Here is a 58,261-nt window from a genome sequence, read left to right as displayed (position 1 = left end):
TAACTAACAGTGTAAATGACATTGCAAACTGTGTTAATCATCTATTACATAATATTATGAATTATTTTAAAATGTTAGAAACTAGAAAAATAAAATTTCCAAATCAAAGTAGAGTTTATTTTGATGTATTAATAGTATAAAATATTTTACACAATCCTGCAATCACAATCATTTTTTTGGATAACTATTCACATGATTAATATAAAAAATAATTAGTTTTGCTAATATGATGTTATGTGATCATATGCATATATAAAACGATTTTACAGTATATCTAAATTAAATTCATCAAAGTAATACAAACAGTAATTTCTCAATATGGTAAAGTACTAAATTAGTCCCTTGCGTTTGGGGTGAATCCTATTTTAATCCCTAGCGTTTAAAGTGTCCTATTTATATGCAAAATAGTTTTGATTAGCCTCAATCAAGTTCTGCGTTAAGTGATAGTGAAATCGGTAACAACGTGTCCGACGTGGCCAACCTGGTACACACGCTCAACATAACCGTTGAAAACAAGATAAAAAAAAGAAAAATAAATTAGGGTCAATAAGTAAATCCTAAACCACCAATATTGTTGATCATCGTCTTCTGAGAATGACTCCTCCATCGTCTTCTCAAGGTTCGCATAGCAATAGCAAGACTCGTGGAAGAAGGAGGACGTGCTTTTGTGAGGAGATACTAGTGTTGCAAACATTCTCTATAGTGGAGAACCCTGAAAGAATATTTTGAGAATGCGTCAACTATCAGGTAAGTGTCCTCTTTGCAGTCGCTTCTTTCAATTCATCGTTAGTTGTTAGTGTATAGAGCTTTTTAACTGTTTGATGTCTTCTTTTTGATCTTCTAATAACAAATCGAAGAAGAATGTGAGTATTTTACTTGGGTAGAGGCTGAAGGACAAGATCCACAAATTCAAAGACTGAAGAAAAAAGCAAGTGTGTTGAAGGAAAACTTGCAGAAAGTTGAAAGATAATTTGCATTGGCACTTGCTCTTGGAGTTTTTGTATGGATAACAGCTGGGTTGTTGCTATATGATCGATTTAGTTATGTAAGACATATGAATTTGACATACATTTGAATTGCTGCAAAATTTAGAATTGTGGTTTAGGGTGATATTATATATGTTTATCTATTTTGCTAAATTTGTCCCTAATTTGATATGAATGTGTAAAGGTATGTGCTGTAAACATTGTCAACTATTAAGTGAAATAAAAATATGAGTTTTTGAATCTACAAACATACATTTTTGGGCATTGTAACATTTTAAATCAATTTGACAATCAATAAGTAGAAGGCTAAAATGCTTAAAGAAATAGTTCACATAATTATACTCTTAAAAATAAGTTTTAATCATTGATACTGAAAAAAGTCCTAAAGTAGCTTATCTAAAGCATTACAATATCAAAATAAGTCTTAAAGTATATTGACATAACCAGAAAAACAACAACACAAAAGATAACTATCAAAATAGAAGTCTTAACGTAGCTTCTCTAAAGTATCACAGGTCCAAAAGTCCTTGGTCATTGCTATTTTCATTACAATACTTTAAATTCATCTCAATGCTTTCCATGCACTAGGTGATGTTTTGGCCAAGTACTTCAAGGTCCTTTTTGATGGACTATTAATTGTTATTGTAGATTGTTGGGAATAAAGAGTATGACCACAATCTAATCAATCATGTATTAAATAATTTGTTATTGTTATTATATTAAAATGTTAATATAATAAGGTCCTTTATTAAATTCAGAGATTTATCATTGTGATAGTGATCATAATATTGAGAGATAAATCTTTTATAATTTAATCTAAATTGATCATAGGATTATTAAAAAGGACATTAATAATCCGGAAAGACAAAATATATATAATGGTCTTCATTGGATTAAGATTAATAGATCTCATTTATTAAATTATATATATAGATGGTGCATATAGAAATATGACCATTGAACTGACTCACTTTGAGAATTCCTAATGGTTATAATTACCGCATATTTGTCAATAGGATATTCTCAAGATGAACATAGTAATAGAGTTTCTTTTGACCTGCGACTGTTATAGTAATTAACAATGTATTTATTATACTTTGATTCCGGACACCTAATACCCTAGGGTGCTAGTTGAATGGATATTGGGTATGATTTAAATACTTGTAGAATTAATGATTAGTCAATAAGGAATCCGTCAACTCTCGGCAAAGAGTTTGAGCACTATGATTATAATGACTGAGATGAATAAAACCTTGGCCAAGGGGATTGAATGAATGAAGAAATGAGTTTCTTAGGTCATTCATAGTTCATTATAATAATGGTAACAAGTTAGAGTTTGACAATGGAACCATACTCTAAGGGTTAACCAAGAGATGGAAAGATGGAAGGAATTATACTTTGTTCTTCCAAGGTTCTTAGTAAAAATATGTTACTTCATACTATCGGGTCGTTGAGGAGTGTTGCTAGACGCCAACCTTGATTAGTAAATTTAGTACGACTAATTTACTACCCGCTTAGTATTGAATATATGGGGTCACACACTAACGAGTGTTCTAATCTTTGCTATAGAATTATTTAATTATTATTTTGATTTGATCAAATACATAATTATATTAATTCAAATGGAATATTATTATATTTTTTTCTAGCACCAATAATATAATAATAGTATGATAATTGAGAATATTAAATGAGATTTGATAATAATTAGTTATTCTATTTCTAGATTTGGATGAGATCCTAACTGATTTTGTTTCAAATTAAGTTATGATATGATTCATAAATTTGAAGGATTCAGATTTAGAATTTCAAGATATGGTTTAAATTTGAATTGAGAATCAAATTTAAAATTAGTAACAAATCTCATACTATATATATGTGTGTCAAGAGTAGAGGAAATGTGTGAGAATGAAACACAAGAGTTTTATTCCTTTACCTCTACACACATAAACGTATGTGAGCCTGATTCTTGGAGAAGAATTTTATGGCATGCAAAGAGTTACAAGAGGTTTCTCAATTTAGATCAGATGTCCATTAGTCAAGGAGTTGACAGCAAAGGTTGGTCTCGGTGTGGATACGCATAGCACCTTCGTACCATCGAAGGAGAAAAAAATTTTTACTAGCGTACTGAGGTATTTAGATCTGATCTACTATAAATTACATTATTGGAATAAAATTTAAGCACAAAATAGATCTTAAGGATTACTTTCTTTTCTTCCGATGCGTGTTGTGAACACATGGTAATCCTTCATAGATGGCTGTGATTGACTGTTGCTGCTGATGCATTTAGCTTTCTTGGAAGAGATTTGTGATTGTTGGGTCCCTACAGCTTGTACATTGCTCTTTCACTTTGGCTGAGTTTTTGTTGTTGTTTTTGCTGTTGGTTTGCTATTATCTTGATGGGGTTTCTAGTCCTAGTTGTGCCAACACTCTTCTTGGATGGTTGAACCGCATTATGCTACAACTAATAACAAAAAAGCAGAGATATCAACAAATTGATATTAATCCAATATTAGTTTCAACTAGTTTCAATCTATACAGTTAATTCTAATTCTTACAATTAGACGAGGTCCGTGCAATTTTTACTTTTTTTGCCAAGGCCTCCACCTTATATTTTCTAGGGCAAGTTCTTTTGTTGTGATCAAGTATAAAACAGTAGAAACATTTTTGTTGTTGTCTTTCCCTAGATAATTTCAACAGTAGTCCAGTATTCCATGGCTCATCACCACCCTTGTTCCTGCTTAATTTAGGGCACCCTATTGGTTTCTTAAAGATTGGTGGCAGCACATCGTCATTTTGAGTTTCCTCCCACAAATTTGGTCCATTAACAAGGTAGATAACATGTTGATAGCAATCCATATAGGTCTCTTTCTTATAATAGATGTTCACATAACTCTTAACATTAAACGCATTTTTCTAATGCAACTCATGGCATGCTCACAAGGATAACCTGTTAGCCGAAACTTTCTACAGGAGCACTCATGGTTCATTAAGTCCACAACAAATTTGTCTCTATTACCCTAACTGCTGGACACCTCATACTTGTCTCTACCCACATAGATGGTCATCCACTCCCCACCCTTATCAAACTATCTTTTAATTTTTTTTTTTGTTTATTTTTTACAAAATATATCCAGCATATAGTAGTATACTTTGTCTATTATCATCCCACCTATTCATAAGATAAACCCTAATATCTTCTAACATAGACACTATGGGTTTCTCTCTAGCATCTACTATAACAGAGTTAAAACATTCACACATATTGTTTACAAGTGCATCACATTTGGATAAGTAACTAGACCTGGACTTGCTCCAAAACTTAGCAGGAATCTCCATGAGATGCTTATAAGGTCCTTGATTAACCATCTAAATCTTCTTCATTCTTCTTTCCCACTCCTGGACATATGATGTCTTTGTAGCTTTCTTCATCATCAATTTCAGCTGAACACCTAGGTACCTTTATATAAAATTGTTATATAAATACCTGATACAAAACCTATAATCTATGCCAGGTAGCAACTCATCAAAGGTAGGAATTAATCATTTGGACACAAAATTTAAAAATAGAACAAGTCAACAACATCACAATTTGAAGTAAATATCTATGACATAAACAAGATCCAAGTAATCAGATTAAATGAGAGTTACCTTTTGTTGATCGCTCATGAATGTACACCTTCTGATTATATCAACATCCAAATCATCACACAAATTCTATAAAAACCAAGTCCATAGGTCTTTTGTTCTACTTCAACAACATCATAGGTAATTGGCAAGATCTGATCATTGAAGTTCTATCTAATAGCTGTCAAAAGTTGACCTCCATATGGAGTCTTGATGAAGTATTCATCAAGATCAATAATGGGTCTACACACCATGAAGCTCTTTTTGCAAGTATCCAAGCAGATATATATCCTCTTAAAAGTTGGTCTCGTATCCTTACCAGGGATTGGTGTCTTTAATTCAAACTCAGGAGGTCTCTGAACTTGTATACGAACAGTAATATCTGGATTCGACCTTAGTAACTCGACAGCATAGTCATGTATTCTCCTATATTGCTCTCTATAAGTACCATTAATCTCATCCAATGCTAACTGTTTGACTCTGGCAGCTTTGGACTTTGTGAAGTTAACATTTCACTTACTACGAGCTTTCTTCATAAAAGTTCTCAACTTGATCTTTGAGTTCTCACAAGTCTTCTTCATCAATATGCCTTGCTAAGCCATTGGAAACTCATGATTCCAATTTTGGTGTCTTTACTACATGTGTGTTTTTATAACAACTAGTCAACTGTCATGTATCCTCCCTTTTCATCTTATGGCAGTATGCAAACCACTTGCATCATTCTTAGCATACCTTCTTACACATACGACTATCAAACTTTGAGAACCATAATTCTCTATCGTTGTGCACAGCATAGCTAGTTACACATTCCTTAAAAGCATTCCTGTTCATGTACATTATTCCAACCTCTCATTTATACTCCTTCATATTCTTCAAATGTTTGTGCAAAGGATACTTCCTCAATAAGAGATCCCCTTCATCATCGCTTACATGGACATCCCATAATTCCTCACTGTCATATCCACCATCTTTATCCCTTAATCCAGCAACCACCACTTTCTCCTTTTCATTAGAAAAACTGACACTGAATTCTACTTCCACTCTCTCAGCTACAACATTTTCTTTCATCTTTTGAGAATCCTTTATAGTTGTGATATCAACATTAAACAAACCCCGTCACCATTCCAATTATCATCACTATTATCAAAAGCTACTTCCATTGTACTATCTTCAGAGATGAATTCACTCCACTGTTATCACTATTTCCATCATCACTCTTTGGCTGATAGCCATCATCCTCAAATTCATAATTATCTGAAGAATCTGACCTCTCTACAGATATACAATCCTCCTTCAACATAGAACATGTCCCCACGCTCTTTTAAAGTATCTCCAAAACTTTGGGCTTTTTACCCACCATGGCCTCTGTAGATGATTGGGCCTTATGCACCACAATTGGACTAGACCCAACAGTCTTCATAATGGGTGCACCAGTCTCACCACCATCTATGTCTTAAACTTTCTCAATGGTACAAGCTTTTCTAGTAGTAGTACCATCTTTGTGAACAACAAAAAGCTCTATTATGTTGTCCCTCAATCCAATCTTGGCCATCTCTATTGCATCTTTGTCTGTTTGAAGCATCCTAATTCCTTTCTCTGTTTCTTATTTCGGAGACTTATACTACATCGCATCGATGTTCTCTGCCAAATACCCTTGTTTGACTACTATCTTAGTAGCCTCGAACCTACCCCACCTATCTTCATCACAATAGCCCACTATGAAAGTCTCGCCTCCCCTCCCCCCACATAGTATAAAGGTTCACCGTCAAATCCAAACTTTTTTTCATGGTGTTTCTTGACACTAAAATAACTCATTTTCTCAATAACCTGTCAGACAAACATAACATACTCAATAAAATTTTCATATTAATCAACAACAATAGAAAGGCATATATTTAATCACCAGGGAAAAATAAAAACTTCCAAAATAAAACAAGAAAACGACTATTGAACTATAAAATAATACAATCACACACACAGTATCGTCACATATCATCATGCATTAAGATAAAAACCAAATGGGTAGAGGAGATTTGATAAATAAATACCTGACACAATCTTCTTTAGGAGATGAATGGTTTCAAACTAACTGCTGTGGTGGAACTTGAATATTATTGAACGACAATGTCACCTATCTACATTCGAATCGTAAGCTTTGAATGATGATCAGTAGGGTTTGTAGGTCTTTTCATTTCGTGCTTCGCAAGAAGAAGAAGAAGAAGAAAAAGAAGAAGAAGAAGAAGAAGAAGAAGAGGCAGTGTTAGAGTATTCGTTCTGTCTCAACGCGGGAACGCTTACACGTCTATTAACCCCTACCCCTTTAAATGGCCACGTCAAACACGCCGTTACCAATTTCACTATGACTTAACAGCAGGATTTGATTGAAACTAATCAAAACTATTTTGGATATATAAGACACTTTAAATGTTAAAGATTAAAATAGGATTCACCCCAAATATATGAGACCAATTTAATCTTTTACCCTTCTCAATATCTAAACTAGACAACCAGTAGACCTTAGAAGTTCAATAATGCACAAAAAAAAAATTAAAAAGAGAGAGGAGAGAAAGCTCACCGAGATAGATCTCTAAGGATCCGCTACCAATTTTCCGACCGATACAGAACTAATTTCCAACTCGAGGCTCCATTAAAGATCAACTTCTTTTGAGCAAAACCCTACAAAAGATTCGAAAATTTGAGAAGATAAACGAAAGCCGAGCAACAGAGTTTGACCAAAATCCTAGGAATTTTCGTTGTGGAAGAAGGCTTAACCTAATAATCTTACTAATTTTGATATATGTGGTCTCCCATCGGTAAAAATGGGGAGCAAGGAGTTTAGAGTCCATCATAGCAACCCTATGATGAGGAAGACAGCCTTTTCTCTCCAGACCCTTGCTGCAACTGGTAGCATCTCCCCTCTTCATGAATCGCTGCAGGATTTGAGACCGCTACGAGTTGTTCATAGGGTTCAAACTGAAATTCGCGCTCGGGTGTGAATTGGTAGCTCACAATCTCTGAATTCGCATCGCCAGAAGGCTTAGAAAGGATAGAAAATTCTTCGGTGGACAGTGAGTAGAGGAAGAAGCGGAGGAAAGAGGGGGTAGAAGAAGAAACGGGGTTCATCGTTTGACGAAGAAGACAGAGGAAGTGGGTGGAAGGAAGAGGCAGGGGCGCATAGCTGCAGCAAGCAAGGGTTTAGTTCTGAATTTTTATATTGGACAATATTAAAATATTAAAAGAGTTGTTATCTTTTAATGTAATTTTTAATAAATTAACAATGATTTAAATATAAACCATTAGATCGTTTATCAATTTAATCTAACGCTTTGAATCTAATGGTGCATCAGATAAGCTCATAAGAGATGGGCTGATTTTAGACAAACCCATTTTTGTTGTGATAAGAATTTTTTGGATAATATTTTATTATTTTAAAATTTTTTTAAAATATTTCTGATTTTACGAAACTAAAAACATAAACACACAACAATCCTTTTATTTACTAAATATAACATTAAATATAAAAAATATAAATATATTTCCATTACTAATCCGGATTTAAATCTTTTTGTGCTGTGGGATTAGAACTTTAGCGGGGATCGTTTGATAGACCCTAAGGCCTAAACGGCTTGGCATTTACTGATTTTACTTTGGGATTGAAAATTGGCGAAACAAAACAAACCGCGAAATCGCATGGAACAGCGCGGGCCTTGAGTCAATGGGCTGTTCGTAGTTTGATACAACTCCAGGGGCATCACTGTCATTCCACACCTTAATACAAAGTGTTAATAGTTTTCTACTTCTTTCTATGCTTAATCCAAGGTCGGGGTCACATTTTTGCATAGAAAAAATATTAAAAGGGAAGAGAGAGAAAAAGAGGAGAGAGAGAGAGAGGAGAAAGTTCACGCTGTTACGTCAATGGCGGTTAGGGTTTCCTTTTGATCCCGCGAAGCTTAATTCCTTCACTGTAATTAATTTCTCTCTCATTCTCCTTCTTCACAAAAACCCTAATCTCAAGGCCCCCCGAGGTTGAGTTATGCCCCTTCCCTGCTTTTGAATTTGAGGAGCTGAGATGGGCGCGCCAGAGAAATCACAGGCTAACGCCAATTCGATGCAGGCAAGTAATTGGAAACTTCCACCTCAGCTATGTAATCTTAGTCCTATGTGTTTTGTTTTGCTATTTGATTATTTTTGGAGTTGAAGTTTCTATCTAATTTATTGGTGCGGGAGCTTGAGGTTCTTCATGGAGTCTGATGCTATCGTTGTAGATTCCGTTGGACTTGTCCTGTTTTGCTTTTTCTGTGGACTTCTTAAAATAACTTTTTTTTGGCACTTGTTATTTCTCTTCATCCCCAATTGAATTGAATCGTTCTCTGCTGTAAGCCTGTAACAGGACCCATTTCTGAAATTTGCTGAGAATGCATTTATTTGTGCTGGAGTTTTGATATTTGTGGTTCTTTTAATTCGCATGAGCTTTTGTCGTGACTATGACTTACTTATTTTGGCTATGGCTGTCAAATAGAGATAGTGTATCTCACAATGATTCACTTGAGAGTAATCTAGGATTGCTTATGCAAGAAATGTAGTGTTTTGTGGAACGGGTTGCTAGGTGTCAATTAACTAGACGTAGCTAGTAGTAGAAAAGCAGCTAACAATTTATTTAACATTCCATTAATGGAATTGCACAATGCTAAAAGAGATGGAGTTGCTGTGAAGTGTTAAAATTGGAATTTACTCAAATACTCAATCAACATTGTCTTGAAAATTTGGGAGCAAAGTGTTCCAGATTTGAGAGAAAATAAAGGTAATTCATATATATAGAATGCTGGGTATTTTTTACTGGCACAACCTGAATCATAGTTAAGAACTAACTTCTCTTAAAAACTGCATGTCTTATATCAAATTTTTATAGGATTGACATTTAATTGTGTTCTTCTTTAGCTATTTTTGTCTATTTACATTTATCAGATTAAGTGTTTTTTGCTCTTTTATATAAACTGCCATGTTAATCATTTATAAATTCATCAATTTTAATCATGAATCAAAATTTACAATATACTTAAAGTTCGGTATACTATATTTTTTCTCAGTAATAAAACACGATTTATATTAAAGGGTAAAGTACTGTTTTGGTCTCCAACGTCTAGGGTGAATCCTATTTTGGTCCCTAACATTTTAATCGGCCTATTTTTATCCCAAAATGTTTAAAATGACATCAATGTTATTCCACCGTTAAATCCTTCACTAACACTTAATGAAATTGATGTACTACTAATAATGCTTTTGTTAAAACTACATTTGCTCAACCCCTCTCTCCCACCTTCACCCTCTTAACAAGTCCAACTCCCATTCTTCTACTCCCTTCTTCTTCCTCCTCAAACCCCTCTTGGAGAATTAATAGTGTAAAAGGTAGAGGAAGAAGGGAGTAGGAGATGAGATTTGGGCTTGTTGAGAGGGTGAAGGTAGGAGAAGGGGGTTGAGCAAACATAGCTTTAACAAAAACATTATTAACAGTACATCAAATCCGTTAATTGTTAGTGAAGAATTTGACGGTGGGATAACATTGATGCCATTTTAAACGTTTTGGTATAAAAATAGGACGATTAAAATGTTAGGGACTAAAATAGGATTCACCGCAAACGTTGGGGACCAAAACAGTACTTTGCCCTATATCAAAAGTTCCATAATACTATATTTTTTCTAGTGCTGAAGTTTTATTTAGGCATCACGTCATATCCTTACAAGATAACATGATAATAAATTTAATATTGGCTGCACCTTTTTACAAAATGATGAAGGCAGGAGTTATTTGACCATAGAACTTCTAGTTGCAATTTTATTTATTCGAGGTTTGAACCTAGAACCCTAAGACCAAGACGCCACTACTAGTGGCTTTGCAACTTTTTATTTGTTTTGTAACAATTGTTTTAGCTGTCATATTAACAAGAAAACACATATCTGGATTTACAGTAGAACACATAAGAAGACACATAAATGGGATTTACAGCAAATAATGTTTTATGAATGGTATCAGCTTTAGTGCTATCTGTTTAACTTGAATTAACTAAATTCTATCCTATCTGTCATCTAACAAGAAGGGGGAAAACCTCCACTTTCCTGCCTATTGTCAGTTGTTGTTAGCAATTGCAAATCTACTATCTAACATCCTATGTTGACCTTCTTATACATTAATGTAAAAATGATCCTATCTGGTTCTGATATTTGCTTGAGAGATAGGTTTAGATTCTGTTCTGATATTTGTGACCATATTCTTCCCTCCCCCCCACGCGCACTCCTTTCTTTTTTTAATTTTATTTCAGTCAAATAAAAAACAAGGAAACAGGATGATTGGAAACCTTTATTTTATGTGGGACTAATTGAAACTATTCCCCTCATTGAAGCCATTACTATTAAAGTAAAGAAAAGAAAGCTAAAAGAGTGCATTATACTTCACATGTTAGTGACTGATAACAGGATGTTGCAGCCTTGTAGGTGGGCTGCATAGAGATGATCTAGTGTAGTTTATGTGTATCTTTGTTCCTTACATACAAGTTCTCCTGTTGGGACTTTTTTGCATGATGCATGAAGTGTGTTCTTAATCCTTTTCTTTTACATTGATGCCATCAATGCTTGAATCTGGAGAGCTATATTACTTGATCCTTATTTCGTAATCTGTTGTGTTACTGGTTTTCAGCGTGTCAAGGTCTATCGTCTTAATGATGACGGGAAATGGGATGACCAGGGTACTGGACATGTTGTTGTTGATTATATAGAGGTTTGTACATCTTCCTAATGAAACTTTTGTTTGTGATTACTGACTAGCATGGTTCTTGTATCGAGTCCAACCATATAGTATCTATTATTAAGTCATGATTCTCAAGGGTTGATGAATGTGTTAATTTTGCTGAGACCACTGTTTTCTTCTGGTATATGATTACCATTACATTCCCCTTTTCTCACATAAATGTTTACAGTTTGGAGTTAATGTGGTGTGGATATTGAAAAGAATAAGTGGTCATTGGGCATATTACTGTATTCAAATGCGTATTTACAGTTATGGTTGATTTTCCTTTATTGGACAAGCTTTGAGATTCCTTGCATTTAAACAGCGATCGGAAGATCTGGGTTTACATGTTTTTGATGAAGACGACAATGATCAGATACTTGTGCACCGCATCAATGCTGAAGATATTTATAGGAAACAAGAAGGTAATTGGTAGTTTCTTGTGCTCTGTTTCTTGTGCTCATTCATTTACTCTGGTAATGTATCAGTGTTCTTCGTATTTGTTAATTTGATGGATGTTCTATTCCTTAGATACAATTATCTCGTGGAGAGATCCAGAATATGGTACAGATTTGGCACTTAGTTTTCAAGAGACTAGTGGCTGCTCTTACATATGGTAATGAATAGAATAACTAGTGATTTTAATTAATTTACATGTTGCTCTGGGTTTTGTTCTTGCTACTTTGGAATTGAATGTAATTACTGTCCATGTTTCATTCAGGGATCATATTTGCAATGTGCGGAGGAATATGCATTTTAATACAATAAATAGTAAGTAATGAAGATTCTTACAACTATATTAGTTTTTTAAGCAGGAAATGCTCACGTGTTGCACTGTTGTTTGCTAGTTAATGATTTTTGTTTTGTAAATGATTTGAATATTAACTCTATCATCTATCTAAAATTGTTTTTTAGGATGTAATGCACACACCATCAATGATAGATTTTCTGACAAATGTCTAATGGGAGATAGGGTTATACGCTTAGCATCTATTTGGTGAAAAGCTCATGATCTATATAATAGGACGATCCTTCTCAAACATGTTGAGAGATTGGAAAGCTTTGCTTTATAGATATTTTTTTTTCGTGTTTTGCTTCGTAAAAGGGAACTCTTACCCCTTTCCTTTTCCTCATCTTGATAAAGTTCTTTTTTCTAATTAAAAAAAGATTCTTAGGAGCTGATGATTATTTCTGCTAGTTGAAATGCACCACTATTTACATAGTTAATTGTTAAATATTTTGTTTTACTTTATTTTCTGAATCTTCTTGTTTGCTACTACATAGACTAAGCTCTCTCTCTCTCTCTCTCTCTCATTAGGTGAGCCATTTCACAGCGTCAACAGTGAGTTAAGGGAGTTGCCTGCTGTACAGCTATCCACACTTCCTATGATTCTTAAGGTCTGCCATATCCCTTCATCTTATTTTTTGCTTAGCTTTTGCTTACCTATTCCCCCCCCCCCCCTTCTTTTTAATTATTCGTATGCAAGCTATTTACGTCTATTTTGCATTTGTCCTCTGCGTTTTTTCTTTCACAATTTCATTCTTGTCAGAATCCTTTTTCATTTCTAACCTACAAGATATAAACGAATGAAATGTGTGAATAGTTACTTGAATAATCAATTTGGCTGTTTTCTTTGCAGATTGTGGTTGACAGTGGCATTACAGATCAGTTGCGGCTTACAGATCTAATTTTAAGTGATGTAAGCTGACATAAACTTTTGGAATTTATATCTGATGTATATTCATAGGGATGGTCAGTGACTTTCATTCTGTATACTCTGGTGATCTCTTACCATTGCTACTATTCATTTAAAGTTTGTATTTTTGCCAAAAACCTGTCCTTTTCTACAGTAATGAATTGAGTAAATTCTAAACTTGTTAGCTGTGGAGAGTGTGCAGTCTATGGTGCATGCATAGACCTGGGACTTTCTTATGTCAATTCCAAATACATGCAAACCCATGCAATGATTTTAACACTTAACAACGTTAGATAGAATAAAACCTTCAACTCAATTGGAGCTTAAATGGATGATGACATGAAGCATAATGTTATATGTTCTCATCTGTGCAATGTGTCAAGATTTTCTTTGCAATTTGCATATCTTGTAAGCAACAAATCTCTCTGAATTATTTGGACGAAGTTATTGAAGTGTCTCATGTAAAAATGTAAGATATTTGTTTTAATGGTTTTCAGATTTAAATCATATTTCCCGATGATAATGTGTCTTTCTCATGATGAACGAATTAAGTTTAGGACGGCATATTATGTTAATATTTAATATGTGTTTAAAGTCTAATTTCCACTACTGATATAGTGTTCTGCTAATTACTTATTTTACCTTGTTTACATCATAAACTTGCTTGCCTATTGCTTTCTGTTTTGCTTATCTATTATAAACTCTATATATCACATCATTCATCTGTATGGCTGAATGCTCTTTAGACTTTTTGTAAACTCCATCTTTTTGGTCCATGCATATTTTAAGATTTTTCAACTTTTCCCTCTCTTGTGTCTATAATGCAGCAAGAATTTGTTCGGAAGCTGATGGAAGTATTTCGACTATGTGAAGACTTAGAAAATATAGATGGCCTTCACATGATTTATAAAATAGTCAAAGGGATCAGTAAGTATTGATTACTGTGTCATTGTGTTAGATCCTTTTGTTGTCATTTATTTCTTCCTTCATAACAGGAATATGTTCGTCTCTTGCAGTTTTACTTAATAGCACACAGATTTTTGAGAGGATTTTTAGTGATGAATATATAGTGGACATTATTGGTGCGCTTGAGTGTAAGTTTCATTCGTCAGAAATTTATTTCCTGTTTACGTGAACCGGTGCCTCTCATACACTTATTTTTTCTAAATGAAATTTCTTTTATCATATCGTAATTGTATATTGGTATTCCTTACCTGGTAATAGGGGTTCTAGTTCCAATGTAATTGATTTTAGATGGTTTCATTCCATATTCCCCTTTCCATCTTACAGTTTTAGGTTCCTTAATCACTTGTTTTTTACTCTTTTTTAATATGCAGATGATCCAGAGCTTCCGTGTGTTCAACATCACCGTAAATTCTTAAAGGAGCATGTAATTTTTAAGGAGGTAAGTCCTCCTGCCTCTTCTCTTCAAGATGGTAGCTATATCTGTAGACGTGCCTGGAAGTTCTACCTTACTGTATTTTTTTCTCCCTTCTTGCAGGCCATACCTATAAAAGATCCCTTTGTCTTGTCAAAGATCCATCAGACATATAGAGTTGTTTTTTTGAAGGTTTGTCTTAATTAGTTAATTTTCATCTTGTTATTGCTGACTGGCAGACCGATTTCTTCCTTAATGCAATTTTTATTTTACTACTTTCCACATTCAGGATGTTGTTTTGGCTAGGGTATTGGATGAGGCTACTAGTGCAAATCTCAACTCCATAATACATGCAAATAATGCCATGGTAAGCTTCAATTAGTAGTACAAGACAACTTGGTTAAATATTGAGTTTTTAACTATTTTATCTTCATTATTAACTGCCCTGTCAATATTTTAGGTTGTTTCTTTGTTGAAGGATGACAACACATTTATCCAGGAGTTGTTTGCTAGGTTAAAATTGCCTTCCACCTCTCCTGAATCGAAGAAAAACTTGGTAGGTCTTGATTAAGACATTGTTTTATTTGCTTCTTGTAGGCTGTAGTCAGAACTTGTATGAAATAGAAAGACTGACAGGCATTTCCTTTACCTTTTATGAATATTAAAGAGGGAAAAGCTGGATAATTAAAAGATCGAATTTTTTAATTTAATCAAATATGGGTTAAAACAGTAAATCAGAAGACAAATTTTTAAAAAGTGAGGTTCTGCATGCGTTAGATTCCCTTTCCAGTTCCATCCTTCTGAATATTTCTGATAGTTGTTGGAACAAACACAACCATGACAGTTCTACTGTGAAATTTCCATCATGAAGAAACTTTTACAATGTGAATTTGCCCTTACCAGTAGATGACACTTACTATATACATGCAGTGCGAATGGTGCCTCTTGGTGACTTTTAGGATCCTTGCATGAGTTTATACTGATAGATGCTCCCTATTGAACACTTCTTTTCTTTCTCCCCCATCATCTGATCTTTCAAAACTTAAGAAATTTATTGCTCAGAGTATTAAACTTTTTGCTGTGCTCGTCCCCTTGGATAGGCTTTTACACAGATCTCAGGCTCCCTTGTTCTCTAGCTTTCAACTTGGCCACAGATTTAAATTTACCAACATTTGATCGATAAGATATTGGTAGAATGTATTTTCATAAATGTTGCCACATGTGATGAATAAGATATTGGTAGAATGTATTTTCGTAAACGTTGCCATTCTACTCTAGAATTACATTTGTAATTGGAAAGTGCAGAAAGTCAAAATTGTTTCTCCTTTTCATCTTAGCTTTCTGGTCAGAAGAGCCACAGAAATCCTTCTAAAATTAATATTTCATTTTATCAATGCTTATAAATGGCAAAATGTTACTTGTTTAATAGTTGTAAATGTCAAAGATACCTGAAAAAGAGTGATTTGATTAATAATTGAGCAAATATATTGATATTAGAATAAGGGCGATGTTTATCCTTCTAAATGAATCATAGTTATTAAATTTGAATTTTATCATATATTGATATGCTACATTAGTGAGGATATTATCCTAACTTGTATTATTATAACTCCTAAATTTTAAAGCTGTATTGCTTAATAATTGTTGTCTTTGTTGGTGCTGATTCTTGTTTTAAACTTGATATGCATCATTTATGGGATGAATAGGTATATTTCCTGCACGAGTTTTGTACCTTAAGCAAGAGCTTACAGATGGTCCAGCAGCTTCGGCTCTTTAGGTAATTACATGTGATATTGTGATCATGGAACTAGTTAGAGCTTTTCGACCAAGATTATAGCAGTGGTATTATGTAATCTTTCACATTCTATGTAATAATGTGCAACTGTAGTATGGTATTATAATCATTTATAATACTTTTCTGACTCTTAGCACTGATGTTTAAATCTTAATTATTTTTTATTTGATTTATTCTAGCTAGGTTTGCAGGTTTTATGAACCCTGTTGGTTCTCAGCTTTTAATTTTTATGCATGTTTTTAGGGATCTAATGAATGAAGGCGTCTTTGATGTCATCACCCAGGTTTTGCAAAGTCAAGATAAGAAGTTGGTGCTAATTGGGTACTGATTCCCCTTTGTCACCTTGATCTGTTCATGATTCAGTTTTGGGTGTTCATGCATTTCTTATGGTTAATTTCTAATGTGAACTCATTATGATGGTTGCAGAACAGATATCCTGATTCTCTTCTTGAATCAAGATCCTAATCTTTTGCGATCCTATGTTGTTCGGCAGGAAGGAATAACACTTCTTGGACTTCTGGTATGCTTTGCATGCGAATGAGGTCATATTTTTCTTATGACATGAATTTATAAAATTACTCAGAAGGTATTTATTAGACAAGTTATCCTGTACAGGTTAAGGGAATGATAACAGATTTTGGGGACAACATGCATTGCCAGTTTCTTGAGATCCTTCGCAGTCTATTGGATTCATGTACATTATCTGGACCACAGGTACCTGTTACTGATATTTTCTTTAATTTCAATTGTTTAACTGTATTTGTCACTGCTATGGATACGATAATAATGGTTATATATGACATATTTATTTTCAAGGTTTCCTTTGGTACCCTTGTTTATATAGGGTATTGTTACCTTTTCAATAATAATATTTAACGGTTGTGAATGTTTTTGGGTTACTTATAAATAAATAGTGAGGTGAACTTTTTTATTTTATTACAAGTTTTATAGATATGGAAACATAGTGATTTAAGTTAACACATGATTGATTCTTAGCCTTTAGCCACAAATAACTAAAGTGTTGTGGTACAAGAAAGTTACTTATATTTGTAGTAGTTTGAGGTTTAATTTCTTCTTGAGTGTAACAGAAACCTTGTGTTGGATTAGCAATTTGTTTATTTATTCATTATCCTGACATGACATGACTATTCTTGATTTTTAAGTTTAAAATGGAGGGGAGAGAGAGAAGCCTCCAAGCATAGTACGTATTCAGTTTTAGATTGTAATTCTCTCTGCTAAAATAAAATTTTGATCTTTTTAGTTGGTAATGTAGTTTGTCTAGGGTTGATGTTGCTATCATATACCAAAAAATCACTGGAACTGATACAGTTGAATTTATTCTTGCTAGTTTGGATTCTGAATTGTGTATCTTCTAATTATTGGAGATGTCAGTTAGTAGTCTTATTTTGCATTTGAAGTCGACTTGTTAAAAAGATAAGTTTGGATGTTGAGTAGTAATTTATTACACATCCTCTGAATTGTTGGAAAAAACTTCTTTTACATAAGATGGAAGTCTTTTTCTAGGTTAATAAGATATGCATTCCTGGACTTGTTTTATTGATTGTTTCAGTTCTATCTGGCAGAGGGACACAGTTATTGATATTTTCTTTGAGAAGCATTTGGGTCAACTGGTTGAAGTTGTTGCAGAATCTTGTCCTTCAGAAAGTATGGTTGATGCAAGCAGCAAGTTAATAGGCTCTAGAAGAAGAGCTCAATGTCAGAATGTGACAAAGCCAGAGATACTGTCCAATATATGTGAATTGCTATGCTTTTGTGTCCTACATCACCCTTACAGGATAAAGTATTACCTCTTGCTCTGCAGTTAGTAGAATTTTCTTTTCAGTGAGTCAGGACAATTCTGATCATGGATCTCTCTTTGCTGCTTTCAGGTGCAATTTTCTTCTTAACAATGTGATTGAAAAAATTTTGCTACTGACACAGAGAAGAGAAAGATACTTAGTTGTTGGTGCTGTCCGTTTTGTTCGTACTATACTTTCCCGCCATGTAAGTTCATAAGTTGTCTGAAATGGTGACTAAAATTTGAATTTATTCTGTGTTCTTTGACATTATTTCTTGTTGCCCAAAGGGATCTAGTTGAAATTCATGAAATTCAACATATTGTTGGTTGTGAGATGGCTGAACCTTTTTATGAAGCACCAGGTTAAGATACAATACTGATACGATCTGGTGCCAACTCAGGATATAATGAAGTTTAAAATAACTCTATGGGCCCTATATCTGAAGGCCAGTTTTTAAGAAAATAATAATATATGCCGTATCCTGTATGCTTTAAAAGTTGCTGTGTCCCAATATGGGTCACGTCTCACATCCGTGCTTCCTAGGTGATTAGCCTATTGTTAGCTTGTTGCTTTGAGCTTTTACTGTCATTCTCTTTATTTTTTGTATTTTCTTTCTGATGCCATTGTTGTTTCTGGTAAATTTTCAATGGTTTCCTCCTTAGATACTATACAACTAACAGTTCAGAGTGCTAACCTGCAGGATGAGCATCTTATAAACTATTTTGTGCGGAACAATGTTCTCAAACCAATTATAGATGCCTTTGTTGCTAATGGCATCCGCTACAATCTGCTCCATTCTGCTGTTCTGGAACTTTTGGACTATATACGGAAGGTGCCTGTTCTTATTGGTATTCATTTCAATACTAATGCTGCAAGTATTTTGCACTGATATCATTGCATCGTGTAGGAGAATATGAAATCATTGTTGAAATATATAATTGATTCTTTCTGGGACAAGTTGGTGAAATTTGAGAATTTGGCATGCATTCACTCTCTCAGAGTGAAATATGAGCAGGTATTGTTATCTTAAATTATCCACTAGTCCTCGGGATAGGTGTGCCTCATAGGTTTGAGCTTTACTTATATGCATGCTTGCAGTCTATGGATAATGGTGGCACAAAAGATGCTGCTAATGTGGTCGATCTGCGAAGAAGAACTGATGAGCGTGCTCTGGAGGAGGAGGAGGAACATTACTTTAATGAGGACAGGTACGCCTCTCTTCTCTTAGTTATTGAAGGAGGTTTTATACAAGCAGGATAAAGTCTCATGGCTATTTTGTGATGCAGTGATGAGGAGGATGCAGCCTCTGCATCCATTCCACCTAATCAGAAAAGGGAACGACAACCTAGTTTATCTAATGGAGTTGCTACAAGCTATTCACAAACAAGGTAGACTGGTGTTTCTTTTTGACTTTTTGGTTTGGATTTTGGAAGTCAATATAATGTAAATGTAAATATCTAATATGTTCATCTTGATTTTCAGTCCAAGGTCCGGTGGACTGGTTGACTATGATGATGATGAGGATGATGAAGATTACAGGCCACCGCCAAAGAAGCAGAAAGAAGCTTCTGAAGATGACGGGGAAATGGAGTTTCTCCGGCTCAAAAGGAATCTGCCTTCAAAGGACAAGGAATCAGAACATGTGAAGAAGCAGAAGTCATTCAAGAATACAAAATCTAAAGATAGTGTTTTTGCTGCTTTGTGTTCAACCTTAAGCCAAGCTGTGCTACCTGGTAACAAAACTACAAACAACGTTCATACAGGTGGTGCACCAACGATGAACTCAAGTGAAGACAATCAGGGAGAGGGGGCAAATGTTTCTACAAGTAGCTCTGAAAATAATAGCAAGGAAGCAGCTGAAGATAACCATGTAGAAAAAGAAACCGCAGCCTCCAGAGGATTTTCTGATCGCTTGCATGGAACGTCAGATAACATACAATTGAGTGGAGAGGAACGTCCATTGGTTCCGCCAAAATCGTCGCCAGAGATGACCGTAAATGGATCATAAGCTTTTAGAATCACAAGCAGGAAAGCAGATCATTTGTTCCATTTGACGTATATTGCTGGTGACCGACTGCCAAAGCAATACCTTTGCCTTCAGGGGGTGATAAATTCTGATTATGAATTCCAATATTCCATCGAGGACATGTGGAGAGATATACTGTACAGGCCACTACGGCAGGAAGACATTAATACAGCTGCGTGCGAGGATCTGCTCTTATCCTTCAGTTTCCTATTTCAGGCTTTGAGCTTAGTAATTGTTGCTTTTGTATAACGTTTCCTCGGACTAATAATCTTATGTTTCTCTCTCCTTTCCCACCCTCTTCCCCTCTCTTTCTGATTTTTATCCCCCCAGCTCCTTTACTTTGATAGCGCCTTGCAGAGGATCCAGGATGCGGGTAAGGGGTGATCATGTTATGATTTCCTTTGTCAGAGTTAGTTGAACTTCGTGATATAGGGCACCAAATATATGCCCAACACAGGTTTTCCTATTTTTTTTTTCATTTTTGTCATGGGGTTGTGGATGTGACGGTGGTAGGGATATGTGCAGCGAGTTTGTTGGGTCAATTTTTCAGTAGTGTTGTAGGGGTCATCATCCATTGTAAATGTGTATTCAACTGTTACCTATGCAATGGACTTCTCTTGATGAGTTGATTCTCTTCCGTTGGAACTGGATTTTCATGGGCTTGTGTTACCTAGGCTTTGCCTTATTCTCGTGTTTTGGTTTAATATCAATATTTGTGGTGTGTTATATATGCTGTGTATTGAAACTCGGTGCTTGGGCTAAGGAGAGAACTACTTAACCGCGAACTGATCCCTCTACTTGATCTGGAAGTCGGTCAACAGCTCAGCTATGTGCCCTTCTCAAGAGAGATTAGGTGAGAATGTGAGTAAACGTTTTATTTATGTCCTGCAAACGTGTTTTGCTAGGAATAAGCTACAATGGACATGTTTTGTGGTATCCTTGTTGCCGTTGACTGCTCTGGCTCTGTTTGTTCCGCCGATGGATATGGAAGCTTTTGCGAAGTAATCCATCACCTACTAGAAATAAAACTATAAAAGCCGAGTCAAGTGTTGCCTGATCAAATATATACTTTATATTCCCTCTACTGTGTTATTGAGTCTCTGATAGCATGTTCTTAAATAAAAGAACTATTTCATGACCACAAAAAAAAAGAACTATTTCAATTAAAGTTGAAGTAGTATTTCTCCTAGCGAAGTACCATTGCAATACAAACACCAATAATAATAATAATGACGATAATAATTTGTTAGCCCCCTTCTGCAGTTTAACTTTCCTCATTTGCATTGCACATATATTACGTGATTCACGTCTAAATTTGAGCCGGCATGGATATTTTAAATATCCTGTAAAATTAATAGACCGAGGAGATTCATGCCAATACTTGTGTAAGCAACGGCATTTAAACAGAACCATAAAAATTACTAAATTAAGAAAGTCCTAATACTCTCATGACAATAGAAACTGGAGCTTACACAACTTGCAAAAATCAACTATGTAAACATCTCCAAACACATGGTATCTCCATAGTTTAGTCTAATGCAAAAAGCTTAAATCAACTTCAGAATACGTTCAGAACAGAAAACTAGTCGCAGAAAAGAAACACAAGCCGGGGCCATCTATAGCAAAAACCTTATTGTACATTAACCATATCATAATAAGGACGGTATCTGCTTAAACTCTTGTTGATTGCATATGAATGTAGAGATGGAAAGATCCTCAGATTGTGACTTGCATTCACTAAATCGTTTGTTTGCTCCACACAATCTTCACTCACATTCAGCGTCTTCGATTGTAGTGCTTTTTCCGTCGACGACTCCTGTCATCAGAATCAGAGTCTGATTCTGAATCTGAATCAGATGATTCTGAAGACGTACTATACCTCCTGCGCCTTCCGCCCTTCTTCTGCTTCTTCTTCCTCCTTCGCCTTCTTTCTTCCTCTGAATCAGATGAGGAACTGTACCCTGAACTACTTCCGGAAGACTCCGATCCTGTAACCGATGAAGATTCGCTGCCACTATCAGTCTCAAATACTGAATCCTCACTATCACTGCCGGAATCAGAGTCAGATTGATATTTCCTTTTGGTTTTCTTAGAACTCACTTTGGCCTTCTCATCCTTAGTAGCATCGGGATTATTATCATCCATATCCAAGCTCACAGAAATATTCAGTCTCAACTTGGGATTCTTAAGTTGCTGTGTCCTGGATGGCCTCGACATGTAAACCCGCTCGTTCTTACATTCGTAGGTCCAGTGACCACTTTGGAAGCACTTCTGGCACTGCGCTGATCCGCCAATGGCAGACATTGTAGGCTTAAGGTCTTTCCTTTCACCCAATCTAACAGCTTTCTCAGTACTCATCAAATACATCTGCCTTTTGGCTTCCCTCTTCTCCTGCCATCTGCTAGGCCCTTCTTCCTTCTGACCATAAGCATTCCAAAAAGGTTCCAGAGAAAACTAATTGCAATCTATTGAAAGCCAAAACCTGCGATAAAGAGAAGCAAAATCATTTAAAAATTTAGGTTAAACAATCTACAAAAACGCACCATTGCAAATCCTAATAGACTCGAATAATAATAAATTTAGCTGTACACTGTTAGGGTTCGGTTACCCTTAAAAGAACGGAAAATCGAGGGGGACAAAAAGGTACGAAACGACATGCAAGAATTTTAGAGACTACAAACTAAGGATAGAAATTAAGAGAGGCGAAACAAATAAACACTCGGGATCTGGAAAATGAGAAAATTTTAGCGCTAACCTTGGCAGTCTTGAAGGTGGATAATTGATTCGAATTTCGAAGTAGATTGGAATGGTTAGGGCTGCGATCTCTTCAACCAGAGCTGCTCGTATTTGGAGGCGAAGAGAAATTAGGGTTCACACGCTTATCAGATCAGATCGAATATAAAACATGAACAAAATTTGAGCTGTTGAGCAGCATAACGGGGCTTATTTATAGTTAAGATAAAGTACTATTTTAAATAGGATTAATGTGATTTTACGGTTAAAATTAATACTAATAGTTAACGAAATAAATAATATAAATGTTAACATTGTTATTAGTTGAGTTATATTTTTTTATGGGTTAAAAAATATAACTAAATTTTTTTTGTAATATCTTTTTTTTTTGATTTTTTTTCAATCGTATAAAACTCTAAATCCTAACAATCAATCATCAAGTCACCAAAAAAAAAAAAAAAATCAATCATCAATGTTTAAAAATTAAAGGAAAAAATTTTGAATTAGTGATCGATAATTCATCGATTTTACTTATATACTAAAATCAAATATTATTTGTTCTTTATTATGCAAATTGTTTGTATTAAATTTAACGATAAAACTATTAAATTCGCTTAAAACTTTTTTGAAATTGAAATAAGACGTTTAAAAATTTTTAGAACTAAAATAAAACGTTTAAAATATTAAAAATCAAATTAAAATTTAGTTCAAATATTAAAGACCAAAATAATTTATTTTTATTTTTATTTTTAAAATTTTGGATAACAAATGAATAATTATGTTAAATAATCAAATAAATATATTTTTTGTAGACTTGTGTTTCTTAAAAAGAATGAGAATAATTGTTATATGAAATTATAACACTATTTTATTGTAGTATGACTATTTTTTAAGATAAAAAAAATGTGCAGTTGAAATTTTAAATTACCATATTTTTGCAAAATTACCATATTTTTGCAAAATATGTTTTAATCAAACACATAACAGAGAGTGTCAATGAGTTATAGTTTGGCATGGTCTCCCTCTCTCCATGTTCATCCAAAAAAAATTACGAATTCGAATTTTCTCATCCTTAGTAAAAATAAAAGAACACAATCAACTACTAATATATAATTTATATATAAATACATATATAATTTAATTTATTTTTAATATATATTTATATTTTAATATATATTTTGTACTAATAACTAATTTTCACGATTAATTTTAATGTCCACGTTACAAATCAAATTTAAGATAAACAAAATCACTGTAAAAAAAACAATAATTAAATCAATTATTATATATAAATTAAATCAATTATTATATATTTATATATAAACAGTTTAATTTATTTTTAATATTTTATATTTAAAAAATGAGAGAATTTAAGAGAAAATTACCACTAAGCTAGTTTAAGGCGTAGTTTTTTATGTCATAAATTTATTTATTGTTTAATTTATTTATTTATATATAAGACCCAATAAGGATAAAATCCACCCAATAAATATATTTTATTTATTGTTTTTATATTTTAAACATATATTGTTTAATTTATTTATTTTTAATATTTTGCCGAAAGCTTTGCTTCATATTTAAGCTGTAAACAGTTATATCTATATTGCGTTTGAGTGACCTCTGAGTTATATTGATACACAATGATTAACAATCTCTTAACAGAATATTTTAGGAACTGTTCATGTAATTACTGCTAAAACTAGTGTCACGTTTAATTCAGATGCTCCTTGTAAGGGAAGAAGCTTGTTAATTCGAAAGGCCTTTAACAGGGAGGCCATGTCCAACACTACAAATTCGAGATAAGACAGAAAAACTTGCCAAGTAGTTCAAAAACATGTCCTAACTAGTAACTAGAACAATCCATAAATCCACCAAGACAACACGAGGGTTTTCAATTATCAATTTCAAAAGTAGAATCTTTAAGAGGGTGGTCATCACTAATATTCTGTCTAGAATATTCCGGTAAGAAGATTTGCTGCGGTCGAGATTGCAGCTCCAGTAATAGCACATTGCACAATCTGTTCATGAGATGTGTCTTCTGATGTCAGTGCAAGTGTTGCCCCCGTTACTGCTCCTGCAATTACACTGTTTTTCTGCATCATACAGAAATCAAATGGTCATGTCAACTTTGTAGCAACCAACATAACATCTACCACTATAAGCAGCTAAAGAAAATAATAGTTACTACTAACCAGAAGTTTGATCCTTAATACTTAATACCCAAATATTTTTTAATTAGTCAGAATGCTATTAGGCTAATAAGCATGTTACATGTATTAGTTATCTTGAAAGGAACATCTAAACTATTGGAAGCTCCGCCAGAGATCTCTTACCAGTGTAATATCACTACAAAATAGATAAAAATAAATAGAACAAATAATAAAAAAAAAAAATTGTTGGGTATTCATTACCCAATCATGAGCTCCACGAGCTTCCTTCAGCCCATATGTGAGACCAGAGTATATCCCAGCAGCCAGTCCTGCATTTTAGAAAAACAAAAAAATTCTCTTTACAAGAGTGGAAGTAGGTAAACACAACACACCTAAACGTTTGGTTCCAAACATACTGGCTGTCAAACGGACTAGCCCAACCCATTTAGGTCCGGCCCGTTGAGCCCGTGGATTAAATAGGTTGGACCATTTAAACTCGCATCATTTGCGGGCCATAATTTTTTAGCCCGATCATTTATAGTCTGCCCCAAGGGTTAAACGGGCCAATCTGTTTATATTTTTATTTTATTTTTTGAAAAATATTTTAATAAAAAATATCAGTTTTAGGTTTGAAAAAAATGTAAAAAAAATTAACGGGCCACCCATTTAGCCCGCGGACTAGCCCATTTAACCGTCATCTTTTCGGGTTAATCGGACTCAACCCGTTTAACTTGAAAATTAAACGGACTTAATTTTAGAGACAAAACCGGTCAATTTAAATGGGTAAACGGGTGGCCCGATGAGTTTGGTCTGGTCCATTTTGACAACTCTTTATATAGTTGTAATAATCAATTTTGCCTGAATACAAAGGCAAAAAGAAACGGTAGTAATTGGATAATTGGAAAATTCACATATGATAAAAGCATATTGACATGTATCATTACCCCATTGCAAGGACTCTTTCCCGGTATTCTTCACCTGAGCAAGAAAAAAATAAAGCCGTCAAGGGAAAAGAACTCTAGGATATGAAAGGCTAGTTCACTAATCTCTTATGGAATGTATAAAGGGAATGTACCAGAAATACATATACAGCATTCGAAGTTTTTATGAACTCACCATGGCCTCAAGGGATTTGCTGCTGGTCTCTCCTGCATGCACAAAAGCAAATGGGAAACAAATATTACTATTTTTCCCAACTAATAACAGATTCACTCCCAACCCAATCTCCATAAATGGCCACAATTTCTCCTTTTCTTTTACTATGTTTCAAAATTATTCATACGGGCATGTTTGATGTACCTCTGAGACCGGGCAAGCGATGTTTCTTGGCGCCAGAAACTTCGGGAGGCATGCCACCGGTATTATCAAGCCCTGAACCTATACATATCATTCCATGAAATCGGAAACTGAGAGAAGGAAATGAAAGTAGCAATTGGCATTCAAATAATAAAAGGAAAATAGGAAGGGAACATGGTAGTACTTTCAATAGCAGTGAAATAAGCCTCACGGGACACGGCTTGAACCGCTCCTATCTGCAACAAATGAAGAATAATTATGAGAACGAGAATGAGAGAGAGAGAGAGAAAGAGAGATCAAGTTAATTAGTTGTTAGAAAGAGAACGCACTCCAGCAGCTTTGACGAAACTTTCAGCAATACGGTTGAGGAGAGGGTGACCGAAGTCGAAGAGCCCCCCTTGGTTGAAGCTGCTAAGCTCATCAAGCAGTGAACGGGTCTCCAAATTGCTGCTTTTAGAATTCATCTTCCACTTGCACTTACAACACCCAACTGATAAGATAGGTAACAAGGAGAAGAAGAAGAAGAGAGGAGGTGACTGGTAAGATCAGTGGGAGGTATGAAGAAGAAGTAGTAATGGAAATGGAGAACACGTGTTTGTATGATCCACACGTGGATGCCCCTAAAAGTGCCAGAGTCCGCAATAGCTGGCAACTTATTTGCAAAAGAGTAACACCTGTCCTCTCACACACTGACATTTTCTCCTCATATATTCAATTAAGCGCAGCTTAATTAAAAAAAATAAACAAAATAGTATATAAAGTCCTTTCGTAATTTCACTTTCTTGCATGTAGATTCATATTATATTTGTGGTTTAATTATATTTACTCAAATACACTTTATATTTGGTGGGTCCATGGGCTGTTGAGGTGTCGAGTGAAAATGAAACTAAAATGATAAGCAACCTTCCTAGTTTAGTATCCATAATGATAATGATGGATTGGTTTGTTCTGTGCCTATCGTTTTGTTCCTGTAGAAAATGGTAGAAAGAACTACATAACATTTATTTCGTTCTACTAAGTTATTTTGGCCAAAATTGACCAGAGTATTTTAAAGACTATGCATTTGTTTAGCCCAAAGTTAAACCTGGCGAAATTTATCTACGATTAGCAAGTGGGAGTTTGCAGGAGAAGGTCTTAAGATGACTGTGTACAAGTTCTGCCCTGAATGGTAGATCATTTTTCTCTCTTGTTTGAAGAGAATTTGGTTCTTTCCCTCCCTACTCACTTTCATTTTCGATTATAGGAAACTTTTTAATAAACAATGCTGTGGTTAATAAGCTTTGAGATGATAAGCTTCAATAGCATAAATATCCACCAACTAATAACGTAAAGTATGTAGTTTCAGTTTGTGTATAATTGTTTCCTATCAAGTTTGAACCAACACAGTGAACTATAAATTAGTAGAATGCAAAATACCTGCCAAAACATAAACACGATAGTGAAAGATAACAAGGAAACTAAGTCTTCCACTGGTTTTATTGATTCAACCATTTTCATTTTATTTATGTGTATCCATATCTGCAGCAACAATATTCTTTATCCTAAGGAAGACAGGGAGCATAAAATTCTCTTCTTCGCTTGCCGCACCTGTGATCATCAGGTTCTTCTCTTTTCTTACTCTATATCTGAAATAAAATTTCACAAAACCATATTTAAAGATAGTCATTCTCCTAAATCACCGGTTCTTTTAGAAGTAGCCTTTCAGCATTACCATCAGGATAGTATTGGATGACCTTATTGAATTCTTGTTTTCTACATGGCCAATTTGTGACCCTTGGTTTTTGTTATTCAGATTCAGACCCAGTTGCTTTATTTGGATGAAAAATACAGGGAACTAACTTCTAGTTAGCTTAAGTGTTTATAATTTAGGGTCTAGAATTTAAAATAATTTAAAATAAATTGGTTAATGTTAGCTGAAAAAAGTTGGTCATCTAGCATTACCCTATTTGAATATGTCTGTTGGAACTGTCATAATATAACTAACAGTTATTTTTTGTTCAGGAGGTTGCTGACAATAACTGTGTGTATAGAAATGAGATATATCATTCGGCTGAGGAGCGAACTCAAGTGTTGGAAGATGTAGCTTCAGATCCAACTCTTCCTCGTACCAAGTCTGTTCGTTGCGCTCAATGCAATCATGGAGAAGCTCTCTTCTTCCAGGTTAACTCATTAGGCCCACTTTGGGTAAACAAGTTACTTAAGTTACTTAACTTTTGAAAAATAGTTTAAACAATAAATGATTATATTAAAAATAGCTTATAAATAAGTTATTTTGTATTTAGGTTTTTAGTTCTAAAAGTACTTATTTTATAAAAATGTGATAAAATAGTAACATTATAAGAGAAGTAATTTTTTTTTAATTTTTCTATAAGCTCCTAAATAGTTTTTTAAAAAACCGTAATTTGGTTTTGAAAATTACACCAAACATTAATACTACTACCTTTCATAAATCAGAAGCTAAAAAAAAGTTATTTTTTTGAAGCTTTTCAACCGGACTCTTAGTTGTACCACCTATATTGAATTGACTATGGCATGGTTGAATGAACCATATTTATGCTGGTTAGTAGAATAAAATCTTGTGGTATATTATAGTTAGCAGTTAGGTGGGTAAGATGTTAAGTATTTGATTCGCATGCAATATGCAGGCAACTATTAGAAGGGAAGAAGGTATGACACTTTCTTATGTTTGCTGCAACCCAAACTGTGGCTACCGATGGCGAGATCAAGATTCATAACCTTCACTCTAAGTCTCTAATCCATCTTCTCATAAAAGATATCAAATCCTTTCATCCTGGATAGCAGCATAGGGAATTAGTATATGGAGTGATGTAGAATTAGATATGTAACACGACCAAAATGATGAGATATGAAAGCATAATATTGTTATTATATATATTATAACGTACATACATAGGATATTACAGGGAACATGTTAAATATAAAACAGATCAGCCTCTCTTTTATTGGAAATTAAAGATATAATCTTAGTCCCGATCAGTTGCGACGCTTAACAGAAGTGTAGGTGGTGGAGGAATCAAAGCCACCGAAGATGATGGAGCCATTACCATTACCCTCAGCATGGCCAGTGTTGTTTATAAGACCTTTCAAGTTTTGTGTCTCTGTTTTGTTCAACGAGTTTCGTGGTTTGGTGCTCTTCCTTGATGAAGCAACACCACCACCTTGGTTGTGTAGCGGCCTTGGCTCAAGGTCAGATTCGTCCTCATCGTCAATGAGGCCAAACAACCGGAAAAGAGAATCAGCCATTGATATTTAGGTATATGAAGCTTTTTTTTGTTGTTTTTTGGCTTAGGCTAGAGAGTTTAGGAAATATAGTATGGTTTTATATCCTTGGCAAGGAATATGTGGTAGCAGCTTGAACACTAAGCTAAGCAAATACAGTATTAAGTTTCTCCTACCATATGGGTGTGGTATAAGATTCATATATTCTAATATTCAAATTATTTTCCATTGAATAAATTTATACCCGGTAAAAGTATTTCAGAAGTAAGCATTTTAGATATTTTATGAAACTGAATTTAATTATTTGTATATAATCAGAAATTGTGTCTTTAATAACTGCGATTTCGTTTAATTTTTGGTGAGTTTAAAAACAAAGTTACATCTTTTGTTAGCTAATTTATCAGATTTATTAATGAATAAAATGACTGAACTGTATAACTACTAATCATGCATATGAATTTGATCCTTCAACTTCAAACGTTAAGAATATGGTTGAGTGAAGCAAGTCAGAATTTCCAAATCAAAGGTTTAAACTCCCTACTCATGTCTTTGAGCTCGTAGACTTTCCTTCCCTTGAATTAAATTGGCCAGGTCGTGATTCTTTCTCTTTTTTCCTCGTGTTATGTTTTATTTCAGTGTAAATACTGTCTATAATATTTTGGTCCGTCATGTCAAACTTTGCAATTTCAAATCCCCGATACTCACATTTAATATATGACATGAATTTGATTTCACCAACTAAGTTGGGTTGGTTCAGTAGTTAGCTCACTAATTTGCTTAAACAAGTGTGGAATTTGAATCCCGTCTTGTACATACATTAATTTATTAGTCAAGGACAAACCCTTAAACGGAGTTTCGATCTCTGATCCGCGACGGGTTAGTCTTTAGTCTGCTAGATTAAGAGATACCGTGGGAAACCAAATGAATTTGATTTCACCTAACTAGCTTGCGAGATGCTGCTGTTAAAGACTTAAAGTTCCATATTGGACAGTAACATGAATCTTATTATATTATTATGAGTACGATACATGCATGAGTTTAGTACGATATTATTATTATACATAATCTTGTTTGCATATTATCAAAGGATTAATTAGATCATGGCTTCCTCTGGGATTCAAGGATTGCTAGTCAAGGTGCCAAAGTTGATGACACCATTAGCGTTGCCCTTCACAAATCCGGTCTGATTTGTTAGACCTTTTATATTTTGAGACCTTGTTTTGCAGCAGTTTTTCCTCTCCTGCTCTTCACATGGAGTAGGAGTAGTGGTGGCGGCAACGGCGGCAGTAGTGGTGTTCCTGTTAGGCCTAGAATCAGCTTGTGTTGGTCTTCGAGCATCACTCGTGCCAAGAGCAATATTGCAGATTCCGGACGCAATCCCTGCCATTATTGAAATATGATGTTGGTATAATCTGCTTCTTCAATTAGGTTTAGATTAGTTTGGTGTGGCTGAGGAGGAATAAGCGTTCTTTTTATAGCTGCAGCTTGAAGGGAATTTGAATGAGCATGAAATGTAAATACAGTTTTTAATTTGCTTTGGTTATTTGTCCTTCTCTATCTTGTCCAAAATCGTATAAGATGCTCCAATAATAATCAAGTGGCGCCTATACTCTGTACTCATATATGGACGAATAATAAAAAAAGAAGTAAGATTATTATTCATTCCTCATCTCCATGTACGTGTATATCAAAAATCAGTCATCAATATAAAATATATGTTAAAATATAAATACACATTAAAAATAAATTAAACTACGTATATATAATTATATACAAATATATTAGTGATTGATTTTAGTAGTTAATTTTGATCTACGAATATCATTTTTATTCCTCATCTAAAGCTGTATTGATAAGGGAATCAATGCAAAGGTGACAGAGTCCTAACTTTGATTCATATTCCTTTTATATCGAATGTTATATAGAATGGATCATTTCTGATAGAGTAGTTAACCCTTTGGTTTCTTTCTCTCTTCGTAATACTATTTCAAGATCACTTAAAATTTTTAAGTACTTGATTCATTAATGGTGCATTATTATTAGGGAAAGTCTAGGGGGCCAACAATCCTATTGAATTTTGGTCAGCATGTAACCAGCAGAGAAAGGTGAGCCATTGGATGAAATCTCACACCAATCTCACACCAACAAATCATCATTGATGGCTAGTTGATGGTTAATAATCACAAAAGTTGCTGGCCTCCTAGCATTGCTCTTATTATTAAGAGTATCGGTTTATTTTTTATCCTTGAAAAAAAAAAAAAAGCATTGCACGGGAACAAGAATACATTTGGCAAAAATCATGTCATGCAATTAATCGAGGGAAGAAATTATACTACCATTTTTCGAAGGCTAGATTTTAAGTTTCAACACCTCACTCACAAACACACATGGACATAGGCCCCCACTTACTGCTATAGCTAGCATAATATATAAGTATCATACGAAAATATGTTTCTGGATAAAAAAAATTGTTAGATGATAAATATCCTTTTCTTTATATTTATCTTGTACAATACTAATATTAATATTAGTCAACCTTTTTTTTTTCTTTTGTACTAAGAGTGTTAGCCTTCTAGTATTTTCTTTTTTTGGATATATATTTATGATGGATCCGAGTTTAAAATTGCAGATATAGTGAAGAGTCTTGCAGGTACCTCCTATGTTGCTCATTAAATTTACCCGGTTGATTATTCTTTTTGTGTGTTTATTTGGAGCTTGAAACCAATGAATCTTCTTGTAATATATATTAGCTAATATATTATTTCTTCTTTTAACTAAAGAAGAAGTCACGTACAACAACGAGAGAGTTTATTCTAACATGTATTTAATATTTACTCATTCATCATATGATACATGACTTTATGATTAATTCTCCGTTTGAGTGCCTTACACATGCAAGTCGCCAAAGTTGATGGCTCCGTTAGCATTGCCTTCAATGCGACCTGTTTGGTTACTGAGTCCTTTTATGCTCTGGCGAGTGTAACATTCTCCAGACATGCGATGATTTCTTCCGGGAACCGGCCTCGGACATGATTGTGGTGGTGGCGGCGGCAATGACGGAGGAGCACTTTGAGTTTCACCATCATCTATGCTATTTAGCACACCTACCAGGCCCTTGAGTGCATTAATCTTTTGTTGCAAGTCAGCCATATATGGATACTATGTTGCTAATGAATGCGTTATGACTTATGAGAAGAGATTGGATCTCCTTATATATATAGATGCATGGGAGGAAATTAAATATTTCTGTCCATTAATGAAATGTAAATTAATAGCAAAGAATGACCATTGTGGCTGGAATAGAATAATCTATATATCAAATAAAGTGCACTCTCGGTGGAGTATCATGTTCCGTTTTAATTTGATGCTATATACTTATTCTTTAATAATCAAAATGAGTTTGTTAAGACGAAAGCATCTTACCGTGATAATTCCACAAATGCCATTAAATAGCTATCTGTTAAAAACTTGGATTTTTTAATTCCACAATAGTTCCTTCTTGTGATTCAGCACAAGAAACAGATTGAGAATGTTCAACTTTCTTCGAAGAAGAATACAATATGGAAAAGTAAAAACATGTGGCTGCTGGGATTCGAGCCCAGGTCTCCACGGCCACAACGTGGAATTCTTACCACTAAACTACAGCCACTTTGTTGTTCAAGTTGCTTAAACAATAAAATAGTAAACAAGCGTTAAGCCGTTGAGCCGTTTACGCACAATCTACTAACTATTAACAAAACATAATTAGACTAAAGCATGTGGATGACTATAATTGAAAGCCTGATTTTCTTAAGAATTTGCTATGCAGTAGCTTTCCTTAAACAAACTTTCTCAGTATTATTATTCATTCCAGTAGCTTGTTTAAGCTTACACCATTCTTTTATTTTTTATTTCCCTACGAAACACGTAACATTTCATACAATATATGAAACAATAAACAAGCACTTATAAAAGCTTTAAAAGCTTGTTGGAAGTTGGAACAAAATCAGTTCAGACACTTGCACAGCTCATGTTCCAAAACTCAACCTCATGCTCAAGAACACTTAGTAGAGCAACTTCAGCATTCTTCAGCTCATCGTCAGAAGCTTTCTGCAGGTGTAGATTGGCAATGTTCTGAAGAGATTGGCAATACTGACCAAAACCCTCATTTCCCCATCTTTCACAAGTCTCCTTCAATTCTTGTGGGGTTTGGGATCCTTCTCCAAGACAGTGAGCAAAGCTCTCTTGATACACTGCTTCAATGGCCCAAAATGCTGTAATAACCACAGAATATTCCACCTCTGGCCTCGTCAAACTATCCAGCAACCTGTCACAGCATCCATGTCATAAGACTTAGCTATGTTAAGTTAATGTGACAAAATAACAAAATATCATTAAATGATTTTCGTCAATATTAAGTTCCATAAGAAAATGTATCTGTGTTAGAAAAAATCCAAATACAAACTTGGTCTTAGAAAGATTGAGTCCTCTTGGAATACTGTGCTCTTTCTAATTACATATTTTGCTACTATCTAAATTCATGTTTTTAAGTCCTTTATGATATTATCAAATGTATATCTTTGGACCTTTAATCCCAAATTCCCAATCCAATACCATACCTTCCATAAAATTTTTGTCCACCACTTATTGTGTTTCCACTTTCCATATAATAGTACAAATGGACTATGATGATATATGATTAATATACCTACCCACAGTAGTTTTTGTTTGGCTTTTGAGGGACAACATTAGAAAGTGAAATTCCCCACTTGTCGGCTTCGTTCTTAAACCATGATATCTCATCCTTGAGAGCAGCCACACCCCCCAATATCACTTCCATGTCAGTGTTGTCATCTGATTCCTTATAAGCTTTTATCAGAACACTTGCAGCAAAAGGAACAAAAGCTCTTACGAACAAGTAGTCCTGTGCCTGCAAAATGTGTAGTATTATGTATATTATTTTTATATATAAAATAAAAATAGCAACCGGTAAATTGAAGGCTCAATTACCCGAGCCACGTAACTAATAACTACTACTACATTGAAATCGTGATCATATAATAATCAATCATGCTCATCATGCTATCAGCCACCAAAAATCAGCTATGCTTATAGAAAAATATAATAATAATTGCTTGATCATTGAACATGAACAGAAAGAGTCAAATAAAATACCAATCAGGGAAAGGAAGCTAAAATCAGAACCTTGCAAAAGGAAATAAACAAAAATAATATCTTACGAGCCATGTTTTGAAGGCAGCAATGTCGACGGTGCCATCACGAATACTAAGAATGAAAGGGTGTCTAGTCGCTCCAGTGTAAAGAAGACGGTGCTTCCTCAACCAAGCCTCGGTCATGCCGATTTTCTTCTCTTCGGCTTTTAACTTTTCTTCCATCTTCTCGTTTCTTCTGTATGTTTCTCTCACCTCACATGTAATCGGTTGTGCACTTTTTCATCTTTGACTTTGTAACTAGCAACATTAGCATAGTAAAGCATATATAAGAGTGAGTAGTAGGAATTTTCCAGTGACCAGTGGGGAATTCGGAGAGGCAGAGGCAGACGCAAAAACTATGGGCCTCAACTGTTTTTGGTCATGCTATGGGCCTCAACTTAACCAATCGTGGCATTAATATTGGGCTTTCACACCCTAAAGCCCTATTAGAATTAGAGAAGATGAGTGGAAAAATAAGGTGTAGTGAGATCCGAAGGAAGAGCTACTTCGTTCCAATAGAAGCGAGACACGTAAGAAAAGAAGCGCATCGTGACGTGTCCATCGAGGAGCGAATTCCCTCGGTGAATATAATTAGGTCCCCGCGATAATTTCCATTTCTAATCCTTAATCTGATTATATCGTCTCTCTGCATTTCATAACACCAATCATTTCCCCAACCTCTGAGCTATGATCTCTGTTTAAGTATCTGTCAACCACGCAACTCTAACTAACCAGAGAGAGAGAGAGAGAGAGAGAGAAGCCGCGTCAACGGTGTCGGTGACTGTGTGGTTGGTGGTTTTTGGTTACATCAATCTCAACGAGAGAGAGAGAGAGAGAGAGAGAGAGAGAGAGATCGCATCGGAAATGGCGGACAAGTACAACCTCAAGAACCCTGCCGTCAAGCGCATTCTCCAGGAGGTCAAGGAGATGCAATCCAACCCTTCTGATGATTTCATGAGCCTCCCGCTTGAGGTTTATTTCTCTTAATTTAGTTTTAGGTTTTATCTCTTGCTTTATTCTTGAATTCCAGTTAATCACATGGCTATCGGATAATTATTGAGACATGAAAGGGAGATTCAACGGTGAGATCTCGATATTATCGGTAGCAATTCAATTTTGTCATGTTCTATCCCCAATAAAAAATTAGTTGCCGTAATTGCTAATAATATTATCAGGTGATTCAATAGATTGATTTAGCTTGTTGATGTTTGCGAGTTGTGAATTAAAAAGGTAATTAGAAAAAAGAATTCCATTCTTGAGTGAATTCATTCCAAACATACTCTTAGAACGTCTAAATAATTTAGCTCATCGCTCTCAAGCTATGGTATAAATTCATGCATACCAGATTAGAGAAACCTCTATCGCTATGAATATTTTCTTATATTGTGTTCTCTATGGTTTCTGATTGTTTGCTCAGTCACCTATTTTTTTTTTCGCATAGTTTGCATCTTTACATACTTATTTGGAACTTGGCATCTGCTAATTAATTCTTATTGTTTTGTTTTTGGGATCTTGTATGTTTTTCCTGAACAACTTTATTATGTTTATTTTCAGGAAAATATATTTGAATGGCAATTTGCCATTAGGGGGCCTCGTGATACTGAATTTGAGGGTGGTATTTATCATGGGCGGATTCAGTTGCCAGCAGAATATCCATTCAAACCTCCTTCATTTATGCTTTTGACAGTAAGATCTTACTTAACCCTCTAGATTGAGTAGAATTTTATTTTATTTTTCATGTTGATCAGCGTATCTTGAACTTAAAAGCTCAATTCCAACATGCTTATAAGTTTCACTGTTTTCCTTTTCAGCCTAATGGTCGTTTTGAGACCCAAACCAAGATTTGCTTGAGCATCTCTAATCATCACCCTGAGCATTGGCAACCATCATGGAGCGGTAAGTTCTCCTTTCCACTCTTGACTCACCTAAATGATGCTTGACATCTCATATAGTATCTCGGTTCGCCTCTTGTATTTGTTTAATATTTCTTGTAATTTTCATGTTGAATATATTGTTTTGTATTTACTCTGTTGCCATTAGTCCGTCTCTATTTTTAATTATCCAGCGCCAACTTATTAGGAAAATACTGAACAAACTAAGTGATTGTACTGAAGGAATATTTATCAGTTTAGAAGGTGATTGTAAGCATCATTTTCATTACTTGATTGTTTCCTCATTTGCAATTTTCATTACCTTAATGAACCATAACTATAACCATTAATGCTTCACACTTTGCCTTTAATAGGAAGGTTTGTATGTTGCTGATGTGAATTTCTTTTGGCAGTAAGGACTGCTCTAGTTGCACTGATTGCATTCATGCCAACCAACCCAAATGGTGCATTGGGCTCATTAGACTACAAGAAAGAAGAGAGGCGTACATTGGCAATTAAATCCCGTGATGCAGCTCCAAGGTTTGGGACTCCTGAGCGGCAAAAACTGATTGATGAGGTAGAACAATTCTTATTATTTTCTCCCTAGTACATTATTCTGTAATATACCATGCTGATTGCTGAGTGTACCCTGTTGTCTCAGATACATGAGTATATGCTAAGCAAGGCGCCCCCAGTTCCTGAACTTAGCCCCTCACAGACTTCCGAAGAACAAGAACAACCCAGAATTGAAGAGGCCAAGGCCGAGGTTGATGTGCAAAATCCTGAGTCTTTACCTGCTGGAGAGGAGATTGTAGATCAAGCAGCTGACGAAATTGTTGAAGAACAAGAACTTCCTATCGATGCTAATCCTAATCCTGCAGGAACTGAAGCTTCAACAGAGATTCCATCGGCTATCTCTAGCACTCAGTCTCTCCAAAAGTCAAATACAATGATACAAAATCTGAAACCAGAGACGAGGGTCCAAAAGCCTGATGATCGCTTGTTCACACTGGCAGCTATTGGACTTACTATAGCAATTGTTGTCCTTTTGCTGAAGAAGTTCATCAAATCCACAGAATATGGTGCGGTTTTCATGAATGGTGGGTCGTAGATGTATACGTTGCTCATGTTTTCTCCAAGATAAAGATTATTAGCCCCACGTAGTTCATAGGGTATATCAAGCTCATTAAACTCGAGTTAAATTTTATAAACCAAGTCTTGTAATTATGCTAATATGAAATATATTGCATTTCTTGTATAATATGCGGTGTCAGATATTCCTCTCGGCCACTATATGATTGGCCTATGACTTTCATGAACTTTGTATTTACCCGGGATGATGACAATTATAGGATAAACAATTTCATGGTTTACAGTTGAAAAATAGGCAAATAAAAAAAGCTTTGTTAGAGTGAGCACAAGTAAAATTTCAAGACTGTAATCCAGAATCATGTACAAGTGCAAGTTTTGAGACAATTGCTTTTCACTTTCTTCCACCATGATCTTCGATTTGTGTTATACTCTGTTATTTGTTCATGAAGCCCCGCAAAATAGAACTTTTCCGCCGCATATTCCACTCCCTCGCAAAGCCCCTTAAATAGATCACAAACATTTTTCTCCGTGCCCTTCTCACTCGCGACAATCCTTAGATGGCGAACAAGCTTCGCATCATTTTCATCGCTGATGATGTTTTTCATTAGGAACGCATAAGAAGTGAATGGCTGAACATCTTTCTGATGCTGCTCCAATGCTATCAGATTTGAGAACAGTATTTCCGTGAATTGATGAGTAACGAGTGGAGCAATTTCAAGAACACCATTGTGAAAATCTATATCTAACAAGCTCTTGGCTGTGAACCTCATCAACTTAATGCCATACTTCCGAAGCTTGGTGGCACAGATATACTTGAGATCCTCTACAGTCGGGAGTTTTTTCGACTGCGCCCTTGCATAGGTTGGTAGGTAACACTGTTGGAATAAGTCAAGCAAATGATTACCTTCTTGTCCAAACCTCATAGTAACACATTCCCTGTCTCCTGGCAGCATGTTTCTAAAGAAAAAGATTGCAAGTTCCGGGAGGGTACGATTGCATTTCACTGGAATGGGTACAATCTCAAACAACCTTTGAAGAATGATCAATGGTATTTGGTTTTCTAATAAGATCAAGTCACACCGGATATCATATAGCAACCTTGGCGTGGCGAATATGGGGTCAGCAAGGCGTCTCACACTCTTCATAGCATATTTCAACAAAAGCTCAATGATGAAACAACCATCAAGTAACATAATCTCCACAAATTCATCACTTGTGAGGTTGAGTTCTTCTGCATAGAAATTCCGTGCTGTCTTCTCTGACTCTCTCAATGCCTTCAAACATTCATGCAAACTTGCTTCCATGTTCGGCTCGCGGCTGAGCAAGGTGTAGAGGTAATGCCACTTATGATCTTGCATATCTTTGAGATTTTCCTTACCATGGTGAAGAGGTCCAATTGACACTTTAGTAGGGACGTACACCTTCTGGTTTGCTTGTAGAAGCTTCCTAGGGACCCTGAAGATGGATTTCAAAGATGTAATCGCTTCGAGTTTTTCCTTAATTGATGCCACAAGATCTTTGTTAACTTCTGACATACTGATATCTGAAACATGGCCATGGTCCAGGCTTTTCAAAAGCTCCTTTGATTTGTTAATGCTGGTTTCCATGAAGTTCTTCCTTCTCTTATGCATATCCATTGATGGACACAACTCACAAGCTAAAAGGAAAAGGAAAATTGTTAGCTGAAAAAAATTTCATCATAAGGTATTGATGATAGGAAATCAGGAGTTATGGCTGAACAAAATTCAATTTCAGTTGATATTTTATACATCAAGGTTTCTGATCAATCATATTTCAAATTTGTCAGTTACATGTAAAGAATAACAGATTTAGACGATGTTAATTTTCAAAATTGTATATAGTTACTATATATTATATATTACATGGTAGAAAACAGAAACCTAAGTAACAAAAATTGGGATATTCTGTTGGAGAAGATTAAGATTTTTTTTCTCTAACAGATTAAATAAATTTGAGAGAAAAAAAAATAGTGCATAAACCTGGAGGTGGGGTCTAATTTCAATTATCTAAATTCTAAATTTCTGTTCTGCGAATCTGTTTGTTTCTTCCCTATATATCATGTGCTGTAGCGTTGCATGGGTTAATTTTATATCTTAGAAACCTCAAAGAATTTTTTTTCGCGAATCCACTGCAGCTGTTGTTAACTTGTTATATTATGTTAACCAAGTAAACTTTGGAATACTGGATAACTTGACAAGGGTGATAAGGTAAAATAATACGATAAAACAATGAATTAATAGAACAACATAATTCCAAGAACTGCATAGGCGAAGATTGATTACTTGACAAACAAATTTAGAATTGTTTACAGTAATTGATACGAGGCGGTTTCCCTTTTTCATGAGATATATATAAATTAACAGTATATTTTTTTGTCTTTAACATTTACAAAAAAATTAAAAATATTTATAAATTTTATTTTATTTTAATTTTATTTTTAAAATTTTTTATTTGTATTAAATATATCCTAATAATTAAATTTTTAGAAAAATTCAGATTAACTCGGTAATAATGTATGATAAGTTGATAATTATGTCCAATTTATTTATAATAAAAGTTGTTTTTGTAAAATTGTTATTGAATTATTCTTAAATTTTTTTTAAAAATGAACTATTAAAAATATATTTGATGTAATTTAAAAATTTTAAAGATGAAATTAAACAAAATAATTTTTAAAATTTTTAACAAATTTCAATAACAAAAAATATACTTTATCTAAATTAATAACTCCTTAATTGTTATGATTATTATATGGCATTTTAATTTGATCCTTTTCTTGGATGATGATTGAGATGCTTCAAAGAACTCTTCCACTTCCACGTGCCAACGAGAAGTTCTCAAATAGCCTTGTTCATAGGATCATTTTTATTAGCTGCAAAAATGATCACTCATGAAAAACTTGAAAGGGCTTAATATGGCTCGTTTGGCCCTGAGCAAGTGTTAACAAAAATGTTAGTACTTTCTTAAAGAAGACATTTATATATTTTTAAGTGAATATCCAACTCAACTCTTAATAAAATTTTTGAAGGGATTACGAGATTTTTAAATAAATAAAAAAATATTTTTTTTATTGTTGATTTTTATTTTTATAAAACTGATTAGTCTTTATACCAATAATAAAAAATATTTATAAAAAACTAATCAATTTCATAAAAATAAATATCAAATATAAAAATTATATTTTTTTTATTAGAGATCTTAGTGTCTTTTAATTTTTTTTTTCCATTTTTTGTTCACTTACATGTAAAGTGATTCTTTGTGGTGTAACTTGCGGGGCACTTTGAGTAAGAAATTAACAATCAACGAAAAGCCAATAAAGAGATTAAAGTAATATTCAAAACTTTCTAAAGCAGAGATTATTAAACAGTTGAAAACATTACAGTTTCATTTACTAAAATAACTTTCCTATGCAAATCACAGTCCCTTTATTTACCTGTTCAGCAATAGTCAAAGTGCTGACTAAGACAGAAATGCACTTTAGGCACCTAGTAAAAGAAAAGAGTAAATAAATAAATAAAGGAATTGTTTGTCATATATTATGTAAAGTTTTATAAAGAAGTTTTATCAAGCCTTACTGCATGAGGATTAAAATATCAATATAATACTTTGTTGAGTTATTATATTTAGTGTTAAATACAATATTTGTTTCAAATACGTATTTTCTGTGTTCAAGTAATTTAAAAATAAATAAATAAATAAAATAACTTAAGGTGAATTTAACAATTCTTGACCAATAAATAAATTTTAAAATAGTACATAGTGTTAATCATTAATATAAGGAATTATTTGAAATAATTTATATAATTACAAAATATTAAAAATTTTAAAGATTGATTTATATTTTAATATTAATAAAATTTTAAAATATTATTATAGTACTCTCTTAATATTTTCTTTCTCTCTCTCTCTCTATATATATATATAAAATTTATCTAAAAAAATTAATTTATATATCATGTCTAACAAAAATTTAAATGAATAGATTCGTATATTTTGTGTCGTGTTGTGACTTGTGACTGATTGTGTGTGTCTTAGCTCAATTCTTTTCGTACAAAAATTCCTGTTTAAAACACGACATTTTATTTCTAGTTAACAGCTGTCGCTATGTTATTCGTTATAAGTAGATAGGGAAATTGAAAAAGATACCTTGCATGTTAGCGAGATCAGTTCCATGTTAGTCGTCAGAGTAGTCATCAGCCGGGTGAAAATAGGATAGTAATAGACTCTAGCATAATGTACAAAGATGCCTTTATTTTAAAAATTTTGTGTTATTTCATTGTAAGCCAATTTTATAGTACTTTTTATTTGGTATTTAATTTTTGTTTAATTTATTTTTATAATAAATTTTAAAAATTTAAATTTTTTTAATTTTTATATTTTTAAATTTAAAATTAATTATTTTTTTTAGTAATTCGACGATAATTTTTAGACAACGTAACCATCTCGTTTTCATAAAATGGGAAAAAGGACAGAATCAATGAGCCAACAACTTTATTAATATGACTCCTCGAGTTATGCCAGACCCGATAGAGAAGTAAAGTGCGATAAAGAAAAAAAGACGAACGGAATTGGAATCTGATTTTGTTTCTTTCCTTGGTGCTATAAGCGACCTCCAATTTTAATTGTGATTTCGATGCTATAAATAGTTTAAAACGCTGCTTGTTCTCAAAAATTGAAAATTCTCAAATATACAAGACTAAGCCACTTCCACAGTTCCACGCATTTTCACTTCACTGACTTTGGAGCTTTGTCTTGAATAGAACTCTCCAGAAACTTTAGGCGCTAGTAAGAGCTTCTTCTGAAGCCCTAGCGAGCAAGTAGAAAGATATTCGCGCTGAATCTGCGAGTTTCCGATGGCGTTTTGGTGGCCATTGCTTGTCTTAGCATTCGCGTACGGACTCTGCAGGTTCCTTTTCATGCTTATTCCTCCCAAGGTTCCTTCCATCGATGTTGAAGCTTCCGACGGTACTTCTCTCTCTCTCTCTCTCTCTCTCTCTCTCTCTGTTCGCTTTCTCGCTCGGAAATTTGTGGTAACGGTGAAAATGTGATGTGAATTATGATAATGACAGTGTTGGATGATGGAAACCAAGCACAGGAGAATAGCTTCATATATGTGAGTGCTATTATAGCTTAAATATTTCAAATCGCTGCATGCTTAGTTATACTCTGCTTCTGCTTTTGCTCGATAGGTAGGAATTTTGTTTTTCCTCTATTTCAAAATTGATATTCGGTATCATTTTAAAAATCGATTACGTATTGAGGTAAATATCGATCGATGCATTCAGGAACTACGTTTTCTTGTGAAGCAACGTGAGTTTTATGAGTTGCAAGTTTTGTGAAAGATGCTATACATAAAATTATTGTTAGATTCACTCGCATCTTGTTGAATATTTTGATTCAGGTTCCTCCGAGAGGAACGTCACAGCAATCTGGAAAGATAGTTCAGTGCTATGAGCCTGCGACTATGAAATATTTAGGATATGTTCCTGCATTGACGCGTGATGAGGTCAGTGATGCATATAGTATTTGTATCTATTTCTCAAATATGAAAACAAGTAGCTATTAAGAAGCACATTTTATTTTTGAATGAACATATTAGTGAACCTGTATATGCTTGTTGTGCTGAATAAATCTGGCATGTCACAGCATGTAGGTAAACGTGTAAGTTATTAATTTATTATTCCCCCTCCCTTTTCTCTCCTGATACGGATACCTGTAATGATGAATTACGCATTTAACGGAAAGCCTAGTTGAGTCCAATGTCGTGAAGTTGTCTATATTTATCCTGTTAATGATTTATAAATAGGTGCATATATATACCTGTCCTTATGTTAAAAGATGAATTAATTGTCTCCCTGGCATTCTACAAGGAGAGGACTATTCGTTCAGTGAATCAATTTTTGCAATTTGCAGATCTTAGAATACCGATTCCAAGATTTTGAATAAATTCAGAAGTAAAGCCTTGCCATATTAACTAGAAGTAACTTGCATAATATGAATAGGTCAAGGATCGTGTGGCAAAAGTAAGAAAGGCTCAAAAAATGTGGGCAAAGACCAGCTTCAAGCAAAGACGCACGTTTTTGCGTATACTGTTGAAATATATAATCAAACATCAAACGCTCATATGCGAGTAAGGACTCTTTTTTGCCATGGTCATTAGAGGAGTTTCACATGTTAGTTTTTTGTCATGATTTTTTTCTTTTACACACTGCTTGGAAATGTTAGTGGTACCGGCTGAACTTATAGTGTTGCATATTTTAGAATATTTGAAACTTGCACATTTTTAGTCATTACTGATTACCCTCTATTTTTGGTTATCCCATTGTCTATTTCATTTAGTTCAAGTAGACATGAATTGTTCTTACTGCATGAGAATTTTAACATATTCTAATTTGAGTGCTCTTATCAGAATATCTTCGCGTGATACTGGAAAGACCATGGTAGATGCCTCTTTAGGAGAAATTATGACAACTTGTGAAAAGATCAATTGGCTACTGTCAGAAGGCGAACAGTGGCTGAAGCCTGAATACCGGTAATTGCTTTAAAATAACAGAACTTAATTTACGACTTGCAATATCTACGGTCAAATTTCAGTTCATCTAAACTCATTTCCATGACCTTTCTCTTTTTGCTTTTCATGATCAAATTTTGTAGGTCTTCTGGAAGATCAATGCTTCACAAGAGAGCAAAAGTAGAATTCCACCCCCTTGGTGTTATTGGTGCCATCGTTTCATGGAATTATCCTTTCCACAATATTTTTAATCCAATGCTGACAGCTGTTTTTTCTGGAAATGGCATTGTGATTAAGGTACAAAATGTTATGCTATTAACCCATCTACAATATTTCATGGCGAAGATGCATTGTGTTGCTGCTGATATTTTTACTTGAATGCAAATAAATATTCCCCGATAATAAGAGATGTTAAAAGTTGAGAACCTTAAAAGATCGCATTCCTACTATTATAGAAGCTTTCATGAGCTTTGACCTGATTACTTAAACTTTCAGAAACATTGGTTCCTGATGCGGAATTTGTATTAATTAATATAAGCCTAGAAAAGCACTTGATGGAGAGAATTTCAGCAAATTTAAAATTGGCATGTGCATTTTCAGTTTGAGTCCCAAAGCGCTGTTGCATGGGGGCCATGTTAAAGATTTCGATGCAATTTTGAGTTTGGACCCAATACAGCTTGAAACTTTAAGGGAGTTAAAACTCCTATAGAATTTGTTTTTATGCTTTTCAATATGAAAGAAAACCATGTGCTTCTGATTGTAGATATCAGAACATGCAAGTTGGTCTGGATGCTTTTACTTCCGGATAATCCAATCTGCCCTTGCTGCAATAGGAGCGCCTGAGGACCTTGTTGAGGTCATAACAGGGTAGAACCTTCTGACTTACTATTACTCTGTCCTTTTTCCTTTTGTTCCATGGTCATGTTTGCATGTATTTATGATCTAGATTGGTCCTTTCTTTTCAGATTTGCTGAAACTGGAGAAGCGTTGGTATCTTCTGTTGATAAAGTCATATTTGTTGGATCACCTGGTGCGGGGAAGATGGTATGATTCCTCTGCCAAATCAAACGACTTCACAGTGTGTTCTCATCTAATCTAATAACTGTACTATAAGTCAACTTCCATAATTTCATTTGGATTTCTATGAAACCATTTGATATGTCATTTTATTTATATATCCAATTTCCGATTTTTTTCTTAAAAAATAAATTGCTCTATTAATATGATGTTTTATTTTTTATGCAGATAATGAGAAATGCTGCTGAGACACTTATTCCAGTTACTCTAGAGCTTGGTGGCAAAGATGTATTTATTGTTTGTGATGATGTAGATGTGGACCATGTATGATTCCCCTTCATCTGATCTAATTCCTAAAGGCTTGGGTGTTTTACCATTAATAATTGACTATTAATTGCAGATCTTATCCTTAATGCTTAATGGAATCTTCATCTTGAGAGTTATAACAGCCATTTGTCTGCTGAATATAGGTTGCGCAAATTGCTGTCAGGGCTGTTCTTCAGTCAAGTGGACAGAACTGTGCTGGGGCTGAGAGATTTTATGTCCACAGGGAGATTTATTCTTCTTTTGTCAGTAAAGTTACCAAAATCATAAAATCAGTTAGAGCTGTAAGTTTTTGACGTGTGTGTGTGTGTGTGTTTTTTTTTCTTTCCTGGAACATTTCACTAGCCAAAGTCTTATTATGCTCAAGCAACTTTCTAATAAATCAGCATAGGATCTTGAGATAGGCATCTATAGAGTTCAGGATACGTGGATTTGATACTCTATTTTGTTGAGCTTCTGCATTAGCGTTGAAGAGCAGTGAAGCACTATGCTACTAGAACTTTGCTCACTGCTTATTGAAGAAAATGCCGTTGTCGAAAACTGATATTTTTGTTGATACATGCATTTTTCACTTGATATTATTAATTTCTTTCAGGGCCCACCACTTGCTGGAAAGTATGATATGGGAGCTTTATGCATGCATGAGCATTCTGAAAAGCTTGAGGGCCTTATCAATGATGCTTTAGACAAAGGAGCCGAGATCGTTGCTCGTGGAAGTTTTGGACATATAGGTGAAGATGCTGTTGATCAATATTTTCCCCCTACTGTGATTGTGAATGTGAACCACTCAATGAGACTGATGCAAGAAGAGGTAACATAGCAACACTAATTATCTTATCAACTTTATTAGAGCTAACTTCAATGGTACTTTCCATATTTAGACTGTAACAACTTGACATTTAAATTCAGAAATATTCTCTCTATCTTTTATGCTTCGTCAACTGCTTACCCACTACATTCATCCGTGTACTTGAATCACATCTAGGCATTTGGACCAATCATGCCAATAATGAAATTTAGCTCTGACGAGGAGGTTGTCAAGCTCGCAAATGACTCAAAATATGGGCTTGGCTGCGCTGTTTTCTCAGGTTCTCAGGACCGTGCTAGAGATATAGCTTCACAAATACATTGTGGGGTTGCTGCCGTTAATGACTTTGCAGCAACGTACATGTGTCAGGTAAATTTAGTCTGAGTCTCTTGCATTTAGTTGCATACTTGTATTAACCTTTCTATAGACTCGTAGTAGTAAGTTACTCAGCCTAGATTATACTTTTCTAACTTCCATTTAAGTAAAGATGCATTACGATATTGTAGTCCCTGCCATTTGGCGGCGTAAAACATAGTGGATTTGGACGATTCGGTGGTGTAGAAGGTTTGCGAGCCTGCTGTCTTGTCAAGGCAGTTGTCGAAGATAGATGGTGGCCATTTGTCAAAACCAAGATACCTAAACCTATTCAGGTCAGTCCTGAAATCCTTTCACCATAACATTATTTTTGTAATTCACCACGAATAGAAAGAAACTACGGGCATTGTCTGCCACAGTATCCTGTCGCAGAGAATGCATTCGAATTTCAGGAATCACTGGTGGAAGCACTTTATGGACTCAACATATGGGAACGTTTGCAAGCATTAGTAAATGTTTTGAAGATGCTTACTGAGCAGAACCCTGCCGCTGAAAGCATTAAGAAGAAAAATAACTAGGTGCGAGGTATCTTAATATAGTAAAGTGGTGGTTACTTGCTAATTGCTATTGCCATTTACAAATCATGTCGAAGAGACGAAATGAATGGGGAGCATGGGGTTTACCATTTACCTGGAGATTTGGGTTGTCATTTGTCTCCAATCTTCCCCTGGGTACTCTCCTGTCCATGTCTCGTCATTTTTAACGTGAATTAGTTGGGTGCCCATTAGTTGCGGTGAATAATGATATCAGTTTTAAATCATCATATTAAGCATTTTCTTTGGATGCGCTTTCAGGTTGGGATTGAGAGCGGAGGAAGTGGCCTGCATAAGTAAAATGGAATTTACTATATAAGTCATTCCTTTCTCTTCTATTCTTTGCAAAATCTCGATTCATAAACTCATTCTTAATTTCAACAAAAAATAGTTTTTTATATTTTAAGATATTAAATTTACTTAACTTTTAGGCTTTATTTTGCTTAATAATAATAATAATAATAATAATAATAATAATAATAATAATAATAAGAGATATTTGTTACTCTGGTTGCAAATTTTCTAAAAAAATTATGTCATTTAAGATATAATTCTTTTACTCTTTGATGGACAATATAATTCTTTTACTCTTTGATAGACAATTTCGTGAAACGGTAATACAAATACTCTATCCAATTGGATTAAATGAGTTCCGTAACTAATCAACTTTATTTTAGTATACAGGTAGAGTTAATAATAAATGATACATATGTAATCTTTTCTGAGAGTGGATCCTTTTTGATGGGGAAAAAAATTAGATAGTGTTCGGTATGTGATTTCACCATTTATTGTTTTTTTCTCTTATTAATTTTTGGTTTCACTTATAAAATTAAAGGTGAGAGATTATATTTTATTTTTTTTAATAAAAAAAAATGAGATAATCCATTTCTATCTTTTCTTTTTTATTTTTTAAGAGAAATATTGCTTTCGTGTTCAACTAATTGTAATTTATTTTTTGGTTAAAAAAAGCGATGTATTTAAACCTTTTCTTATATACAAATACATTAATTTTTTAATATAACAAAAATATATACTTTTTCGGTTTAACAGTTAAATTACAATTACGTTTAATGGTGATTTATGTTAAATTTCATCAAAATTGACAATCAAGTAGGTCATAAAACAATTTTTTTTCGTATTTTCAAAAAAAAAAAAGTTATGTTCGATTAACGTGCATAGAAAACAAAGCAAATTTTCTTAATAAAATATTTTATAGATGATCTATGAAGTATGAATTTTTAAGTTAAGCTTGGTTTTTTATTCGTATCTAGTTGGAAAAACGATAGTTCTTTTTATTTGACTATCTTTTCGGCGTATAAACACTTTAACGTTTACATTTTATGTATAACTATATATAGATCTAAAAATATTGATATAATAGAAGAAAAATACTAGATAATTAATAGTTTTTCTTATATTTAAGTGAATATTAATTAATTTCTTGTTTTTTACTAAAAATATTAATTTCTAACATCCTATCAAAAGATATTATATTTTTAAATTTAGCTTTAAAATTAAGAGTATTTTTAAAATATAACTTACATTTATGTCTATTAATATTATAAATATTAAATTTTTTATCAAATTTAATTTTATAATTTATATTTATTAAAATTATTTTTATTTTAATTTACAAAATATGACTATTGTAACTTTTAGTGTTTATTCAAATGATCTTGAGATTTTTAATATTGTACATCTTAGTTTCTTAAGATTCAAAATATACAAAATAGTTTTTAACGTTGACCTCTTTTAAACAATACTATTTTTTCTCTAATTTGATCTATTTAATTAAAATTGTTTTTTTAGCATTTTTAAAATTTTTCAAAGATTGTTACAATATTTTGGTTAAAAATATTTAGGATTAGCCATTAAAAATATCAGAGTTAGTTTAAATTAAAAATATTTTTATTTTATAATTAATTTTAATATAAATCTAAAATGATTATATTTGCACAATTACTCTAACTTTTAATATTTTTTCGTACTCCAAATGACAGCATAAAAAATAGCAAGAGACTTAGATAGAAATGCAGAATAATTTTACTGAAGTGTCTGAAAATACTTTATTAAAATTATGAAAATGGTTACTAATTAACATTTACGAACCAATTTAATAGGGTTAATGAATAGGCAAGCAGGTGTAATCCTCTAACACTATCCACTTGTTTAGTGTTTATAATGGGTAATCGGATGGATGGGGCTTGTAAGGGAGGGGAGGCCCAAATGTTAGGATGAGATGGACTCCAATTTGATTTACGTCAGAGAGCCGTTATCTGATTTGTGTGTATGAAAGAATAGGATGGTATCTGTAAAGACATAGAATAGGGGTGGTATTTGTAAAAATACTCTAATGTCTAAGTCAGTAAAAATGTAAGCAGATTTTAGAGAGTATTGAAACTTAAAAATATTTGAGAGGTGTCAGTGTATTTATAATAATAAATCAATAATTACTGTTAGAGTAGTTCCACTTTTTAAGGTAGATAACCATCCCTATATCTTTAGAGGAGTTGAGATATGACTCCTGGAAGTGGGTTAAGCAATTTTAAGGACAGTTACTTATTTGAATAAGTGTTATCTGCTAACTATCTCTCGAGTCTGATTTTTTTCTAATAAAGTCTGTATCAAATCCAATCTCTTCTATAGAGGTTAATATACAGTGAAAACTAATTTTTGGATTAGGACTTTTTTAAATTATTTGGACCTGAACTATAGTATTGAGTTAGGACATGAACATTTAGTAACATACATAAATGTAAAATAACGTTTGGACAAAAAACAATAAAATTCTAATTTACATAAAAAATTAACAAATTAATTAATTAAAATAAAAATATTTTAAATATAAAATATTATTAAAATTTTATTTTTCTGTATTTTATTTTTTAAAAATATTAAAATATTAAAATTTTAGAGAATAAAAACTAAAATAATGAATTTTATTCTTTTAATTTTGATCTCAATACTTCAAAACAAATACTAACTAAAATACTTAAAATGGAACTTAAAACAAAAATTAAAATTATGCGGCCGCACATTTTTTTATACACTAAGTTCCTGTGAAAGATTTTAAAGGAAAAATTTTATATATATATATATTAAGGAAACTTTTAGACAAAATTCGCTAAATTAACCGTGCAAAAATTAACAATCCGGCACAAAGTAATTGCCTATCAGATTTTTACAGTGAATACAAGGAAATAATGTGCTACCTTTGGCTCTGCACAGTTTCTGACTTTCTGTCATTGATGACATATGAAATGGCCTTCTCCTTGGAGGGACAAACCCTAATCCAAGTTTCGTTGCAGCTTCTTTGGGTATTCACAAAAAGCCTTAGCAGTGCATAATCCGGTTACATCCACAAGTAATTTCCCATGAAATTGAATCGTCCGACTTAACACTTGCAACTTATCAGCACAATCTACCAAGACTCATTTTCTCACGACGAAGGGTACACTCTGATTCATGAACAGGAAATATTGCGCTACCTTGGCTTTTCACCGAATCGACGTCAAAGATCTGAAACGTCTTATGCTTATCGGGGTAAACATTACCCAACTCCATGGCAAACTTATAGGAACTTTACAAATAGCCTTACGTGTGCATCATTCGACTCTTAATCACACTTGTATGCGCGAGTAATTTCCCATGAAACTGAGTCGTCTAACCCATCCCGCTCACAATTTACCAGCGCAACCATAAATTTCTCTTTTTCCAACGATGAACGATACATTACTTGTTCCACCTGAAACAGAATCATCTGTTATGAATAAAAACGGATAAATTCTGTTGGAACATAAATTAAAATGTAAACTATATTATGTACATCTCCGCAGAAAAAAGGGATAGAGGAAGGTAAGGAAAAACCAACACGTTTATTTGCAGACTGCTTTTGCGTTTATTAGCATGTAATTCATCTAGACATTCAGTGTAAAAATTTACACGTTAATCTAAATATCTAATTATATTTATGCATTTAAATAATTTCATTAAAAAATATATAAATTAATTACTTTTACTTATGTAATTAATAATACACAATTGATTATCTATATAAAATTCGTTTACAATGAAAATACATAAAAATTAAATTCATATTGTAAATCTAAAATTAAGGATTGAATATAAATATATGTAATAAAATAAAACTAGAGTTTAATTTTAATACACTAATAATATAGAACATTTTACTAATATGCATTATATGATTGAATGTATGTCTAAAACAGTTTTACACTGACACACAGGGCATCAAAATTAAATTCATAAAACTATTAGTAACTATTTTATTTTGTTAGCATTTTATTATTTGTTATGGTCACACTGACAATTGGCTATAGAGAAAAAGCTATGAAGCTAAAGGAGTAATTAGTAAGTGAATTTGTTAGAAGCGGGTTGTGCCTTGAGTTCAAAGCGCTAATGCAGCCAGCTTTTCCCAGTTAGCAAAATGGCCATCTAAAAGTAACTTTACTTTCAAGAGGCAAGTGATATCAAGTTTAAGATGTTACCTCGGGAAGTTCGTCAAATTCCTCAGGAGAAATTTGGAACAGATCCATAGCCGTTTGACCAGTACACCATGCTAGAACTTTCTTACTTTCATCTGCTAAAGTAATCTTCAGATCGAAAGTACGAACTACCTCAGCACCACAGATTTTATGACAAAAGCTGCATTCTAAAAATCCACTAGGCATCTTATTGACAAAGTGACCACATAGTGTATGTGAAAATCTTGTATGAACAGAATAATATTCAATCGGATCGAGCCAGACTCGACATACCTGAAACAACATTAAGGAACAGAACATATTCATTATTGAATGATGTGATGAACACGACAAGTAAAAGGGAAAGTAGCGAACTCTTACTTGCGCATAGCTTGTCTTGTTAAAAATATCAGATAGCTGGGACAGATTATGAAGGCAATATGAGTTTATCAATGCTGGTAAGCAACTGAGATTGATGAAAGAAGCGCCAATACCATTCTCAACCCAAGATACTTCGAGACTGTCAAGTCCAAAAAAAAGGGAGAAAGACTGCATCATGTGATGAAGACAATACTTGAACCAGGGAGAATAAAGACGCGCAAACTAAACTGTTCACTGATTTAAAAAAATAAAAACAAAAAACAAAAACAAAAACTAACTGCTCAACAAGGTGTAGAAGACAACATTTTGGGGCATTAAAAAAAGTACGATCAGAAGGTCCATTTTCTTATTTTGGGTACAGGACGCAATCTATTTTACATCACAAAAGTGACAACCGGAATTCGAAAACTGGAGCCGTAGAACTTGGGACCTCTCTTCTGATCACGCTAGCATAGAAGTCTCAGTGTTGTAGCAATGCTCTGAATATATTAATTACTAGCAATGCTCTGAATATATTAATTACTAAAGGTTATCTTTCTTTTTGTCTTTTTTTCTTTTTTTTTTCAGTACCCAAAAAGTTATTAATAGCTAATAATTTTATATATATAAGCAATAAAATTCATATATCATTTATATAAATTTAAATAATATGAAATATTATTTTTAATCTTTGATGATATTATAATTATTTACTTTATCATTTAAATTTAATTTTGTTATAATTCTGTATATTTATTTATTATCGGATCAAATACTTCGATCGATAACTTACCAGTTAAACCAATAATCCATAATCCAATAACCTAATGACTTAATTAGTTCGATTTTGATAATCTGTGTCACAAATGGCCATCACCGGTTATAGGGAATCAATTTTAGCATTTGAGTTTGAATGTACTCACCGCTTTTGTTTGGACGAGATGCATGTCAAGCCAGATATAAATACAGTGTGGCCCACGCTTACTCTTCCTAATGACCTGAGATATTTAAATTAAAGAGAAATCAGATTTAGGCCTATCCTACCCTAACCCCATTTCTGCTCAAGCATAGCTCATAGGCAACACATTAGTACTGCTTGTAAACTGTGGTAATTACCAGAACTCGGAAAAATGAAGCTTTGCCCAAATCGCTCCACTACTATCAGCAATTTTTAAAGAGAAAACAGTTTCTTGTTTAGTGTCTTCTTTGATGATATCTTTAACAACTCCATAAAGGCTGACACTTGTCATCTTGTTGCGAAGGTCGACCACAAATGACTGCAAACCTTAACAGAAGTAATGAGGTTACTAATCAAACGTAAGCAGCCTATACCGGGGATTGTGAAATATAAATAGCCAGATAGCAAAACCATCTGCAGCCACACGTTGGCACTATAAAAGGAGACCTATCTACATAGGCAAGGCATATAATGAAATCATTCATGTTGACCTATTTATGTACCATAGGAGTTAAAAAAAACTATACCAGTGAGATTTAAAAAAACAAAGGGGAAAAAAAAAAGTTCCACGCCTTCTAGAAGGAAAACACGTAAAAAGCTCATAAATACTTGCCAACGAACTTATTCCAAACAATTTTTCATTCACATACTTAAAAAGGCTAAAACGTGAGAATTGAGATTCCTATTGAGATCATAACGGGTAGAAAATAGGGAAAACTTTCCCTTTTGCGTGTGTGTTGTTGGGGAGGGGGGACTCACCCGAAAAGGATAATTACTGAAATCAATGGTACCCTGAGAATCGCGGGGCAAGCTCACTTGAGAAAGCCTGAGACCCTGGCTAGGATTACATGAACTCAAGGGCCTTGAATTTTGATGACGATTCGGCGTCAATGTTACACACACCTAATCAACATAGCCGTTTAATATCATCTCAAAATGACAATAGTTCATGTTGTACCACGGAAAAGAAAAGGCACCATGAATCACCTGTTCTTCATGTTGAATGTAAGGCACCAAGTATAGTTGTGTTGCAGTTCCATATTCAAGACAAAATTCCTCACTTACTTCAGTATCACACTCAGCGGAGATTGCAATATATGGTTTGTCCAGCGCAAGCATGCTTCCCACACTGTAACCAACCATAAAATGAATTTTGTACGCATATAACAAAATACTCGATTCAGAAGTCTAACACAGTGCAAGATTAACCTGAAAAGATTTGCAAGGACAATCTGCTCACCCCACAGGAAAAACTTGAATCTGACATCATCACCATCAACAAGAGTAATCCGTTTCCCTTGTAAGCTTCCATAGCTTCCTTGAATTTCCATAGATTCAATGCCTTCAATCCTAAAAATGTGGATTGAAAGAAGGAAAGGAAGGAAGGAAGAAAGGAAATAAAAGGGAAAAAAAATGGTGAAGTGATGCTTAACAAGATTAAAACATGTATAGAGAAGTACTAATGAACTAGTAGTAAATGGTTTAAAACCTCATATCTTCACTTACATATCGTTGTAGTATCCTCATGTACACAATTTTTTTAAGTCACGGCACTGCTCAGTTAATAAATTTACAGTTTCCACAAATAACAAGAGCAAAATATATGTATATATGTATATATAACACGTATTAGCAAGCAGTTCACCTCGCATAAAATGAATATGAAGCTCCTGTGTTCACTGCATCAAGAGAAATCGAAGAGAATGAGTCCGAACAAAACTGAGCTGCTAATAGCATTGCATCATCGTCCTGATTCTGCAGTGTTAAAGAAAACAAAGTTTTATCCACAGGTGAACTACAATGATCAAATCTAAAGTGATAAATTTTAGTAGAAACTGCCAATTACCTCGTCCAATAGAATTACAAGATACTCTGTAGGCAAAAGACGTGGATAACCGGAACCTTCAGAGGCACTTCGGAGATAACAACCAGTGAGGAAAATCTCCCTCCCTCTTTTCAGAATTCCATTCTGTAGGTCTGCCATGTCATAGAATCTGCAGACAAGATATGATGTTTTCTAAATTTAAATTTACAAAATATACGCTACATGACAAGTATTCAACATGGACATCTTGTGCAAATAACAACTAGTACAAGAGAGAATATCATAAGATTGTTTCCCATGTATGTTGAATAAACTATGACACGATACATATGGCATAGAAGTACCTAAATTTTCAGTAATTCTAGGGTTAAACATTTTCAACTGGAACAGAAACAAGCAGTATGTACTATGTAGTGAACTATTGGAAAAATAGCTGGTAGTACAGAACAGAGATAGAGTGAGCTTTGACCTTGCTTGAATTAATATTACATACTGCATTTACCTACGGTGTAGATAAAGATCTATGATATTGGAGCTCCAATAATCCCCTAATGTAAGCATGTGGATGTTTGTGCCTGCAGAAAAAGCAGTTCACAATGATAAGCGTGAATCACTTAAAATGCAACTGTGCCTTTTCATTTTTAAGAGACAGATGCTCCTGTAGGCTCCAATAGACTCATAATTCATCATTTGAATATCTCCGGTAAAGTGAACTTGGCTTTAGCTTTTCACAAATGAATACACCATCAACATAATAAAAAATAATAAGAAAAATATACGGTTCAGCTCAAGCACCCGGAAGTACAAATGCATCAATAATAACAGCTTCCAGAACGCTATTCAAGGACAGGAACTTCTTCTGGTATATTGAATCAATGGTAACTGTATTTGGAAGCTTCACCCTACGATGTTCCTTCTTGAGCTGGTTGATTAACTCAAGCCTCTTCTTAGGAGCACCATTCCTGCGTTGTTCGCACCATGTCTGCAGTAACAAATTCAACAGTTTCACACACAGCATAGATCTAATTAAACTCAAAAATCATGTCGCGATAACAGATGAAATCATAACAAATCAACAATATATCAAATCAGACAGATCTCAAAAGATATAGACGAAATCAACAACTACAAATCCCTAATCTCTGCATTTCATAGCTCAAGAAACACTAGAGTTCCATGGAATCATATAATCCGAGAACGAAACTCAGCAAAATAAGGCAAAGAAATATGATGAACCTGAGAGAGTTCAGAGAGCAAGATCGCAGGAGTGACACCGCATGAATAAGCCTTGCAAGTCTTAAGGATCCGCAATACGATCCAGCTCCAGCCAGGTCCACTGGTTCCATCACCATCACCGTTTGGATCTCCTTCCAGTGACAACAGCTCTGATCTAGCGTAATCGACGAACTGGAGAAAAGGATCTTCCTCAACCTTCTCTTGATCTTCTTCGTTTTCTTCTTGACGCTGATCTACGTCCATGACGGAATCAACATCCACGTTGTAGCCACAGTCACGTCGCTCCATTATCGACTCACCGAGTTACGAGAGAACGAACTTCAAAGGAGAGGAGTCAGTTTCTGCGCTAGTGCAGTGAAAGGAGAATGTGATAGATTTTTGAATTTGTGATTGTGTTGTATCTGGCGGCTTTGGCGCGCTTTTCAATTGAAAATAAATAATGCTCGGCTTAGAAGTAGGTCTTCGTTATTTCGGCTTGCAAGTGTTTTTTTTTTTTTGGTTATAGCTTGCAAGTTTTAGTTGGGCCAACATGCTCCGAAGTCCGAACAACGTCTAGTAAGCCTGGCCCAATAATTTTAAATAAAATGTTGGAACACTTTTTTAATGAAATTAATTTTTAAATAACTAATATTTAATATTTTACATTTTAATATTATGTGAAATAATTTAATCATATCATTATACACTAGATAGCCGTGGTTTCATCTCCAAGCTGGAGAGCTCCCCGCACTCCACGCCGGTTCCACTCCCAGGTGGCGCCTCTCTTCCACGGTGGCACCTGATCCATCTGGCTCCTCGCGTTCACGGATGCATGTGCTCCTCTGTCAGTAGTCGTCAGCCATCCCTTTCACCTTCTCTCTCACGCAAAGTCGCTTCCTTTTCACCGAATCACTGAGCCAACCTTCCTCTTCATGGATCTGCTTGAATAGGTAATGATTTCGTTGAACCCTAGCAGCTTTGCTTTCTTCTTCAAATTTCGTTTCGTCTCCGGTACGAAACTTTGTCTACGAGTTGTGTTCTCCTGGAAGTTTGTTTCTCGCCGTTCATCTGGGTTACTGATTTCCCAAATTCCCGGTAAGATTGAAGATCTCAGATCAATCAATCAGGTTCATGGAAACCTATTATACTGTTGGTCCTTTTTCGTTTCGTTGATTCTGTCTATATTTGTGATGAATTTTGTTGTCGGTTCGACGATTGATCTAGGTTTTATTGTGTACGGTTCCTGAAATCCATGATTGTGCAAATTCTGATCATTTTTTGTATCTGTTCTATGGTTAATTGAGAATTTCTTTTCTAGGGTTTGTGAAATTCCTAATCTTGCAAATTGTCATCGTTTTAGTATCTGTTCGATTTTTAATCCGCATGTTATTGTCTAGGGTTCCTGAAATTTGTAATTTGCATATGTTTTGTGTTTTTCATGAATATATTTATGATTTATTACTTTTTTTACATTCGACAAATCGCTTGAGTTTTTTAACTGTTTTCTGTTTTGAGAAACATGTTCTGTTCTCTATGTTTGATGTAATGTTCACATGAAAATGTGGTTTGGATACATAATAAGGTTGTTCTATATATTCTTTATTGGGAATCCGAGATTTGGGCAGCTGTAACAAGGTCTGAGGTTTGAATCTCATCCCTTTTATGAGTGTTGATGTCATTTCGAGATTTTTTTTTTATCTAAACTTTTTTTCCCCACTCATCTGCTGTTTTGAATGTATCCTTACCTAACACATTTACCAACTCTGATTGTGATGAGTAGAATCATTGTTTGGGGTAGTTGATTACTGTTTTCGCTATGATCTTATGAGGTGTAGCTGCACTGTTGTAGGTATGGTCTCATATCTCAATTTCTGGTGTGTATTGCTTGATTTCTTGAGAGTTTCACTTGTTCTTCCTTTTTTTCTGTTGGTTCAGGTTTATCTCATATGATTAGTTGTTTTATATTTCAGCTGTTGGAAGGACATGGACCTCCTTGACCCCAAGTTAAGAGGTTCATTGAGAAAAGAATGGCCTTCTGCCATTAAAATGGCTTCAATGTGTTCTTTCTCTAAGTAGCACATGTCTTTCCCCAAAGAAATAAGTATCCAGCAGCTGGTCTTCCTATCAAAATGTTTTTTTCACATTTAATAAGGTTGTGCTATATATT

General features: G+C 34.1%; 10 protein-coding genes and 1 non-coding gene across 13 annotated transcripts; 4 read left to right on the top strand and 7 right to left on the bottom strand.

Annotated features, from left to right (window-relative positions):
* The first annotated feature begins 8,444 nt into the window (after window positions 1–8,444).
* On the top strand, window positions 8,445–20,722 carry LOC130969597 (uncharacterized). 2 transcript variants are annotated; one of them, XM_057895404.1, is made up of 24 exons: window positions 8,445–8,727; window positions 11,305–11,385; window positions 11,720–11,819; window positions 11,926–12,010; window positions 12,116–12,165; window positions 12,713–12,792; window positions 13,035–13,094; window positions 13,919–14,018; window positions 14,108–14,185; window positions 14,429–14,496; window positions 14,593–14,661; window positions 14,759–14,836; window positions 14,930–15,025; window positions 16,176–16,246; window positions 16,508–16,585; window positions 16,691–16,784; window positions 16,880–16,978; window positions 17,848–18,065; window positions 18,154–18,268; window positions 18,764–18,895; window positions 18,971–19,078; window positions 19,162–19,271; window positions 19,350–19,451; window positions 19,546–20,722. In XM_057895404.1, the coding sequence occupies exons 1-24, from the start codon at window positions 8,683–8,685 to the stop codon at window positions 20,069–20,071; spliced, it is 2,643 nt and encodes an 880-aa protein (XP_057751387.1). In that variant the 5' UTR covers window positions 8,445–8,682; the 3' UTR covers window positions 20,072–20,722. The 2 variants fall into 2 exon arrangements, with proteins under 2 accessions (XP_057751387.1, XP_057751377.1); XM_057895394.1 differs by having other exon boundaries at window positions 14,429–14,661.
* An 816-nt stretch (window positions 20,723–21,538) lies between these two features.
* LOC130933225 (uncharacterized) lies at window positions 21,539–22,522 on the bottom strand (the record flags this gene model as incomplete). Its single annotated transcript, XM_057862778.1, has 1 exon — window positions 21,539–22,522. A coding segment is annotated over one exon (657 nt), but the record flags the coding sequence as incomplete, so codon positions are not given.
* Window positions 22,523–24,520: 1,998 nt separating this feature from the next.
* LOC130945237 (outer envelope pore protein 16-2, chloroplastic) lies at window positions 24,521–26,819 on the bottom strand. The gene is made up of 7 exons (XM_057873969.1): window positions 26,598–26,819; window positions 26,453–26,504; window positions 26,272–26,349; window positions 26,089–26,120; window positions 25,917–25,950; window positions 25,234–25,301; window positions 24,521–24,915 (listed from the first exon to the last, which is right to left on the bottom strand). Exons 1-7 carry the CDS (start codon window positions 26,730–26,732, stop codon window positions 24,772–24,774), a joined length of 543 nt encoding a protein of 180 aa, XP_057729952.1. The 5' UTR covers window positions 26,733–26,819; the 3' UTR covers window positions 24,521–24,771.
* Window positions 26,820–27,407: 588 nt separating this feature from the next.
* Window positions 27,408–29,003, top strand: LOC130933216 (DNA-directed RNA polymerases II, IV and V subunit 9A). Its single transcript, XM_057862767.1, has 4 exons — window positions 27,408–27,436; window positions 27,793–27,868; window positions 28,270–28,428; window positions 28,914–29,003. Exons 1-4 carry the CDS (start codon window positions 27,408–27,410, stop codon window positions 29,001–29,003), a joined length of 354 nt encoding a protein of 117 aa, XP_057718750.1.
* A 132-nt stretch (window positions 29,004–29,135) lies between these two features.
* LOC130942675 (uncharacterized) lies at window positions 29,136–29,608 on the bottom strand. Its single transcript, XM_057871022.1, has one exon. The coding sequence runs from the start codon at window positions 29,530–29,532 to the stop codon at window positions 29,263–29,265; it is 270 nt and encodes an 89-aa protein (XP_057727005.1). The 5' UTR covers window positions 29,533–29,608; the 3' UTR covers window positions 29,136–29,262.
* Window positions 29,609–33,085: 3,477 nt separating this feature from the next.
* On the bottom strand, window positions 33,086–33,157 carry TRNAH-GUG (transfer RNA histidin (anticodon GUG)). The gene has a single exon. It is a non-coding gene; the product is annotated as a tRNA-His (tRNA).
* A 159-nt stretch (window positions 33,158–33,316) lies between these two features.
* LOC130978378 (probable bifunctional TENA-E protein) lies at window positions 33,317–34,967 on the bottom strand. Its single transcript, XM_057902249.1, has 3 exons — window positions 34,728–34,967; window positions 34,200–34,417; window positions 33,317–33,814 (listed from the first exon to the last, which is right to left on the bottom strand). The coding sequence occupies exons 1-3, from the start codon at window positions 34,881–34,883 to the stop codon at window positions 33,499–33,501; spliced, it is 690 nt and encodes a 229-aa protein (XP_057758232.1). The 5' UTR covers window positions 34,884–34,967; the 3' UTR covers window positions 33,317–33,498.
* A 343-nt stretch (window positions 34,968–35,310) lies between these two features.
* LOC130970776 (ubiquitin-conjugating enzyme E2 32) lies at window positions 35,311–38,022 on the top strand. Its single transcript, XM_057896961.1, has 5 exons — window positions 35,311–35,672; window positions 36,255–36,386; window positions 36,512–36,596; window positions 36,985–37,148; window positions 37,233–38,022. The coding sequence occupies exons 1-5, from the start codon at window positions 35,565–35,567 to the stop codon at window positions 37,680–37,682; spliced, it is 939 nt and encodes a 312-aa protein (XP_057752944.1). The 5' UTR covers window positions 35,311–35,564; the 3' UTR covers window positions 37,683–38,022.
* On the bottom strand, window positions 38,020–39,300 carry LOC130933206 (UPF0481 protein At3g47200-like). The gene has a single exon (XM_057862757.1). The coding sequence runs from the start codon at window positions 39,298–39,300 to the stop codon at window positions 38,020–38,022; it is 1,281 nt and encodes a 426-aa protein (XP_057718740.1).
* Window positions 39,301–42,233: 2,933 nt separating this feature from the next.
* LOC130960376 (aldehyde dehydrogenase 22A1-like) lies at window positions 42,234–48,008 on the top strand. 2 transcript variants are annotated; one of them, XR_009079083.1, is made up of 15 exons: window positions 42,234–42,649; window positions 42,754–42,797; window positions 43,086–43,190; window positions 43,687–43,814; window positions 44,094–44,216; window positions 44,339–44,492; window positions 44,959–45,062; window positions 45,161–45,239; window positions 45,441–45,536; window positions 45,683–45,820; window positions 46,132–46,347; window positions 46,522–46,713; window positions 46,851–46,994; window positions 47,079–47,390; window positions 47,514–48,007. XR_009079083.1 is itself a non-coding variant. In XM_057885758.1 (14 exons), exons 1-14 carry the CDS (start codon window positions 42,538–42,540, stop codon window positions 47,235–47,237), a joined length of 1,794 nt encoding a protein of 597 aa, XP_057741741.1. In that variant the 5' UTR covers window positions 42,234–42,537; the 3' UTR covers window positions 47,238–48,008. The 2 variants fall into 2 exon arrangements, 1 of the variants encoding a protein (XP_057741741.1); XM_057885758.1 differs by having other exon boundaries at window positions 47,079–48,008.
* A 2,372-nt stretch (window positions 48,009–50,380) lies between these two features.
* LOC130941110 (uncharacterized) lies at window positions 50,381–56,464 on the bottom strand. The gene is made up of 13 exons (XM_057869506.1): window positions 56,116–56,464; window positions 55,675–55,861; window positions 55,382–55,454; window positions 54,901–55,048; window positions 54,700–54,809; window positions 54,264–54,404; window positions 54,042–54,183; window positions 53,814–53,957; window positions 53,213–53,373; window positions 53,020–53,094; window positions 52,118–52,256; window positions 51,761–52,030; window positions 50,381–50,997 (listed from the first exon to the last, which is right to left on the bottom strand). Exons 1-13 carry the CDS (start codon window positions 56,401–56,403, stop codon window positions 50,869–50,871), a joined length of 2,007 nt encoding a protein of 668 aa, XP_057725489.1. The 5' UTR covers window positions 56,404–56,464; the 3' UTR covers window positions 50,381–50,868.
* Between the last annotated feature and the right edge of the window lie 1,797 nt (window positions 56,465–58,261).

This window comes from Arachis stenosperma, chromosome 1, assembly GCF_014773155.1.
Source record: "Arachis stenosperma cultivar V10309 chromosome 1, arast.V10309.gnm1.PFL2, whole genome shotgun sequence".
Taxonomy (NCBI): domain Eukaryota; kingdom Viridiplantae; phylum Streptophyta; class Magnoliopsida; order Fabales; family Fabaceae; genus Arachis; species Arachis stenosperma.
Note: the sequence above shows the minus strand (reverse complement) of the source record. Positions and strands in the feature narration are given on the sequence as shown.

What these genes read in the sequence shown, in the direction of transcription:
- LOC130933216 (XM_057862767.1), top strand. Translation starts at nt 27,408, where the DNA reads ATGACTGTGTACAAGTTCTGCCCTGAATG. An exon ending in TACAAGTTCTGCCCTGAATG is followed by an intron (nt 27,437 to 27,792) that starts GTAGATCATTTT and finishes CCATATCTGCAG; the next exon opens with CAACAATATTCTTTATCCTA. An exon ending in GAGAAGCTCTCTTCTTCCAG is followed by an intron (nt 28,429 to 28,913) that starts GTTAACTCATTA and finishes TGCAATATGCAG; the next exon opens with GCAACTATTAGAAGGGAAGA.
- LOC130942675 (XM_057871022.1), bottom strand. Translation starts at nt 29,532, where the DNA reads ATGGCTGATTCTCTTTTCCGGTTGTTTGGCCTCATTGACGATGAGGAC.
- LOC130970776 (XM_057896961.1), top strand. Translation starts at nt 35,565, where the DNA reads ATGGCGGACAAGTACAACCTCAAGAACCCTGCCGTCAAGCGCATTCTC. An exon ending in CTTCATTTATGCTTTTGACA is followed by an intron (nt 36,387 to 36,511) that starts GTAAGATCTTAC and finishes TTTCCTTTTCAG; the next exon opens with CCTAATGGTCGTTTTGAGAC. An exon ending in TTGGCAACCATCATGGAGCG is followed by an intron (nt 36,597 to 36,984) that starts GTAAGTTCTCCT and finishes TTCTTTTGGCAG; the next exon opens with TAAGGACTGCTCTAGTTGCA.
- LOC130969597 (XM_057895394.1), top strand. Translation starts at nt 8,683, where the DNA reads ATGGGCGCGCCAGAGAAATCACAGGCTAACGCCAATTCGATGCAG. An exon ending in AAGAAGTTGGTGCTAATTGG is followed by an intron (nt 16,586 to 16,690) that starts GTACTGATTCCC and finishes TGATGGTTGCAG; the next exon opens with AACAGATATCCTGATTCTCT. An exon ending in TAACACTTCTTGGACTTCTG is followed by an intron (nt 16,785 to 16,879) that starts GTATGCTTTGCA and finishes TATCCTGTACAG; the next exon opens with GTTAAGGGAATGATAACAGA.
- LOC130933206 (XM_057862757.1), bottom strand. Translation starts at nt 39,300, where the DNA reads ATGGATATGCATAAGAGAAGGAAGAACTTCATGGAAACCAGCATTAAC.
- LOC130978378 (XM_057902249.1), bottom strand. Translation starts at nt 34,883, where the DNA reads ATGGAAGAAAAGTTAAAAGCCGAAGAGAAGAAAATCGGCATGACCGAG. An exon ending in CTGCCTTCAAAACATGGCTC is followed by an intron (nt 34,418 to 34,727) that starts GTAAGATATTAT and finishes CACATTTTGCAG; the next exon opens with GCACAGGACTACTTGTTCGT. An exon ending in CCAAACAAAAACTACTGTGG is followed by an intron (nt 33,815 to 34,199) that starts GTAGGTATATTA and finishes ATGCTGTGACAG; the next exon opens with GTTGCTGGATAGTTTGACGA.
- LOC130945237 (XM_057873969.1), bottom strand. Translation starts at nt 26,732, where the DNA reads ATGAATTCTAAAAGCAGCAATTTGGAGACCCGTTCACTGCTTGATGAG. An exon ending in TTATTTCACTGCTATTGAAA is followed by an intron (nt 26,350 to 26,452) that starts GTACTACCATGT and finishes TGATATGTATAG; the next exon opens with GTTCAGGGCTTGATAATACC. An exon ending in TCGCTTGCCCGGTCTCAGAG is followed by an intron (nt 26,121 to 26,271) that starts GTACATCAAACA and finishes TTGTGCATGCAG; the next exon opens with GAGAGACCAGCAGCAAATCC.
- LOC130941110 (XM_057869506.1), bottom strand. Translation starts at nt 56,403, where the DNA reads ATGGAGCGACGTGACTGTGGCTACAACGTGGATGTTGATTCCGTCATG. An exon ending in ACATTCAACATGAAGAACAG is followed by an intron (nt 53,958 to 54,041) that starts GTGATTCATGGT and finishes TATGTTGATTAG; the next exon opens with GTGTGTGTAACATTGACGCC. An exon ending in ACAAGACAAGCTATGCGCAA is followed by an intron (nt 52,031 to 52,117) that starts GTAAGAGTTCGC and finishes ATGTTGTTTCAG; the next exon opens with GTATGTCGAGTCTGGCTCGA.
- LOC130960376 (XM_057885758.1), top strand. Translation starts at nt 42,538, where the DNA reads ATGGCGTTTTGGTGGCCATTGCTTGTCTTAGCATTCGCGTACGGACTC. An exon ending in CGATGTTGAAGCTTCCGACG is followed by an intron (nt 42,650 to 42,753) that starts GTACTTCTCTCT and finishes TGATAATGACAG; the next exon opens with TGTTGGATGATGGAAACCAA. An exon ending in CATCAAACGCTCATATGCGA is followed by an intron (nt 43,815 to 44,093) that starts GTAAGGACTCTT and finishes TGCTCTTATCAG; the next exon opens with AATATCTTCGCGTGATACTG.